Here is a 71111-nt window from a genome sequence, read left to right as displayed (position 1 = left end):
ATGTCGCAGCGTCCCCCTTTCCTATAATGCCAATGTATAGGGCTGATCTTGCACCTCCCCCCTCCCCCCTTTTAAACAACTAGGGGGAGTGGCCGCATGAGAGGGACAGGAAAAATTAGGTGGGTATAGATACAATTAGGAACCTTGCAGGTGAAAAGGTAAAACGTGGCAGCAGAAAGCACATGAAAGCGTTGATTGGCGGAACATGGGAAAGGCTTTTGCCCTGCACTGGGCGTAATGTCTGATGATGATGACGATGACGATGATGATGATGTTGGTGATGATGATCATGATGATGACGATGATGATGATGATGATGATGATAAAGATGATGATGATGATCATGATGACGATGACGATGACGATGATGATGATGATGATGATGATGATGATGATGATGATGATTATGATGATGATGATGATGATGATGATGATGATGATGATGATGATGATGATGATGATGATGATGATGATAATGATGATGATGATGAGAGGTGAAGCATGTGGTGCATCGTAACTCTTCCACGCTTTCAGCGAAATACGAATGTTCACCGCCTCTCGTTCATTCTTGTGCGCAGGCAAACCTGAGCCGCCCACGGCCGTGCGTGCGCTGAACGTGAGCCACTCGAGCGTGCTGCTCGTGTGGTCGCCGGGCTTCGACGGAGGACTCGAGCAGCAGTTCCGTGTGCGCACAAGGAGGCTCGGCGGAGGTCCGGGCTCCATCCGCTACGAGCACACGGCCGCGGCACAGGGCGTCTCCGAGCTGCTCGTGACGGGACTCGAGCCCGGCGTCGAGTACGCGTTCAGCGTGCAGGCGCGCAACGCGCTCGGCGAGAGTGCCTTCAGCCACGAGTCGCCAGCTGTCGCTACGAAAGGTAAGGCGCGCTCACCAACAGACAGCTTTCACAAAGCACTAAGTGCGAAATGCTACAAGAATCGAACGTGATAAATGCGAGTGTTCAGTATGAGAGCTACTACACAGTACACTATTCCAGACCTCTCGTCACTGAATGTAAGGCTGTATTGTTGAGGCTGTCTGTGTCGTGTTGAAGAGAAGTCGGAAGGGGAAGAAGAGGCTTATTCGCCCAAGTATTTCAGCGGTTATGTAAGCCATATATATGCAATATCATTTACATGAATAAGTTCGTGTGCACGTGACGAATTCCAAATGCCTTTCAAGAAGGTTGAGGCAATTAGCTTGGGTTAAGCGCTTGCTTAACCGCTGGTCAGGATAACCGCTGGTCATTAAGGGTAACTAACTGGATTCCCAGAGAAGGGAAGCGGGTTAGGGGGAGACAGAATGTTAGGTGGGCAGATGAGATTAAGAAGTTTGCGGGTATAAATTGGCAGCAGCAAGCACAGGACCGGGTTAACTGGCGGAACATGGGAGAGGCCTTTGTCCTGCAGTCGACGTAGTCAGGCTGATGATGATGATGATGATGATGATGATGATGATGATGATGATGATGATTATAATGCTGATGATGATGATGAAGCGCTCGTTCAATATGATTGTCATTTAATTTAGGGAGACACCGAAATATTAGGGGCTGACAAACCAGCCTATAAATACACGTACGCCGTAGCCGACGCATGTGACGTCTATACTCGCAGCGTTCAGCTGGCCTCACAGCGGAGCAGTGATGGACGCACTGGGTGGACGTCAGGCGACGGTGGCGCAATACCTGCTCGTCACCGTGGCAGGTGGCGCCACGCTACTGCTCAACGGACTGCTGGCCGCCTGCCTTGTACGCCGGCGTCGAAGGCGGAGACGGCGGCTAGCCGGTACGCTATACAACATCTTATTAGATTACTTGGGAGCACGGGTAAGTGAGCTCTGCACATATCTACCTATAACTTTAGCAATTTTGGTTCTAGGAGGGTCAGAGTGGTGTCTATTTGTTCGCGAACATACAAGGAGTTCAACCGCTACAAATACTGCTATTACAAACGAAAATTTTAAATTTTAGGAGCGGAAAACAGTGTGAATCTGTGAAAACAACAACAGTCGGACCACGTGTTTTTTTTTTTTACGATCGCTTGTAGCTTCGTTAATATTCTACCGGGAAACTTCTTACTTATAAAGCTGAAAGTCCTTAGGGTAGACCTGACGCTACTGAAGTTTGATCAGGCTAGGTTTAATAGTTCCAGAGTTATTCCGCAATCAAAATTAAGCCTAATCACTAAAAAGTGAACAGTGAGATCACTTCGATATGAATAATACTGAAGCCTAGCTTTCTGTGCACAATTTTATACTGTTGTAATAAAGCCTATAGCTTTTTGTGCAGAATTTTATACTGTTGTATTAAGCCGAGCAGGCTTAGCTGAGTACGGTTGAGGACAGAACAATTCAAAATACACAACATATACGTTATGTAGAACACATGTTCATTACTCACACATCCATACAAAACACAGTATTATGAAGAGAAAACAATGTAAACATGAAACGTTTTGGCAAACTTTCGGAAAGCGTGTTGGACAGAAAAATTGTAGTAATACTATTGATCTACAAAGACCTTAGACATACGCCAGTGGTTAATGATTAGGCCAAATTTGGTTTTAAAACAAGAAGCAATACTCTAATAACATATTTTTTTCTCACGAATCATACTCACAAGACACTCTTCGAGGTTCACAAGGCTCCCGCATGGCCAAATTTCTTTTTCTCTGCGAAATATTCTGGCATTTCTCTGTTTTCAGTAGAAGAAAACAGCACTATTTTTTTTTTGGGGGGGGGGGGGGGGCATTTTAGGAGGTTGCCAGAATGGCTGGCATGTTTTGGAGTCACCAATATAGCCACTACAACAGAGAGGGAAAGAATCCTTTTTTGAGAATCAGATAATTTAGCCTGCGCATAGAAATTGTGAACATGCTGTTCAAAGTTGAAAGGGAAGTGGGGAGTAAAAAAAGATATAATTAACCATGTTACGAAATTTCACATTCACATAGTATTCCCAACAAGTGCTGTGGCCATATATGCTCGAAGTTACTGCAAGCAATTTTGCCATTTTCTCATAAGGTGACATTACCTGCGAAAAAAACAACAACAGTTCCTATGTTTTCTGCGCAGGTTCGTTCATTCGCATTTTGTGCCGGTCTCTTTCTTTCTGACGCGATTGCGTTGAAGAGCTCGTTTCACAGAGATTCCTGCGTTGGCGCTGCTTTAGCGTTGTCCGAGAGCGAAAATTGATTGATTGATATTAGCGCCCCAAAACCACGAGGGCAAAACTTCGATATAAATGGAAATAAATGAAATAATAAAGACATTCGCTTCGAGTTAGTATCGAACGCAGGCTGAGGAGAGCAAGTGTTCTAACGCAGAGCCACACCAGTGCTTGAAACTGCTTCCGAAGAAAACGCTGTACCAATGTCACCCGTTAAAAGAAGACTCTTTAACGCGTGTAATGTTGCGCACGAGCAACGTAGGATCACACCAGGCTCCCAAACTTGATTTTCCCAACTATTGGGTGGTTTGAAGTTGCCTACCCGTCACAAAAAGATCAGGTATAATTAATCATCATCAGCGAACAGCATCAACAAAGCCTGCAGTGACGAGTGTGTGCCTGGCAGCTTATAATGCGTTGTGGTCACTTCGCCAACTCGCAAAAAGAATTACGCGAGGCGTAGGGGGCACTTCGCAACTGTATTGGCAGTAGGCATTCTAAAAGGGTTTGGAAACGGCCTGTGTTACACAGGTGTTTGTTTCCCTGCGACTCGGTTGAATTACCTGCCGAGAAGCCAAGCAAGGCTGGCCATTGAGAAGGTGATGCGCATGGTGCCCGATTATGCAGTCGTGTCCGACCCTTGAAGGCGAGGGGCACGTGCCATACAAGTCTCTTTTTTGTTTTGTTTTGTTTCCTGGGGTCATTTAACTGTGCTTTTTCTCCAGCTTCAACCACCTTCAATGCGCCGAATACATTTTTTTTTCTTTTATTTGCAGCATCTGAAAAGAACTCTGTCGGCCCTTCGGCGGACATGCAGTTCTGCAATTCGGCAAGCCACGAGTCCACCTTCGACGGGCATTCCATGGCGACGAGTGATGTTTACGTTGGTCACGCCATAACTGTGAGTACGAAGCACCAAAGTCGCAAGGTTTTTTTGCCACAGAGCACGCGCCAGTGCAAACAGCCTGCAACTGGGACTAATGTTTCAAAAAACTGTTTTTGGAGTAGTCATGTACTAAACACACGTGATAAAGAAAAATCTAGTGCGTGAAAGCCTTTTCGAGTGGACAGTGAGTATTTAAAAAAGCGTTAATATTCTGCATCCTTCATACTCTTCTGCTAAAGTTGAAGCTGCGCTTCTGCTAATATTTGCCGAAGTCTGTGTGGCACTGATAAATAGCTAATGGTTTCGATAAAAGTAGGTTGCAATGTGTTTTAATCAAGAAGATTAACTGTGAACAATACTCGGCTGGCAAAGCGATAGCCATCATTAAATCTATATCTATGGTAGAAACACACTGCGGTATACATATCCAAGTGTTGCATCCAGCTTTCACGCCTCATAGAGCTCACCCTATACATAAAAGCACCAGTGTCTGCACATTAACTATGTTACTAATCGCCCTTTGTGATACACATGTTTTCTAGGGTGCTAACAATGCATTGTATTTGTGATCCTCGAGAGATCAAATGGTAAATGTGCCCTCCTCTGTCTGTGACCATCCTCTGCTATATAGTGTATCAGAAGTAGTATTCGTAAACGCACGTACGTACACACGATTCGACTTGAACTCTCGCATTTATCACCAATTGCAGGTAAAAATATCCACGCTTTTTTTTTTTTTGCAGGAGATACCTCCTAGCGGAGAAGAGCCAACCGGCGACGAGACCGAGCAGTGCTGCACCGGCATCATCTACGCGCCATTGGCAACAGTTCCTCCTCCTCCGCTCGAGTCGTTCGACCACGGCGATGCACTGCTGCCGCGAAGCTCGAGTCACACACCGTGCGCGCAGGACTCCATTGTGCGTGCCGTGCCCAGCCATCCGCAGACTGCGGCGGTCAGCTGCGTTCTCGGAAAGCTGGGCAGCCACATGGTGTGACCGTGAACACTCTGACGGGTCAAGCGATTCGCAAGTTCCCTACAACGGAAAAAGACGCCCGCACGAAAGTGCAGTCCAGTCCGCAGTTCGAGCGACTCCCGAGAAAATCGTGCTGTCCGTTTGACGAGGAACTTTCGGGTGAAAAGTCATATTTTTCCCGGCGTGTTTTCGCAAATGACTGAATGTTATTTATACGTACGTGCAATCCGTGACATGTCCCCGCGCCGACGTGTCACCCCAACGCCGTATTGTTAATACGTACGTGCTATCCGTGACATGTCCTCGAGCCGACGTGTCACCCCAACGCCGTATAATCTGCAGTCCCTGTGATGCCTTTCAGACACTTTGAATGTACCTATATACCGTGCAACAATCGCTTCGAGCGAACACTTCTGCGTATTTGGGTGAGTGGAACTACGACGAAAGCATGTTTCGACGCGGGCTTTAGCCGTCCTACGCCACTGCATATGCTTTCTTAGTGACCGGAGCTATAACATTGATCTCTCGTTGGTTGTCTTCAAGAAAGCCGTTGGCGTCTCTTCCTCTTCAAGGACTTGTCACAGCCGCATCAAAGCAGGTACATGTTCCAGAGAGCGGCGTCGCGAGCCGAATAGATCACCTTCGGTACGGGTAGTACGCATTTAAGCGAATGACAGGCGCCGTATCGCATCGCTTTTCTAGCGTGCCACATCCATCCGGCTGTATACACTACGAAGGTGAACCGCATTAATGCACCAAGATAGTGTATGCAAAGCACGGGTAAGTCGACTTAAGCAGTGCATGTACTAAATGCCGGCACATTGTATATCGTACGAGAGAAAAAAAGGTGCGGCGGATGTCGTCGTGCTCTCCCCCACACATCAACAAGTCGCGGCTTGTTTGAGACGTGTGGTGTAAATAGTACTGTGATGCGATGCCCTACTGCCACACTGACGTAAAACCGGCTATAAATCACCGGTGTCACCCCAAGTTGTACGTGTAAGAAATAACCCAACATCGACATAACTTTTTTCAGGGTGCTGGCGCTTTCTCAGCTTCTTTCCTCTCCTGATCTGGTGAAAGAGTGCTTGAAGCCTTAGAACATTGGATGAATGAAAGTTAATTAAATCTACGGTTGGTAAGCCCGTAATCTATCGTCACCGACTCGCCGGTCAGCAGATGCGACAAGTGTCGAGTAACCAATGTGTCATAACGTCGTTAAAGTGGTTCAGTGAGGACAGGTGAGTCGAACGCTTAACACAGTGATTCTGTCGTCGAGTACGCAGTGAGGAGAACAGCACTGGGCAAGACGGTCCATACAGAAACGATTCTACGAGTCGAGTTAGCGTATGAAGGTGCATTATGAAAGAAAACGCGAAAGCGCCTACGTACACCCTAAACGTTCTTGCACCTTTACAAGTGTAAAAAAATGTGTTTGCTTGTCCCATGGCTAACACTCTCACGTTTGATATCTAAGCGTAGATCTTGGGTAAAAAAATACAAGGTCCTTGTTTACCATGATTTCATTACAAATAAGAATATATCAGAGGTGCAAACACGACGACAAAAGTGCAATAAGTTTCCTAGGCTTCCACTGCCCGTTTTTGCTAGATGTTTCTATGTACACCAGGAGGTTTAAATGGGTGTCTCTTCTCACCGTGCGAGTTTTAAGCATGATCTTAAACATAATAGAAGTTTCTTACAGTCGTAAAGGTGATATTGTTACCTATGTGACAAAGGGACATCCTTACATGTTTAATAAAATTTAGTCCCACTCAGTAATACACGGAAAGAAAATTTTATTTCACGGGATCAGCCTATACAGCATCGTCCACTTGTCTCGGCTGTATCTGCGGGGCATTTGTGGTGTCGCTCGTACAGTGCATGTTCTCAGCAAGACGAAGAGCAGGATGGCCTGGCTTCGAAGTTTAGTGGCACACATTTTTAAGCCTTCATTCCGACCAAGGCTCTCAGCAACGGGATAACCAATCAATGCTGTGGACGCGGGCTTGATTTGTTTCGCATGGCAGCGGGCAATAATTGTTCAGGCAAACGTTCGATTTGTTCGGTTAGTGCGGCACGACTCAAGTTTTGCTAAATTACGCAGCAAACAACAGAGGCGGCAAAGAACTGAACAGATCGTGGGGCTCACTTTCCCGTCGCCTCAGTTTCGTAGTGAAACATGGGGAATCGCCAATAGAAACAAGGTTCACCAATCAAGAACACCTATGTCGTCGCTTCTTCCTTACACTTGGAGCTAATATCCTTCCATAAGTGAACACACCTACATTCCCTGAACACACTACTAATGTGCCTCGGCCGGAATTGTGATACTTGATGGCAAATAGCGTTTATTGTCAGAATATCTGCATGTTATCGTGGCTATACAAATGAGTGTTCGGCTGTTTCATTGTACCATGTTTTGCGTAAATCCCAGCAAGGTAAAAAAAGCACCTCGCTCAACATTCCACAACTTCTATCGTATCGCCTGTTTGGACGCAACAGCGCCGAAGCTAGGAATTTGACCAAATCAAACACACAGACTCTACGGTACGATGTACTGTAAATCCTACCCAATGTTTGGAGAAATATGTATGCAGTTAATAATATGTTAACTGGGTAACTTTGTACATACTGAGATGTTTGGATGAGTTTATGATAAAAATAAACATTTTTGTATATAAGAGTTATTGCTTATGTCCCTCTGTCCCTTTCTTAGTTATCATGGGCTGAGCTTATCGATATCGTGGTACACTTACATAATAGCAACCAAAGGTAGTAGTAGTAGTTGTAGTAGTAGTAGTAGTAGTAGTAGTAGTAGTAGTAGTAGTAGTAGTAGTAGTAGTAGGCCCGGCCGCGGTGATCTAGTGGCTAAGGCACTCGGCCGCTGACCCGCAGGTCGCGGGTTCGAATCCCGGATGCGGCGGTGGCATTTCCGATGGAGGTGGAAATGATGTAGGCCCGTGTGCTCAGATTTGGGTGCACGTTAAAGAACCTCAGGTAGTTGAAATTCCCGGAGCCCTCCATTACGGCGTCTCTCATAATCAAATGGTGGTTTTGGGACGTTAAACCCCACATATCAAGTAGTAGTAGTAGGAGGAGGAGGAGCAGTAGCAGTAGTCGATGATGATGATGATGATGATGATGACAGGTGTGTCTGGTACACAACAGGACGCAGCAAAGCTTTGTCCGAGGGCAAGAACACAGCGCTAGAACGATGTCTCGAAGGACGTGCATAATGGGCAGTAATTCAGTTCACATCCTACGGCGGCTAAGTCACTTATGTTGCGCATAACAACCCACCTATTTATTTATAACTTTAGCATCAACTACTCGCGTAGCACAAAATAAACTGTTACGACTTCAACGAAACTATAAGGTGAGGCATTCGGCCAGTTCTGAACGCTTTTCATGCTTTAACAAGCCGAGGTTACTCCCCTTGGCTATCTCATTGCGTACTCATATATGCAAATGACTTAGCAAACAAAGTGACAATGTTGTTACAGCTCATAGAAGGTTGACGAAGTGAACCAAACAAGATTGGTACAACGCAGGGGCGTAGGCAGATTTCCGGGGAGACGCGGGCACTTTGTTGATTTAGAGTGGAGAGGATTGATTGATATCATATGTGGGGTTTAACGTCCCGAAACCGCCATATGATTATGAGAGACGCCGTAGTGGAATGCTCCGGAAATTTCGACCACATGAGGTTTTTCAACGTGCACCCAAATCACAGCACACGGGTGTACAGCCATTTCGCCTCGATAAAGTTGAAATGGCTGTAGAGCCGTGTAGACACGTGACCTGCGGGTCAGTAGCCGAGTACCTTAGCCACTAGACCACCGCGACGGGGCTGTATGTACGTACGTACGTACGTACGTGTGTATGTATTGATTGATTTGTGAGGTTTAACGTCCCAAAACCACCATATGATTATGAGAGACGCCGTAGTGGAGGGCTCCGGAAATTTTGACCACCTGGGGTTCTTTAACGTGCACCCAAATCTGAGCACACGGGTCTCGACATTTCCGCCTCCATCTAAATGCAGCCGCCGCAGCCGGGATTTGAACCGGCGACCTGCGGGTCAGCAGCCGAGTACCTTAGCCACTAGACCACCGTGGCGGGGCGTACGTACGTACGTATGTATGTATGTATGTATGTATGTATGTATGTATGTATGTATGTATGTATGTATGTATGTATGTATGTATGTATGTATGTATGTATGTATGCGTGTATGTATGTATGTATGTATGTATGTATGTATGTATGTATGTATGTATGTATGTATGTATGTATGTATGTATGTATGTATGTATGTATGTATGTATGTAAAGATGGATAGAATCAGCGAGGGATCTATTCAGCTGTATCGATACGGCGTAAGGTATGCAAAGTAAAACAATGGAGCCCCTACTGATCTCGATTAACGTCGCGGGCGCCCGCTTGCCAACCGATAATTGGGTCTCGCCCGCTGGCCTTCGCGCGAAAGTAAAGCGCCCTACAAGCGTTTTCTGAACCTGCATATAAAGACTTCGCCTGCGGGCAGAACGACGCGGAGCTTGGCTGCCTCACAGAGCTACGATGAAGCCAGGACGAGCCTTGAGGGGTGAGTATATCCTCGCTTTTTTTGCTATGTAAGTAGCGATGTGCGTCCTATGTAACCTTTTACATACCCCTGAAGCAATGAAATTCAGTACTTCCGCCTGTATATTCTTGTGTCACGTTTGTGAAAGAAGTAATTTTAAAGACTCAACAAGACCTTGCAAGCACACCAGCATGCAAAGAATCAATTTTTTCATTGGTAACGATGGGCAACGTCACAATCTAGGTGAAGGGAACTTCAAACTGGACAAGTTTCGAGAACTGATGCTATCAAGCGCAATGGCCTGCACTCGTGTAATGGTTTATGTAGCCTTCATATTTCTTCTAGAATAGCCCACTTCGTTCCGGAAATAAACAAATTGTAAAGTTCCTCAAACACAATTTTCAAGTTATAACTTATAACTTATAAGTACACGCTTTCAAAACCTTGTCAATAGAGAGAGAGAGAAATAATTAAAAGGAAGAGACAGGGAGGTTAACCTAGACGAACTGGTTTGCTACCCTGTACGGGGGTGAGGAAAAGGATCGGAAAGAGGATAGATAGAGAGATATAAAATAAATTAGAAAAAAACACACACATGCGCACACATTCAGGGAGTTCCGATCACAGTAGTTTGGACAGGCCGGTTGAACGCAAGAAGCGCAGAAGCGCCTTCACAGCCTTCTTCTGCGACATAAAGTCCTGTCGGCAGCGCAGGAGTCTTTCTTCCGAAAGAGGCTGGTTGTCCAGTTCATCTAGTGCATTGCAGAGTGACTGTCTCTGCGAGCAGTATTGTGGGCATTCACACAGAATGTGCCAAGTTGTTTCGTCCCTGCCGCAATGGTCACATGCAGCAGTGTCAGCCATTCCTATGCGTGTACGCATTGGTAAATGCGACGCCCAACCATAATCTGCACAGCATAGTACCGTCTCGTCGGCGTAATTCCGGAGGAATTCGAAGACTGAGGGTTGGGTCTAAAGTACCTAACCGTGCATGGACGAAATGTGACTCGTTCCATTGTGACGAGGTGCGCTTGCGAGCAAGCATGCGGAGTTTCCGTGCAGCGTCAGTTCTGGAAAGCGGAATTGATATTTCATCGCTTTCAGTATGGGCAGAACGGGCAGCTTGATCGGCCGTTCATTGAAAACCTTGTCAAAAGGCTTTCATTACCTGTAAGCTACAATACACATTTATATGGGGGAAGAACAACAAGAGTCCCCGGTCAGTAGCATCTCTAACGCTTGAGTGTTGGGCTCGCCCGCCGCGCCCTTCCGGTTGCTGTCAACTTTCTAGACAGTGCTGCGCTCTTACCCACTGTGTTACGCTCATATAGAATCGCTGCAAGAACGTACTGCCGATAAACGCCGTCTCGATTGGGGCCCGTAACCGCTATAACGCCACAGAGGTATAGCGGTTACGGAGCTCGGATGCTGATTCGAAGGTCCCAGGTGCGATCCCTGCAGTTGAGGTCGCATTTCCATGGAGGTGAAAAGCCAGAAGCCTGCGTACTGTGCGTTGTCTATGCTTGTTAAAGAACACCAGGGGGTCGACATTTCCGGGGCTTTCCACTATATACGGCCTCCTTCGTAGTCTGATGATTTTAAGACGTAAAATTCGCACATCATCGACTACATTCTCTCGACCATCTCTACGACTGCGGCTACATCTGGTCTTTCTAGGGAGGAAGGTACAGTGTTTTGCCGTCTGCGTCTGGGCGTAGCCTTCACCAATGCCTACTCATTTAAGATAAGGATGGCCGACAGCACGGAGTGCAACGACTGCGCCGTGGATGAGACTATTGAACACCTCTTATGTTACTGCCTGGCATACACAAACGTGAGGCTTCACCTGCGCAGTGTTTTCAATCAACTGGACAGAAGTGGTTTCACTGTCGAGAAAGTATTGGGACCATGGCACTGCCCATCCAATTTCCGAAGGGCAACGAAAGCACTGTTGCGTTTTCTCAAAGACACCGTCCTGTTTCATCGTTTGTGATGATGAAACTGTTACGCGTCGGCCCAGTCAGTGAACTTTTCCCTCCTCCTCTATAACTTTCCTTCCCCCTCTCCCCTTCCCCAGTGCAGGGTAGCTTACCGGGGCTCAGCCCTGGTTAATTTCCCCGCCTTTCTCTTTGTGTTATCTCTCTCTAAGACGTAAAATTTCAGATATTATTATAAATCGTGTGAGTGCATTGCATAAGGCTAAACTCATCTGTAACCTGCTGTTCCGTGCAAAGCCACCATGCACTTGTGGAAATGACCGCTCAGTCACTTCCTTCATTTTTTTTTAAACCTAATCGTCCGAATATACGTAAACGATTTTATTTTCTTTGTGCGTAAGGCGCAGGCATAAGGTGCACCTCTCTTATTTCTGGAAGCGTGCAAAGTTAAAATAAAGAAAATTAAATTGTAGAAAGATAGCACATTTTGGGGTGAAGCAGTTAACCTAAACAAATGAAGTCGATGTTTCAAGTTATGGCATGTTCTAATTATAACGAGAGAGTTGTCACACGAACTTTACCTGTAACAAAGCTCAATGCATTTTTTTTAAATTTGAAGAAATGGTCTAATGGTCAATCAGCAAATGACGTTATGTATTAATCTAAAAAATAATCGTAGATTCTCGAGCCAGCATTTTTTTGTCTTTTAGTGCTGCGTTGAAATCAATTAAGGTCAACCGGCAATTATTAAGCATGCATAGTCACGGTAACATGCGACACAATGTCCTAATACTGAACTATATGCCGAACCTACGATATGTAATATGCACAATTTCTTTGGACCTGCGTGAACTCGATTGCACTTTTTAATAAAACACGCTGATCGGAGTACAGCACGGTAGTGGCAAACTCTTTACTACGTCACCACTCGCGTGCATGTGCGAAGGACGATCCCAGTGCTTTTTTTTTTCGGCAGGCTGGCTGGGCTTTGAAGCGCTCATGAAACTTTGCTGCTGCCTAGCCCTTTTGGGAGTGAGCCAGGGACAGTTTTTCTCAAAAACAACCAACACTATACCTCGTATGGGCAGAAGGGATCTGGATTATGCTCAAGTGAGTGACGCTTTCTGTCTCCGCCACGTCCACCTCTTGGCTTACAGGAAAAAATATACAGTGTGTCCCGGATATGCCTAAGGGCAGGTTTTCGAAATAAAACTATATCAGGCAGTATGACTTGAAAAAAAAAAGGAACGATGTTACGAGACCCAACACTAGTGCATATTGTTCCCGGTACAATGGAAAAGCCACTATACTATTTGTTTCCTTTATCAAAACATCAGTAATGAGTCATAATTACACTTGAAATTTGTTAGCTGCCTAACTATCAAAATGTTAATTAGGCATATGCAGGCAAGTTCAATTAGCACCTAACTGTGCTGTTTTGAGCAACATACTGACTGCTCGCTCATTTTTTTTTTTTTTGGGGGGGGGGGCGGGTTGATGAAGCAAGCCTTCTAAGAGCGGAAAATGAGACGTGATTGGACTAATGTACGCATCCACTGTCAAGAGAAAATGCAGAAATAAATAACTACGGATCGCAGGAAGAAAAAGAGCATCGCTTCGATCTTATGTATACAGAGCCAGTCGTAATTAGAACAGCGCTCCGGTCGCATTGTGAACGAGAACAGTTGGCTGCGAGATACGGATAATGGTAGTGGCTTGCAGTCGAGCAGAAAGAATTCCCGCAAAATCGCAAGGCATGTTGTATAGGCGCTCGTCCTGTACACCCTTGTCAAAGTTCGGAACGCTGTTTATGGCTGCAGGGGGCAACAGGCAGTGGTCGCTTGCACTAAGCTTCTTTAAGGACGCTATAGCTTCTTTCGCGAGTCGGAGCGTATACTCGCATATTATTTCTCGCATTTCGTGGTTTTTATCAACTCCACCATAATGAGCACGCAATTAGCACTTGATTGAAAACAGCACATCTAGATGTCATTTAAACATGCCTAGATATGTTTTATTGATATTTTGATAATTATACTAGTACTTTTCTGATCACAAGTAAAATTATGACTAACTAAACCTCACGAATGAAGACTTAAGAAATGGCTCTCCAGTTTTGGGGGGAACAATATGTACTAGGCGTGCTTGGCGTAAAGCCGTTCCTCTTTTTCTGAAATCATGCTACGTGATTGTCACTTTCTATAACACAAAAACTTTAAAGAGACGCTAAGATGAAGCAACAAGTCGGTTCTTAATTTTACTCTGAATACTCCAATGTTATTACTCTCACCAATATAGATTCAGTAATACATGCAAAAATCATGGTCCGAGTTTCATTTTGAAACTTCGCGACAAGATCTCTTTCCTTGACGCCGTGAATTCCAAAGTATTTTTTTTTTTCGTGTTTGACGGGATTGGCCAAACGAAATTTTCATAAACTTGGTGAGTTAACCCGGTGGCCCCTTCAGAGCAAAGTGCGCTCGACTTTTATCGATTGGGAACGACGTAGGTTCCAGTACACGCCTTCAAAATCGATGACATCACTACAATGGCTCTGGAAATCTATACGCAACAAGCTCGTGCCTCCTCGTGGTTAGCGTGGAAATTTCGTTATTGTGAAAAAGCAAATAGCTATTTGCTTTCTCTCTAGTGCCCCTTTAAAACACACGTTGCCTGCTGTTAACGAGCAAATTTTCTGCTCCTATCGAGAGAGGCGTGTGCATGAGATTCTGCGTTACGTTTTCTAACACGCTTTTCGCAGTTGGAAGAACCGAGGATGGGCCTGTTTCGGGCGATCCCGGCACGCCAGTCGGCGTCAATGGTCGACCTGGGATACCTTGACGGGGTCACGGAGGACAGAGCAAGAGAGAAACAGGTCGATGGTACACGGGCTCAAATTGTTACATAAGTGCGGCAGGGAAAACCAGGCTCTTACCGCTATACCACATGCGTCGTGCATGTATGTTATGCGTGCGCGTGTGGATATTAAGGATGTATGATTGCGTGAATTTCGACAGTGACTCTACGCAAATTTTTACCTACTAGTTATACGAAATGCTTATCTATCTATCTATCTATCTATCTATCTATCTATCTATCTATCTATCTATCTATCTATCTATCTATCTATCTATCTATCTATCTATCTATCTATCTGTCTGTCTGTCTGTCTGTCTGTCTGTCTGTCTGTCTGTCTGTCTGTCTGTCTGTCTGTCTGTCTGTCTGTCTGTCTGTCTGTCTGTCTGTCTGTCTGTCTGTCTGTCTGTCTGTCTGTCTGTCTGTCTGTCTGTCTCTCTATCTATCTATCTATCTATCTATCTATCTATCTATCTATCTATCTATCTATCTATCTATCTATCTATCTATCTATCTATCTATCTGTCTGTCTGCCTGTCTGTCTATCTATCTATCTATCTATCTATCTATCTATCCATATATTTATTTATTTATTTATTTATTTATTTATTTATTTATTTATTTATTTATTTATTTATTATTCTATTTATTTATTTATTTATTTATTTATTTATTTATTTATTTATTTATTTATTTATTTATTTAGTCACAGTACTGCTACTCCCCTTCGAGAGCGTGGCAGTAAGGCAGTAAAATGATTTTTCACAATAGTATAAACAAAAATTAACATAATTATAAGCAAACACTACATGTATAGCCAGATGACATGAATATAATCAAAACATTTGAAGAATGTGAAAGTTTAAGGATACCACGGCCTTGTTTGTATGTTTTTTCAGCGGCGGTGGTGATAGGTATACCTGACATACAGAATGACTACAAAATGTAATGCAAGTTACGAATATTATGCAACGCTAATATCACAATGAATGGCAAAAAAAGAGAAAACAATTATAACGCTTTGATGAAGAGTAAAGTAATGTATTTTAATAAAATTAGCATCGTGAATGAAAACTAAAGAATAAAGGAAGTTGAACTGTAAACACTGAAAGCATGTTTTGAAAAGGCTAAACTACCGTAGAATGAAGGTGTGAACAAAAATAATCAAGATTGATTGATTGATTGATTGATTGATTGATTGATTGATTGTGTTTATTCATTGCAAGTTGGCTGATATGCTTGCCACCTATTTCGCGTTTTCAACCGCAGGTTGCCACGGAGGCCGGTGCCGAGCTGCTGTGTTGCACGCCCTGCAAACCATGGACGATGTGTAAAGGTGACGAAGCCGTCGCCTGCGTCATGACAACGTGCGACTGCCGATCGAAATAAATAAATCACATAGACTCCTCCATGGCAAGAGCCTCATGCTCCGCGAAATCCTTCGAGTGTGCGCGCGCAAAATCTGAGCGTGAGTCAGCTCAGATTGAAAAGCATGAAAAAGTATAAAAAGTGTCGCGCAACACATTGCTGATCAATTTGCGCAACATCAAATACAGGCGAGAAATATTCCACGCGAGCGTCCGCTTTTCCAATCGCCATCTCATTCATACTACTTGCTTCCCAACCTTTAGACACACGTTTCACCCGGTGAAATTATCGTGTCATGCGTGTCTGCACCACGCACGCTTAGTGCAGCTGGTAATACACACAGAGCCCGCGATTGGGTGAAAATAACGCTAGATGTCTGTATGTCAACCACCTCACGCTATACGATTCTTCGTTCAGTAATTATACGAGGTGTTCCAGCTAACTCTATATAGCCAGAGTTTTAAAATGTGCCGACACACTTTGTGACGAAGGAAGGGAAGAAAATAGAGGGAAAAGAAAGGCAAGGAGGTTAACCAGCCTATAGACAGCCGGTTTGCTACCCTGCGCACGGGAGAGGAATGGGGGAGATGAAAGAGAGCAGAGAGGGAAGAGAGAAACAGCACATTCGGCAGCACACGCGCGCACACTTAAAAGGCTACCGAAAGCATGTTTGACGACTATTGTGTGGAGTTAGTCACACTAGTTTTTGTGTGTTCTCCTTAGCTACTTATCTTGGCAAGTGCAATAAGCTTCTAAAGCGAAAACTTCAGGAAGATAATTCCGATTGGAAAACTGTACATCGGTTCGCGAAACAACCCATTTGACAGGTTCCAGCTTTCTATCTATTAGGTATTAGCATCCTTCTGCTTAGTTAGGGTGCCCGCCAATGCCCGTGTACTCAGATTTGGGTGCGCGTTAAAGAACCCCAGGTGGTCGAAATTTCCGGAGCCCTCCACTACGGCATCTCTCATAATCACATAGTGGTTTTGGGACGTTAAACCCCACAAATCAATCAATCAATCAGGGTGCCTGCCAATTGGAAAAGATGCCACTTGACTCGACCGCACAACACGGGCTGGTCGTCATTGGGAATGAATTACACTGCGCACATCCGAGTGCTGTAATTCATACTCATAAACTGGCAAGAAAAAGTGCTGCACCTGACGACTGATTATGCGCAGTGAGCCACTTCAGCACGAAGAAAACGAAGGATGCCCAGAATGCGCATGTATATGATGTCAGCGAGACCAGTTATTGTCGACTAATTTTCTAACAAAATGATATGCGCATGAAAACAAACCTAACGCGCCCGACGATGGCTGTTTCGATACGGCTCAACAGCAGAATGCATGACGAACGCTTGGGGTGTGCGCTAGTAATAAATTTGGTGCACTAACAAACTGCGACATAAATAGTTGGGCTGGCTTGCACGGACTACTGCTCACTTGAGACATATCTAATTAGCGCAAAAAAATAATGGATGACAAGGCAAAAAGAAAAAATTGCCCGCAGCTTCCCTCGGGGGAACACTGAGGAGGATGCGGAGCATATAATTGGTTAACGGGGTGTTAAAGTGCGACTTACTTGGGTCGATGGCTAAATTGGTTAACGTGGTTGTGAAATGGGGTGTTAAATTGCGACTTACTTGGGTCGATGGCTAAATTGGTTAACGTGGTTGTAGGAGGGGGTGTTAAATGAGTGAACACGTACACACGTATGCGAAAGGGCGGCGCTGGTCGAAGGGACGTCGATCATTGTGTTTGTGGATTCGTTGGAATTCATTTCACCGCGACTTTGGACGTCGACGCGCCGTACAAACCAACCGACGAGCGGCAACTGAGCGAGCGAGCGCCGACCTTGAGTATATATACAGCACGACGGCGCATGCACTGTCAGCTGTTGAATGTTCTCGAAGCGCGACGCCACATGCGCGTCCACTGGAGAATCAGGAGAATTGTAGATGTCGAACGCGGTGTGTAGAGGAGGAAGGGTGCACAGATGGTGGAGGAGTGAAGCGCGCGCGGTGTGTAGAGGAGGAAGGGATGCACAGATGGTGGAAGAGTGGGCGACGGCGCGACGGCGCATGCGCGCGCGTCAGCTGTCGAATGTTCGAGAAGCGGTGCGGACGGCGCGGACGGCGCACTACAAGGCGCGAGTATAAGATGCTTCCGCATCTAAAAGGACAGCGCTGCGTCGACTCTTTCCTTTGCATGTCGTGCGTGTGTGTGTTAATTAGATACTCATGTTGGTATGTTAATTAGAACTCATGTTGGTATGCCGTACATTTAGACGAGCTATAAAGCAGGATAAATAAAGATTACTTTCAAGTGGTAGCTCTTCTTCTTCGTTGTCCCATTACCTGTCCAAGAACATCAATTACCGCTTCTATAACTCGTGTGGTCAATAGGAAAATGCTCCCTGATCTTTCAGTGGCTGTTTCGGCGAGTGCTTCCGATTGAATTATGAAGAAAAATGCCTCTTAGATTGTTGTGTCTGAATGTGTTAATAAGCAAATGTTTTTTCTTCGTGGTTATGGTAGGTGCTCATATTGCTGTATAGCTGTCTGTACGTGAATAATAAACATTTGTCCCAATTTAACGTCCCAAAACCACAATATGATTATGAAAGAAGCCGTGTGTAAGAGCTTCGGAAATTTCAACCACCTGTGGTTTATTTAACTAACATGCGCCTAAATATAAGTTACACGGACTTCAAGCGTTTTCGCCTCTATCGGAAATGTGGCCGCCGCATCTCGAATTCGGTCCCGCTACCTGCGGATCAGCAGTCTTTCTTTCTTATGTGATTTTTAAAGGGAAAAGAAGAGAAAAGTGAGCCCCGTAACTGTCTGCATCAGAGTGCGACACCTCAGTAGTAGCTCACAAGGGATGGGGGTAAGGAGAAATAAAAAAGGATAGGATTAAAAGGTATATATAGAGAGAGGAAGGAGAGAGTGAGGTGCAGGGAAAGGGAGTAACGGAAGAGGAGATAGGAAAGATGGACACGGTCACAGGAGTCCGAGGACGGGGCACCACTCGGCGAGAGCTCATGTCGGCGGCAGGAGATGGCGTAGGGGGAGCCCAGTCGGCCAGAGCTGCGCTGTCGTCGGAGATCGCGGGGGCACAACCGGTTGGCACGAAATCCAGAGAGAATGACATCAGCAGTCCAACACCGTAAACACTAAAACACCGTGGCGAGTGTCTATATACGTGAAGATTACTCGCATGCCGAATGAGCCGCAGACGCTGTACACGCGCCGTAACTTCAACCATGCCTCTAAGCACGGCAGTAACTGTGTGCTGTCTTTCGACTTTTCGACTTTGCGAGCGAGAACAGACGGAGGTCAGGCATGGTGAGTGAACGAGACAAAATGCAGATTAAAATAAGCAATGGTGGGCGTATTATTAAGATATTCTTATACTCTGATTGATTGATTGATTGATTGATTGATTGATTGATTGATTGATTGATTGATTGATTGATTGTGTGAGGTTTAACATCTCAAAACTACCGTATGATTATGAGAGACGCCCTGGTGGAGGGCTCCGGAAATTTCGACCACCCGGGGTTCTTTAACGTGCACCCAAATCTTAGCACACGGCCCTACAACATTTCCGCCTCCATCGGAAATGCAGCCGCCGCAGCCGGGATTCGATCCCGCGAACTGCGGGTCAGCAGCCGAGTACCTTGGCTATCCTTATACACTATAAATTGTGCTTGTTACTTGAAACTACTTTTTACATTCTGGTAAGGCATGCGTAAAAGGTCCTTTCAAAAGTGAAAAAGCTCTCTTAACGTGTGTGCTGCACGTGTGCGTCTAATTGCTGTTTCTCTGTTTTTATAGCTTACAAAAAACAACAACAAAAGAAAGACGTCCTGCATTGCGACGCTGTGGGCCATGCTCTTCTGTGCCCTGCCTTTGAGGCCGGTTTTCAGTCCAAACGACGCCACTCGGAAATTCTTGGCTTCAGAAAACTTTGTTCTGCGGCAGGCACACGTGCCGTAAGGATTTTGCTTGGAGGGCTGTCAAGCGTAGCTCTTGTAGCTCAGGTTTCTAAACAAGGCCGTGCAGCATACCAAAGTCCAATTCGCTTGCTTAACGACACATGGCACGTGGCAAGCTTGTCTAGCCAGCATCATTGCTCTTGAGCTTACGGGGTCGGGCATGTAGACTAAAATCACCCGAATTGCTGAGCTTTCGGGCTTTCACGTTACACTGACCGTTGCAAAGAGCTTTAGACGTGCTGTCATTTCAGGCCTATGAGTATAGTAATCTGAGGGTGGGTCGCATAACAAGTAGTGCTGCAATGTTTGTCTGTGTTAGGAGCCCAACACTTATTATACGTAAATTGGAACATGATATGTGACTTTTGGTTCCTTAAAGAAAGCATGAAGCCAAAAAACAATGAAACAAGAATACCGAACTATAAAAATAAACATTATAGCTTAGTCAGGTTTCAAGACTTCTTACCCAACAATGAAAGTATGCAAACATGACTTGTGCATGAGGTACGTGTATCTGTATCTATATAAAATGATCGAAGCAACTACCACAGCGTTTTAACTCAACCGCGAAATCATGACCGAAATTTTCGTAAGAATATACACAGATTTAAAGTCATGTTCCGTGCTTAAGTGAACTCAAGTCAAATGTGTGCTGCCTCTTGCAGGCGCGATAATCGCGTTATCTTTGAATAAAGCAAAAAAAAAAAAGGATTCCACTACGTGACCGCTGCAAGGTCTAAATAGTGTCGCACACAGCTGAGTATCTTAACGATGGATTCCTCACGATGATAAGGCCGACGTAGAGAAGCTGGCATAGAAATTTCATTTACATTTACGGCTGAGTGTGGCCACGTATTTTTCCCAAATGCGCATATAATCATGGCAACGTCCACAGGATATGCAAATAAATAAATAATGAAGACTGTTACTAGAGCGAAGGCTGTTCTTCGGGATTGAGAGCTTCGCTATTCCAACTGCACCTTTGAAACATTCCTCCGCAAAATTTTTTCAAAAATTTATACAACGCCTTCAAAAACAGCGCCAAAGATTCACGTTGAAGAGACCATGAAAAGCTCAGTTGTCAATTCTCTATTTTTTTATTTCAGAGTACAGATGCCAATGTGATTTTACACACAAAGAAGGAAAAAAGTGAAGTTTTCGGGGATAATTTAGGGCATCATTTTGAAATATCAGTCAATATGACTTAATACCTACGAGGAGAGTCATCTTGCACTTGTTCCGTGAATTGTGGTGATAATTACGGAGCCAGAGCTGTCACCAGAATGTCGTTTCTTCGCGCGTTCTGTCGCAGAACGTTACAGGGAAGGCACCGCATGCAGCAGGCCGCTTCACTGAAGTCGCAATTACTTCAATCAGTCGATAATAACAGTACGTTACAGATTGCTGCGGGTGCTATTTTGGCGAGAAAGCTGAAGAGGACCCGCTTCGGACTTCCGTGTGTATAAACTGCGAACGGAGATACGAACTTTCCAGCGCGTTTATTGGGCTAAAATGTTTAAAGCATCTTTTTTCAAATACCCATGAACAAGCATGCGGTGCGCAATCCTTACTCAAAATGTGGTGCCACCGCCGTTCTAACAATAACTGCGAAGGCTATAAGCAGGGTGATGGCTCAACAGAGGCAGGCGGTAAGACACTGCCGGTGGAGCAGTTCGAGATCGTCGAGCGCACAAAAACCACAATCCGAGAGCTGTCTGCCGTGTTACTATTATCGAAACCAGAGAAGCGTAAATTCTCTCAGGAGCACGCCACGCCCCCCTTTATAACAAAAGAATGCCATATAATTTCGCAATCAAGTGAATATAAACAAAATGATTCTTCCAAATGGAGTGCGTTGATATCGCGAATCATACGCTCAGTAATTATAGAGCGAGATGTTGCTCTGTTTGGCTACCTCAACTCCAACAGAGCCAAGAATGGTGCAACGACAGAATACCTACTGCGTCCATGACACAACTATTTTCTCGTTTGCGCTATACAGTAGGCCTACACTAAAAGGTGAGTCGCCTGAAGCTGACAAAACGTGTCGAGTCAACCTGATGGAATTCACATTTGAACACCTGGATCACGTCATGTGATAGATAAATCTGTTGCCTCACGAAAAGGGTTGAATTCTCAGGTTTGATGTAGCGCAAAGCGACACACGGACATGGGAAGGCACGTTGGACACCACACACTTCTCGGCTCATGGACGCCATTCTCGTGCCCGTATTTAATAAGGTTGAGAGCTGGGCTAGTTGGTAACTGATCTTTACAATGTATGGTTGAGCACTTTTCTTACAGGGACAACAGGAAAAATAAAGGCAAGACACTCGTTTCACTCGAACTTAACCATATGGTATAATTATCGTGTCCGCGTTGTGTCGCTTTGCGCTACAACAAAACTTTTCAGGTGAAGTACATTGGAAAGGGGGGCGAGTTGGAACTTATTCATCGTCGCGTAGTGCACAAAAAGACAAAATAAGCGAACAGGGCAAGCGCTCAAGTGAATTGCTAACAAGCCCACATCGCAACCATCACTCACTTTTCAGGGTAAAAAGTAAACGCGCATATACAACACTCGCCTACAGAAACAGGAAACGTGGAACACTCAGGCGCCCCAAGTTTCCTCGTATATGAAGTATAGCGGACTCGTGCGAGGAAGCATTTATGACTCGGTAAATGCCTGGAGCCCCGCAAAGCGAGGGTAGCCGCGTGCCAGGAATGGCCTTTTACTGCGGCGTGCTCTCCCGAATAGCGGGCGAGGCCTCGCCTCCGCTGACGCCGGGCTCTCGCTTGGCGCTTTCGTTGCGGCTCTCGGGCGACCTGTGCGGGGTCTTGGTGTCGGTGGACTCCTCCTCGCCGCCGCCCTCCTTGCCCCCCGCCTGGCCAGGAGTGGGTCCCGGCTCGACTAGAGCCATGCTGCCGGGCACCACGTCGCCGTGCGCGTGTGTTCGAGTGCTAGGACGAACCAGCGAGCTGTAGTGGAACACGCGACGCGTGAAGAAGCCCTGCGCACAGCGAAACGTTGCGAATGGACGATGTGCGTCCTAAAATAGGCAGGATTTCGTCAGCAGCACATCATTGCGTTTTGTGCGTCTGATCACGTCCTCCTCCTGTTCGTTCATCAGTAGCGCATTCTGTCCTCTTACAGCCCACTTCTGAAGGATCAACTGTCGCGAACGAGATAGCGCCGCGTTCATTGCAGAAATCCCTTCTCATTGGCTTTCACTGCTCCGTACATATCACAGTATCGTGAGCTTGCAGTTGTGAACTGTACTTTCACGGTTCCCATGCCATTAAGAGGCCAGCTTTTGTGCGGTACCGTACGTAGTTTGGTTCAGAAATCGAATATTCTTCAAGCATTCATAATACCCAAAAATCGGGACTTAAGGACAGTCCTCTCTTTAGTACAGCAAAAGCTCGAACGCGAAGGGCTAATGGCACGCGCGCACACCCTGTTTCCGATGGATCGCAAGAGAAGGTGTACCTTTATTATTATTATTATTATTATTATTATTATTATTATTATTATTATTATTATTATTCCAAGATTCTCATCTTGTTTTCTATTTCTCCCGTTTTGCGTCGATCTGTTTCTGTCTGTGCGTATTCGCTCGTTTTGTTTGATTTCTGTAATTGAGCACAGTCTGTATTGTACTCTTTATGTTCATTGTTTTATTTTTGCGTGTGCCTCCATGAAGACCTTATGGTTTTTGCTAGGCACGTCAAATGATTAATTTGAATCGGTGAGTTTGAGCGAGCAACATTGATTGATTGATTGATTGATTGATTGATTGATTGATTGATTGATTGATTGATTGATTGATTGATTGATTCATTCATTGATTGATTGATTGTCATTGTTATTATTCAGAAATAGCGTGTCGTTCGCAAATGGAAGTGCCCTGCGATTTCAAAAGGCTGCCCAGTCACGGTGATAGAATAACAATGCCGGAAGGAGAGACACGCAACGTAACTTGTTTTTGTCTTTTTGGGCACGTCCCAATCCCGGCCGAGCAGTTTGTATCTCGGCGCACCTGCGTCGTGTGCGCACTTTCTCACGAAGCAATGGCGCGCAAACACGCAAGCTGCAGCTTCCACTGCGATGTATATACTTCCGGGGCTTGGGGAAAATACGACAGACACGAGTATTCAAAATTTGGTGTCTCTTGTTTGTAAAAAAAAAGACGTAAGGCTTATTCCATCTAACAGTCGCTTTACATTGCTGCCAGCACTCAGCGCATAAAAATGGTGTTCGGCAATCAATAAGCGCGTGACTAAACCGTCGAAATTCAAAGCAACTTTTATAAGGTTTAACGCTTACGACTGCGTCGTTTTCACGCAAATTTCGCGACAGGTCTTCGGTCAGCATAGTTCACTAATGTGGTAAAAGTAAAGCGCAATATACTGGACAAAAAGAAATGAGATAGACGGGACAAATCGCTTCACCCCATCTGTTTCAACTTTTCGCCCACTCGGTTGCGCATTATTGCTACCAAGTATGCATCACCACCTGGCCCAAACTTCTACTCTTCTAAGGTTCATTGGAGTGCTCCGCTCTAATGAGACAACTACAAAACCACTGCCATACCTATACCAGGCCACAGAAGCGAGCTAATATTCAGAGATATATATTAAATGGGTGCGCAAAGCAAGAAACCAGTGATGCGACTTGGAAGAACTGTAGACTTGCTAGATAAATGTCAGTAGTGAAATCGATTTGAGAAGCAGAAAGTAATTTTCGCCCACTCGTCAGGCTTTTAAAAAAAGAAAACTTTTGTCATAAGACGGTGGTCAAATGGTCTCGGCATCTGCCCCCTGTGTTGGTGTTGTATGGCTCTTACGCACCAACTGCTGTTCAGGTACACTTTTTCCTGGGCGCCATCATGCATGCACTGGAAGAACAAAATTTATTTCCTCCGACATTGCAGTGCACATTTATGCCACGTCCCTTGCAATTTCCTAAATATATTTAGGATGAACAAAAGTTTTCAAACAAGGGTTCAATAGCCAAAACATGCATTGTACTATATTAAGTAATATTTTGTACAATTAAGCATCTTGTACTTCAAGCTACCATATCAGAAGGCATATCGCAGAACCCCGATTATACGAGCTAATAGCGTTATAGAGCATTGACACCATGGGGACAATAAAAGCTAATTTTACGCTAACAGACTCGTGAGTCAGCTCACTGAAACTCAGATCGGGCCATGAGTCTGAGTGAGTCCGGCTGAGAAATATGTTGGTAAGTTTAGGTCAGTAGTGAGTCCAGAAAAGGAAAAGTTTGGCGAGTCTGAGCCCGTGTGAGTCCAGTTGAAGAAACTTTTGGCGAGCCTCAGCAAGCAAAATATATTTGGTAAGTTTGAGCGAGCAACATGATTCCACTTTCTTGTATCACCACGATGTACAGAAGAAATATTTTAACCAACAAAGTTTTACGAATGAGCTTTATCAGAACTGAGGCACCACCGAATTAGCGCGCTCCATATCGAGTATTACGTTCTAGTTGTACCTTGCATACCTGGCAGTTTCTCTATTAAGTGCCGCAGTGCAACAACAGCTTTCAAATAAATGTAATGCAGGAAACTTAGACAGCCTTCAAGCTGTTTGAGGTGGGTTCTGAAGTCTTGACACTGACATAAGATGGATAGTTTCTGAAGCTACCTAATCTTCAAGGCTTTCTGCACTGCCTAATATAACGACAGCAACCTTCTGTACCTAACTTTAATTTTATAAAGAAGCTTTATTGTTCGTTTTGGTTGGTGCGGTGTATGAAGAGAACACATAGCCTTGGCAGTGATATGCAACTGTTTATTGTGCACAAAGTGTTCAAGCTTGTCCACCGATTTAATTATCTATTGCTTTTTTTTTAGGGGAAGTAATGATATAACGATGTCATCAAGGTACGGATGGTAAAAAATGGCACTTCTGCTTTACCTGAACGAGGAGCATGAGAGCCAGGCCGGACAAGAAGGACATGATGAGGGTGAACTGCAGAGCGTTAAATGGTCAGTGAACATCCGCAAAGCTCACTAACGAAATATAAGATCATCTACAATGCTGAATGAAACATCTCTTAGTACTATACTCTGTAGCGGAACACGTCAAGATTTCTTCAAAGCAAGGCCACAAGGCTAAGCTCGAATTTCAGATAAACGTTAAAAAAAGGAGGGGAGGGGGGAGTGAAAAATAATATGGGACACCTAGGGCATTCTTATGACGTGTCAATGCTGGAGCATTAAAATAAGGTACCTAAAGTGCGCTGCAGCTCTTACATTTCTTAGCTAAAAGCCAAGAAATGTTTGTGGAGTGAATGCGGATAGTTGTAGCGCCATCTCATGAATAACCCTGGAGGCAACGCTTCACCACGTGCACAGCCATACGTCCCTGCCGCCAGTTTCGGTGATGTAGGTATTCAACGGTGGCGCAGTGATAAATGCGCTCGGCTGCAAAGTGGATGCAGTCACGTTCGACAACATTATGCTGTACACTCAAGGTGGGGCAAAGCTATGAATATTAACGGTGGCCACATCTTTTTTTTTTTTTTTTGTGTGTGTGTGTGTGTGTGTGTGTGTGTGTGTGTGTGTGTGTGTGTGTGTGTGTGTGTGTGTGTGTGTGTGTGTGTGTGTGTGTGTGTGTGTGTGTGTGTGTGTGTGTGTGTGTGTGTGTGTGTGTGTGTGTGTGTGTGTGTGTGTGTGTGTGTGTGTGTGTGTGTGTGTGTGTGTGTGTGTGTGTGTGTGTGTGTGTGTGTGTGTGTGTGTGTGTGTGTGTGTGTGTGTGTGTGTGTGTGTGTGTGTGTGTGTGTGTGTGTGTGTGTGTGTGTGTGTGTGTGTGTGTGTGTGTGTGTGTGTGTGTGTGTGTGTGTGTGTGTGTGTGTGTGTGTGTGTGTGTGTGTGTGTGTGTGTGTGTGTGTGTGTGTGTGTGTGTGTGTGTGTGTGTGTGTGTGTGTGTGTGTGTGTGTGTGTGTGTGTGTGTGTGTGTGTGTGTGTGTGTGTGTGTGTGTGTGTGTGTGTGTGTGTGTGTGTGTGTGTGTGTGTGAAGACGAAGCGATTTGTGTGCTGTTTTTCTGCACCACATCACAGCAGGTTCGTAAAAAAAAGGTAGTGATGCTCTCGCGCCATAAGAAAAAAAAATGTACAACACACCCAAAACTATCACGAGTAATGTTTTAAAGAATTGAATTGAACGTCAGAAAATATATTCAGCAAGTTAACCACACCTCTAAAATAACTTACTAAACACATTTACCCTTGATAGGCACATACTTCCGGGATAGGTTTTTTGTAGAAAAACACTAAAGGGATATTGACTACTGAGGATGTGCTTTTCACTTTCATAATGCGAACGTCAGTGTAGCAAAGCGCCTGATTGCTGCTTGCGAGTGCATTAACGACTATGAGGCGCAACCACAATTACAACCACGGTCTCCTTAATTGCGTACAAAGCGTGATGGTGCATGTGGCCGAGTTCCACGCTGTTACTCTCAGTGTGAAGCTTCACTAATGGCCGTTGTCCAGGGCATGGGTGACTATAAAGACTTATAGCAATAAATATTCGTCCAGAACCATATCATCGCAACGCAACGTTATACCGATGGCTCACGTAAAGCAAACCTTAAGCTTTTTGTTTGTTTAAGCAAGTACGTAGAACACAGTGCAATGTATAAAATACTGGGGCTACAAACGTGGACGCTAAATAAAAATCAATATAACTTATCTGTCGTGTCAATATATATAACTTATCTGTCGTGTCTATCTCGGCACGCCCAATTTTTTTCATTACGAATACCTACCAAGAATCTCGGCTCTTTGTTATTTTAAACGACGTGTAGAAACTTTATGTGTCGGCCTCTTGTGTTATACCGTGATAGCGTGAGTGCATGCGGATATGCGTACTCACGTTTTCGCTGGTGCCTTTCCATAATCCGACGCCCACAATGGTGAGGACTTCGAGGAAGATGCGAAATGAGTTCCACCATATGAAGGTCAGCATGCCCAGCCTGCAGTTCTGCGCGGCAGAAAGGAAACGCTGATAAGAAAGATTACGACTAAGCTTGAAAAAGGCGTTGAAACTAAATATGGTGCGACCGCCTACAGTGACCTCCCTTACGCAAGGAATGTGGCTCACTTGATATAACAAGTTGTATGTTATAACTACTAGAATACAAGAAGAAAAAAATTGTGTAAAACGAGATTTGGGTGTTGCAAAAAACGCACAGAATTCGTTGTGCACCCACCTGAGATGACTGGAAAGCGAAAGTTATCATTTTTTTTTTCAGTTGATTACATTGATCCTCCCCCGCTCCTCTCCAAAAGCTTTCTGTGTCTAATGTGGTTTCGCGTTGCCTGCAGGACAATAGTTATAGCGCGAAAACAGAACGACGATACAGAGATCCGAGTCATCATCCCAGTTTTTTTAGGGGCGAAACACCTTACGCTATGGCTCAGTCCCTCCTCCGCAGTAGCCACCCCTTACTTCTCCCGATGTTTACTAGATGGCGCTGTGCTGTTGCAGTACGTATACCGACCCGACAGGCAAAATGGTCATGGATATGTGTGAAAGGTTTGATTTGATCATTTGCAGCAGTACCGAGAAGTGTGAAGGGCAAATAACATGGGAGGTAGGAAGGCTTCAGTCGACGATAGATTATGCACTGATGTCACATAGGATGTATGATAAGCTCAGGGAAATGCACATAGATGAAGGTGGCTCCAGAAGTCTGGGTAGCGATCACAAACGTATCAAGCTAAGTTTTGGAAGAGCAGTGAAAGTGGGAAGGAGACAAGATGAGCAACTACAGGAAAATTTTTATCCAGAAAGGCAAATTGAAATAGCCACTAAACAAATTGAGAAAGTGATCACGGAGGATAATAAGACAGTGTGGACATACACGAATCTAATTAGACTCTTTGAGATAGAGCTTGCTGAGACGCGTGACAAGTCGCCCCGGAAAAGAAGACACAAACCCAAAAGTTGGTGGGATGAGGAAGTTAAGAGAGCCATAGCAAAACGTCAGGAAGCCTCTAGGGAACACAGACATGCTAAGCAGCGGGGTGAACCGACAGATGATGTGGAAAGAAAATGGGCAACCTTTCTAAGCTGTAGAAGGGATGCATCCCTTCTGATCAATGAAAAGATTAGAAGGAAGGGAGCTCAGTGGCTGGCAGAAGTACATAAAAAAGATAGAAAGGCAGCTGCGAAATTTTGGAACCATCTAAACTCCCTAAGAGATAAGACGAGCCTAGAGCAGAACTTTATAACTACAGCCCAAGGTGCTAGGCTAGAAGGGGACGAAGCTATTGAATATATAAGAACAAGGGTGACAGAAAAATTTCAACAAAGAAGTACTTTATGCACCACAATAGACAAATACGAATCAAGTGGTGCAATGGCTCCATTTTCACAACAAGAGTGGGAAAGGGCTGAGAAAAGGGTTCCTAGTAGTACATCAACAGGCCCAGATGGCATTCCAATTAGGCTGATAAAAACATTAGGTCCGAAGTCTAAGCAGGCTTTGAGAGAGGCAGTGAGTACAATAATAATCGATGGTGAAGTTCCCGATGGATGGAAACTTAGCAGGATGAGCATGATCTATAAAGGAAAGGGGGACAAAGCTGACATAAACAACTACCGTCCTATAACAGTGACATCAGTGGTCTACAGGCTGGCGATGCAGATTATAAAGGAAAGACTGCAGGCGTGGATAGAGGATGAGGGGGTGCTGGGGGAACTGCAGAATGGGTTTCGGAAACACAGGAGGTTGGAAGACAATCTGTTCTCACTGACGCAGTGCATCGAAATAGCAGAAAAAGAACACAGGCCCCTGTGGCTAGCATTTTTGGATATCAAGGGAGCGTACGATAGCGTGGTTCAAGAGGAATTGTGGGGAATACTGGACACACTAGGCGTGGAACATGTAGTCACTAATCTTTTAAAGGGTGTCTATAAAGGTAACAAGGTAGTTATAAAGTGGGAAAAACAGGTATCCAAGCCTGCAGAGGTAAAACGGGGGCTTAGGCAGGGGTGCCCCCTGTCACCCTTATTATTCATGATGTACCTACAAGGATTAGAGGCAAAATTAGAGGGAAATGGACTTGGCTTCAACCTCTCTTTAGTCAAACAAGGAAAACTTATTGATCAGGCACTACCGGCATTAATGTACGCAGATGATATAGTGCTAATGGCCAACAACAAGGAAGATTTGCAGAGATTGATGGACATCTGCGGTAATGAGGGAGATAGGTTAGATTTTAGATTCAGTAGGGAAAAATCAGCAGTCATGATTTTCAATGACAACGAAGGTAGTGAGCTTAGAATACAGGAGGTCACGCTAGAGATGACAGATAAATACAAATATCTGGGCGTATGGATAAGCAATGGGACCGAGTATCTGAGGGAACACGAAATATACGTGACGACTAAAGGTAACAGGAATGCAGCAGTCATGAAAAATAGGGCACTGTGGAATTACAATAGGTATGATGTTGTGAGAGGAATATGGAAAGGGGTCATGGTTCCTGGGCTGACGTTCAGCAATGCGGTCTTGTGCATGAGATCACAAGTTCAAGCAAGATTAGAAATTAAGCAACGTGGAATAGGTAGGCTTGCTTTAGGAGCTCACGGGAATACACCAAATCAGGGAGTACAAGGTGATATGGGATGGACATCATTTGAGGGCAGGGAGGCTAGCAGCAAGATAAAATTTGAGAAGCGATTGAGAGAAATGGGGGAAGAGCGTTGGGCTAGGAAGGTTTTCAGCTACTTGTACATGAAGAATGTCGATACAAAATGGAGGAAGCGAACCAGGAAGTTGACTGGTAAATACTTAGAAAACAGCAGGTGGCCAAACCAAAAAGAACTATCGGTTAAGAAAAAAGTGAAGGAAACGGAGACTGACATGTGGAGAATGGGCATGATTAAGAAGTCCGCACTAAAGATCTATCGAACTTTTAAGCAGGAAATTGCCAAGGAAAGGATCTATGATAATACTCGGGATAGTTCTCTACTGTTTGAGGCCAGGACGGGAGTACTGCGAACCAAGACATATCGGGCCAAATACGAAGGGGTCGACACAATATGCAGTGCGTGTGGAGAGGAAGAAGAAACTGCCGAACACTTGATAATGTTCTGTAAAGGGCTTCACCCTATAGTTCAGGATGATGGCGCAGAGTTTTTCAAAGCACTGGGATTTAGGGACAGCGAGGGCAAAATAGACTTTAAGCGGGTAGACTTAACTAGAAGGAGGTTATCTGATTGGTGGCTAAAGTCAAGGCACGAGTGAAAATTAAACCCTTCACTGCGAAGTACGAATCCTCAACTTCATTATTTAAAGGGAAAAAAAAGATAAATGTAATGGTTAGTTCACTAAGTATTACGGCTAGGTGGCGTTAGCCGCCGCCCGATCTAAAGGGTACAGCCACATCCATCCATCCATCCATCCATCCAACGTGAAGTGATGATTAGATGGCGTGGACGCGTGTTAAGTGTGGTTTAGTTTGATATGAGTTTGATAGGATGAAGGACAGACAGACAGACGGACGGACGGACGGATGGATGGGAGGGTGGCCGAGCTGAGAGCCCACGAAGCTTTGCCCCACTCATCATCATTCACTCCATGGATACCCTGTGAATTTTTTGCACTGCCTCTGTGATCGGTCCACCATTGATGGTACAAGGCTCTTCTGTATTCATCGCCTCACCGTTCCTTCTCTCACATGACTCGCGTTAAAAAGACTCCTGAGCGCTACAATTTTTGATGGAATGCTTAGGAAAGGCCAGTCGAACACAGCTGGAACAATGTTGTTTTCGGCCCAAAAGACAGTGCATAAAACACGAAAAGGTATCACACAGGTTTCATTCGCCCCAGTTAACTATCCTGCCACAGTACTTTAACTTGGGCACTTCAACGTTCTCACAAGTTTGTGGTGTCTTTTCAGGGCGCTCTCACAGAAAAGGTGTATAGGGGACAGGCGACGATGCATTACTTTTCAGCGGAATGTGTTACATGCCTTACATCTTATTGGGAACCTTTTGAGCAGCCGCGAAAATTTAAATGACAAAACCACCTGAAACAAATTGCGGTAAAACTGATAGCTGGCCGAGTTGGTATGTATTCATATTTAAATTTTAATAGCTCCGCGCACAGACGACAAAATCAACGAAGATAGAGACGCAAGCACGCGTGTGTCTATCTTTTTTGTCACTGTCTTCAGTGTGCGCTAAAAAAAGTGTCAAAACCCACGAAACAAAACTGTAGTCTCATTCGACACCTTTTATTAGTTTGTGATGGTGGCATTGAAAGCAAGGGGACTTATCAGGAATATTACAGCGAGCATTTCATCTTAAACCTTGACATCACTAAAAAACAAAGTAACAAAGCGTATATGTGCCAACCATGTCAGCTTGAATTCTTCAAATATTGTGTTGATTAGCAGAATATACCAGCGCCTGTTGAGTACTATTGGTCTCATGTTGAGTGAATTTGTAGCGTAAAAGCCGGTATTGAGCACACACGTCTCCACAAGATGTACGTTGCTTGGGTGGCAGATGGAGAGATTGCTGTGTGGCTGTGTAACTCCTTTTACATAGTTGTAGCACAAATGAATGGTCACGTTACTTGCTATTATATTTCCTTCCGTCATTGAATTAACCTTTATCTGCTCATAGCTTTTTTTAAACCAAGTGTATCTAGCCACGCATATATACGTTTGTTGTTTAAATAAATCCCGAGTTGATAGTTTGCGCCATGCTTGTGTTCCTTCCTCCCGTGATACCGTTATTCTTGCACGTCACTGATATTTGAGTTGCAATGGCTTCCTCAACTATTAGCTAAACTGTCCAACAACAAGTTGTGGTAAAAAAATTCCGCCATATCCACGAAGTGAATGATGATGAGTGGGCGAAGCTCTGGAGGTAAACCTGGTAAACCATGAATCCTCTGTACATTTTGCCCACTCGATTTTATTACATCACTCCCCCTAGCGTACGTCGCCGCACTAAATCGAACGATTGCCTTCAACCAATGACACGCGCCATATGTGACATGATTCCTATTTTATAAGATCTCGCGTCTTTCATCAACTACAAGTACCGCTTTCTAGTTTATAACATCTTGCATCTTTTCATCATCAGCTACAAGTACCACCATCTAGTAAACACTACAAGAACTAAACGAGAGGTGGCTACATACAGGAGACAGTACCGTCATCTAGGGAACACTGCAAGAACTAAACTAGAGGTGGCTACATACAGGGGACGGTACCGCCATCTAGTGAACACTGCAAGAACTAAACTAGAGGTGGCTACATACAGGCTACAGGGGACGCACAGCCCACGCCCTAAGGAGCTTCGCCCCTAAAAGAAGCCCATCACCACGTATGGAATTTCGCAGCTTTACCCATACCGGTGTAAGTTGCATCTGCTTGAGCCTTCAGTTGACTTTTGCCCGAGTGGCGACTCTCTTCGCAGTTTTCCCGTGTCAACATCCTATACGAAGAGGTCTCGTATGTCTTAGCTATAGCGTGAAAGAATTGATTTCTCGTGCTCTTTCTATGCGGTATAGCGTATTAAAAAGACCAAGCAAGCGCAAAACAAAAGTCCTTTGGAGATAAGCGGTCATTCCCACGTCGCAAGAAACTGAGTGGTTTATACTGCATGGTTCACTTCGCTGCATGGTTGAGAAAATATAAGGCAACTGTTTTGAAGTTTAAGCTGCAACCTACAGCGTAACAACATAGTATTCCACTCACATCTTCGATGCCGATGATGAGAAACAAGTCGGCGAATATCGTTATGTAATAAAGAACAAAGCGCGATCCTCCTGCGATGTGAAGCTCTGAAACGAAAATCGTTGAAATGGTTGAGAGGAGGCAAATAGCTATAGGAACATGGTGCTACGGGAGCATGACTATCAATATTTGTAGCGCGTCGCCACAGTTCTCTGATGGTTTATCGATGTACGCAGATTTTTTATTTATTTATTTATTTATTTATTTATTTATTTATTTATTTATTTATTTATTTATTTATTTATTTATTTATTTACAGGTACAATGTTAGTGGCATGTTGATCACAATTTTATATGTCGTCGTTGTACGGCAGCGAAAAATGTGGGATGACACCGACTGTTACATTAGTTGAACCCACGACACTCTATTGACCCCTTCCCGGTGGCCCCGCCGTGGTGGTCTATAGTGGCTAAGGTACTTGGCCGCTGACCCGCAGGTCACGGGGATCGAATCCCAGCTGCGGCCGCTGCATTTCCGATGGAGGCGGAAATGTTCTAGGCCCGTGTGCTCAGATTTGGGTGCACGTTAAAAAACCCCAGGTGGTCGAAATTCACGTAGCCCTCCACTACGGCGTCTCTCATAATCATATGGTGGTTTTGGGACGTTAAACCTCACATGTCAATCAAATCAACTCATTCCCCGGTAAAGAGGCAGTTCAAGCCCGTTCAAGTTCTGTGAGCGCTCTACCGCGGCTTGTGTGAATTCGCAAGTTGTGTACACGCGCGCTACATTACATGCCCGATATCAAACACGTACCACTTTGTTTGTTTTTATTGTTACCCAGGAACCCACCCGAATTCCAAAACGTCATTTTGGCTCTTTCAGCTCTTTTATTTATATTTTATTTTTTTTACATCTTGGCTAGTGTTCTTTCGACTAGGAGTATCATGTTCGTACCCGTGACGGTCGACTCGATGCCGTTCAACTTGAGCGTGACGATGGCGTCATCAGCGCTCATGGCCGCGTAGAGCACCGCAACAAGGTGAATACTGTTCATCGCCTGCGGAAGTGCACAACCGTAAGGGCTCGCCACAGCAATGAGACAGCTAGAAGCTAGTGACTCTGGGTGGCTGTGGCGTCACAAACTTTTGTGCTTTTACGATTGCTGCACGCATTTCTCCTTGCGGAAATTGGACTCGTTGCTATGACTAATGCTCAGCTTGGCCAGTGGCAAGAATATTGTTGGTACGGCATTGAAACTGAATTAAAACTGCGTGGGGGGGGGGGGCGGAGCACAAGTAGAATCAGGACGGGGGGTTCACTCATCCTGCTTTTATCTACCTGTGTCCCTTCTGAGACACTATTGTATTTCAGTTTCACTATTTCTTTATGTTGTCTTTTATTTCCTTCAAATAGCGTATTTAGGAGTGTGAACATTTTACGTGACTGAAGCCTGTTTGGTCATGCCTATAAGCATATAAGAGAGTGTCAGTTTGGAAATTGTTTTTGTGGCACTCACAAAACAGACGCTGGCCATCGTTTGGATGCTGGGCCGGTCTCTGAAGAGCAGGAACTGATAGCAGCTACCGACCATGACGAAGCCTTGAGAGAGAAAAAAGCAAAAGCGTGATGTCAAAGCATGACATCGTGTGCCATAATTGGGAAGACATCCGTTTTCTGACCTCATTTGACCTATAATTACAGGTGATAAATTTCGTGATGTAATATTAGCATTACGCATAAAATTAGCACAAAATACGAGGCAATCAGTATGCTCACATTGTGTGTCGGAAGAACTTTCTACAAGCACAAGCACTCGCTCGCCCGTATAACTGAGGCGTTAACGCTGCCACCAACAGCGGCGGATTGAGCTTCTTGAACGCTGAGCGTTTAAAGTTCTAAAACATCCCACTGGATATTCATGATGCCCCAGTTAACTCTGAAGATACCTCAAAATCTTGCTGACGCACTTGATGACGACGTGACCGAATGCATGTTTCGGACTTTGCGTGGAGTAATTAACATTATTCATGTGTTCCCCTTAACTAAGAAATATTATTCAACTATTCATGAAGCAATTAGGTCGGGCAAAAAAACACCAGTGGATAAATTGTACATCGCTTTGAAAACGTTTCGTTTCACAGTTTCCAACTTTCTATCTCTTAAGTAATGATGTTTTCCTACTAACTACAGATGCCCGCGAAACATTAAAATGTATGACGTGGCATGCCCACTTGTGCAATTGATTACTTCTTATTCAGAACTTCCACAAGCAGGCCTCGCCGCGGGGGTCTAGTAGCTAAGGTACTCGGCTGCTGACCCGCAGTATGGCGAATTTAATCCCGGCTGTGGCAGCTGCATCTCCAATGGAGGCGAAAATGCTGTAGGCCCATGTGCTTAGGTGCACGTTAAATAACCCCAGGTGGTCGAAATTTCCGTAGCCCTCCACTACGGCGTCTCTCATAATCATATAATAGTTTGGGGACGTTAAACCCCACATATCAACTTCCACAAACAGAAAGCGGTCAGTATAGTGTACCGTTTGCTGCACAGAACGCGCAAATGACACACTGTCAAAACAGGCCTGTAGTGATTAAGTAAATAATACTGAGACGCGTCAACGTAACCTCATTTACGTAGTCCCAGAGTTGCATAAATAATAGATTTCGCGACTTCAGAGCAATAATCAGACAGTCCCGCTCACCTTGCTCGATCCTCTTCTTCTACAAAATGAAGATGCCTACGTTTCAATTTTCTTCCTCCTTTAACGCACTCATGATCAGTGGCTGCTGATGAGAGTTCGCAAAGAGTTGAGAAGGGGAAAATACCAGCTAACACTTTTATTTCATTGCACTAACTAATTTCTTGATCAAGGCGCCGTCTGATTCATGGCTGAAACCCCGGGGCGATCTCCGCCTATATAGTATACTCCGGAAAAAACAGATACCATTTATACTCCACGCAGTGACGTCATAACGCGAAACGTTGCGTGCCTGCGTCACGCTCACATATACTTCAACTTCTTCAACATACTGAATGCACTGCCACTTCGGCAAAAAAACGGGAACAGCGAAAAGCATGGCTTTCGTCCCAGTTTGAACACCGACATTCCTTGCCTGCCGTTTTGGTGAATGTCTGCTTTCAGCCGACGTCACCAAATCGCTTGAATCTTGGTCTGGCTGGCGCTATCACACCACGTGTGCTCTCCGACTTCCAGACGTGACTGGCAGATGGTAAGTAAGCACTTGCCGCGTTACAACGTCAACCGGAGCAAGATCCTAGCGCACTATGCATGAGAACGGCAGAAAGAACAAATAGCGTAAAATAATTATGTTCGAGATTGACCGGGCCGAAAGCCACGCTTTCCGCTGTTCGGATTTCTTTACATAGCCTCCCGAAAATCTCGGGCCACTATTCCATCTACTTCTATGAGCGTGGCCTGGGAACTTTTTGCTCCCTCGTACGTGGGATACGTACTGCAAATCGCAGTGGCGTCAGTTCCGTGCGTTGTTCTTCGTGGTGTTTGCGGAGCTTTACTCCTTCAATAGCTGCACCATGTGGTATGCGGAGGCATCGCAAAGGCTCGTGTTTTCTTCACGGCTTAAAGGGGCCCTGAAATGCTTTTTCAAGTAACCATGGAATTCACTGGTTTCTGGCCTCACGAATTCAACGCCGCAAAAATTTTAAGAATCCGTCCAGTGCGAGTGGAGTTACAAAGATTTGTCGCATGCTGCAATTGCATTCTCTCTTCTTTCGTCCTGACGAAAGCGCTAGAAGCTATGCAGGGAGGGATGGCAGGGCCACAGAAAAACATCAGACGTGCCTCATGGCCTTGAGCACTTTCTTTCTTCTTTTTTTTTTTTCTTCGAATGGGCCGCTTTCTCGGTGTGATCGCGCGCGCACACGTGGGCGAGTCGCGGCCTCCCGCGGCGATCTCTGTAACGAGCGAGCACGCCATGTTCAAATCAGCGAATGGCTGATAGATGGGTAATTCACGTGCGATTTTTGGGCGTATTCCGCCATTTTTCGAGAGAAGCAATTTTTAGCTGACTGATAATTTATTGTGAATTCCAGGCCACGTACTCTGCTATGACATTTGGCTCACGTGTTGTCTGGAGCCTCTACTACCGATCGGCAGCGTTTTCTGGCCATGCTCAAAAAAGTGTTGCAGGGCCCCTTTAATTTTTTTGGACATTCCCTGCCACGAAATTCGTCTTGCTTACGCCAGTTTACCCCGCCGCAGAGCATTTACGTTTGTGAAGATAGTACACAATTCGCCTATTTCTCATTATTCTCGGTTCCATCAGTGGCTTAATATGTGACATCACTCAGCGCACGGGTTTCTAGCATTTCGCTTCCATCAAAATGCGAAAGCCGCCACCGGGATCGAACCCACGACCTTCGGATCAACAGCTAAGCACCGCAACTATTCATCAACAACTTACACTCGGCCTTCTAAGAGAAAGGAATTCGGCAGATCCCACGTACGCTAGGAATCGACGTTATGCGAAGCAGGCGGAGGGAAGGTAACTGTGTTGTAAATTTTTAGTGAGTGACTCGTTATGAAATCATGCTAAACATATGTAGAAATGTTGCACGCACAGACATATGTTGAACAGTTGCAGATGTTTATATAACTAGTTGTTTGCCCTTGCACAACGATGCCAACGGAAACACGAGTATTAGCAACACCAGAAGCGATAAGCTGTTATGAAGCGTTGGTGCTTGCGAGGATGGCAGCCCTGGACACTGCTACATAAATCAACTTCAGCGCGTGGCACTTAACTACAATGGACGTCAACACGACGTGACGGCAGTATCACAGGAGTAGATGTGTAATGTTTATAAAATTGGATAGTCAGCATTGCAACCACGACTGACGTTTCACGAACATAGGGTCTGTTAGAAAAGTAGTTCCCATACCTTGCGTCCATGGCTCTGTGGTAGAATGCTTGATGACCACGCAAAATGCTGGGGTTTAATTGCTGCTGGGACTCTGACACTTGTTTTTTGCATTCGTGTGTGTTCTATCACCTTTGGCACATATCCGCATAAAGTGTTTGACAACGTACGTGAAAGAGAGAAAGAGAGAGATTGACTTTATTTAAACATATCCTGAGGAGGCTGAGAAAGGGCCATTCCGACCCTTAATTCAACCTGGAGGCTATGCCCAGGATGGCGCTGGCAGCAGAAGGCTTGTAGCGATGTCCCAGGCCCTCGGGACCACCTGTAGTTACTGCTTGTATTCCTTGCTCTTGAGGACTTCCTGCCAAGCCTCTTGGGTATTCAGTTGTGCTGCGCTGTGGGTAGGGCACAGACAACGTACGTGACGGATTGTCGCATTATTCTGCCTTGACCAGCATGTCATATTCGTCAAACCATCTTAGCCTCACATATTAATTTTGGTTCACGCGAAGTTAAGGGGGTGATCACGAGGGCACCCAGACAAAAGCGGCTAGTTAGATATTTAAATAGATTCGTAGATAGACGCCAAAAGTGCTTGCGGTGCGCAAAGAAATGCTTCGCATTTCAAATCGAGTATTTGTGGAGTATTTCTGCCAGGCAACCATTCTTCAACCGGCACGCTCACGTGTCCTTTTTCAAAAACTAAGCTCTCGCCCTTCTTGTATCAAAAAATGCTATGTCACGTTGATAAGGCGCACGCAATTCATGAGAAGAAAGTGCCGGGACCACGCCGATGGCAGTCATATAGCTCAATACGTGAGGTAGTTGACGAGACGCTGCACGGGTACACTCAGAAGAGTTGGCAACGTCAATATCCGCCGAAACCGCGCTGTCCGCGCCGATCGGTCCTGAATCATTTTTACGGGCAGATGCTGCCGGATCTTCTCGCTGTGAACCAATCAGAGCACGTGTTACCAATTCGAAAAATGGCGGGTATACGTTGGACGCGCCCATCATATCACTGACGTACAAGTCTGTTGCGACATGGAACTTTTTCGTAAGCCCCGCCGCGGTGGTCTAGTGGCTAAGGTACTCGGCTGCTGACCCGCAGGTCGCGGGTTCAAATCCCGGCTGCGGCGGCTGCATTTCCGATGGAGGCGGAAATGTCGTAGGCCCGTGTGCTCAGATTTGGGTGCACGTTAAAGAACCCCAGGTGGTCGAAATTTCCGGAGCCCTCCACTACGGCATCTCTCATAATCATATGGTGGTTTTGGGACGTTAAACTCCACAAATCAATCGAACTTTTTCGTAAGTACCCCATTCTTTTCGACACGCCACGTGAGGCACAAGGACTGTTGTCACGAGCAGCACTCTGCCACAAGTTGCTATTTTGTGTGCGTTATACTCCGCGTCGCGATACGAAGGAAGGGTTATCAGGGTTCTCGGCGTGACCACGCTTCTCGACATCTTGAAGAGCAGGACGAACGCACTACCGCCGCTGCCGTCTATCTCCCTTGGCGAACATCACTTCCTGCTCGTGGCATGGCCGTAAGCCGCTTGCCACCAGGTCCATGCGTCAACTACTGCAGAAAAAGCTCTACGTGAGTTGTGTGCCGCGGTGTACTGTGTGTGCTGTACAACCACTGTCCGCACGAATATTCGTGATAACATTTGTATGCTTGTCCGCCAGGTGGCGTGGTCATAGTATAGACATGGTAACGTTTTTCGGAGGCGCGGTGTGGAAGCAGTGTGAAGGCCCAACCACATGCGTGCGATTTTCGAGGGACGGCGACGGGCGACAGGATTTTCCGTCGCAGAAGCCCATCTATCGCTTGTTGCGTCGCGCGTTTCTGGAAAACTGGAAGATCACTTGTCGCCCGGAACTGATCAGTGGGACGACTTCCGGCAAAATGGTGGCTTCCCAGAATTTCGGTTCGGTTGAAATTAACTCTTTATGCGTGTTATCCATTTGTACTTGAGGGAATGCAAAGTATAGACAATGTTTGCAGTGAGTGAAGAAGCGGCCGTATTTTGTCTCGTTATCAATGGTTTGTTTCGATGCTTCGTTGGTAGCTTGCTGCAATGTCAAATCATCATGCAAAGTGCCTCGTAGCCGTCATAGCGTACGTTTATGAGCACCCCGAGAGGTGAAAAGAGATAGTACTGTCGTGGGTAAACAAAAGATTGCGAAAAAAAAGCCGCGAAATGCTTTTATGACATTCTTATGCCACAAAATACAGTAATAAATTTGGCATGTTTTCATCGATCTACCTTTAAACTTCTTATCGCTGCCCCGCCGCGCTGGTCTATAGTGGCTAAGGTACTCGGCTGCTGACCCGCAGGTCGCGGGTTCGAATTCCGGCTGCGGCGGTTGCATTTCCGATGGAGGCGGAAATGTTGTAGGCTTGTGTACTCAGATTTGGGTGTACGTTAAAGAACCCCAGGTAATCCAAAGTTCCGGAGCCCTCCACTACGGCGTCTCTCATAATCATATGGTGGTTTGGGGACGTTAAACTCCACATATCAATCAAAAACTTCTTATCGCTATTAATCAGTATGCAAGCAATAGTTTCTATCTAGCAACAGTGACATTTTGTCGCCAACATGTGTTGCAACCATGGCAGTGCGACAACATGACGCAGCTCGTTTGTCGCTGTCGCTCGTCGCCGTCGCTCACAAATCTCGTGCATACGGCTGCAACTTGATCGTCTATCTAAATTTGAGCCGCGCGCTATACACAGGGGATTCCCCAATTCGAACGAGCCTTTATGGTTCCTGCGTTCATCACTCAGATCGCTGGGCATAAGAGGATGACGCTGCGCTTTGTCGTCAATGACTTCGCTTTCAGCTGCGCCATTGATCTGTGCCTTTACGCTGGAGCGCTATGCAAACGAAGAGAGTGCACAAGTAGCCATGAATAATGCGTTTCGCGACATGGACATGATACAAAGAGCACAATTTTAGACTTTCTCGCTGCGCATATGCGTGAAAGACTTTCTCGTATCCTCATAGATGGAACCTGTGCAGTGTAGTAATCGGTATATAACGTGGAGCTATATAGTGTCGGCTGTGCATGTTCGCGTGCCTACTTTCACTTTCTAGCATCTACGCGATAAAGCACGGCGCCTCTTCTGTATCCGGTAAGCTTTCAAAACAAGTACCGCTCCCTGTACCTCTATTTGTTAAGATGATAGCCTTGAATGTCTCATAAAACACGAAAATTTACCATCGACGTCATTGGCCCGCAGCTGTCGGCGTCAACATCAGTCATGTAAAAAAAAATCACCACGTGATGACCACCATATGATGTCATAATGACGTCCAAGACCACGAGAATTTGTGCACAACCTCAAGTCAAATGACGATGCCATTGCATGACATCGTCACTCGGTGAAACGTGGGCTGATCTCCGAGGCGGTGCGGAACAAGCACGCCTCAGCTGTAGAAAGCTTGCTATGTCCCCAATCCTGGAGAACCACCTCAGGTGGTTTAGCGCGGTCTCCAGGATCTACAGGAAAGCTTTCGGAGGATGGTGGGCGAGGATAAATGAATCGACTGAAGAGTAAAAGAAGACCGCTTTCACCTTCTGGTGGTCTTAGGCGAAAGCATACCGGACCCTGCGAGTTTTTCTTTAGAATGTCATTTCGCCATGCTCCACGAAAAAGTGTGGCCAATTGCCGTTACGATGGACAGTGCTGGGTATGCCTGTGTGCACCTGCCAAGCGGGCAGAGCTCCAGCATTGTCAATTTAACAGAGTTTCTTTTTTCTTAATCATGCGTTTATTTCAAGCATAGGGAAGTACCAGTGTGCTCCTTTATTCATACAGTCCTCTGGGCGTCCCAAATCCTCGCTTCGCTCCAAGCCGGATCGGAGCGGCGTCCAAACCTCAAGCGCAGACTGGGCGTATAGCCGGCCTTGCGTTCCTTGGCGTGGCCGGAACCTTCCTGCTCGCCTTTGCCCATCAGCTCGTACAAGTCCCGAATATCTGCGATCAGGACATATGGTACATGCAGTTTGTGCCAAAAGTTCTGAACTAATGCTTGTGTAACCGGACCCGCCATATGTTACTGTTTACTGTGACGTCTTCAGAGCTTGCGATCCTCGAAAGCATCGAGCACTACAGGACTTATGACAATTAGGAATTTTATGAAAGACTTCTTTAATGCTTAACATCGTAGTTGATTATGCATTTCTCAAAGTTCCTAGTGGTGACTATTCGTAATTCCCGGAATATTTATGAGGGAGTGGAAAAAGTTTTGAGCATAACCATTCTCAGTTAGGTTTATCATGGTTGTCATTTATCCGCAACATGCTCATCTGCGGTCATTTTCTTCGATAAACTTTTTTAAGATTACTCTTTTTCCATATTTTATGGCTCTCACATCGTTTCTAACATTTATTCAATGCGGTACAAGTATATTGTGCTCCTCCTTTTAGGTGTCAATAAAACATGAGACAGCATGCTCTTTTAACGCAGAAGAATATATTAAATGCATCGTCAAGCGATGCGAACTCTCTGTCGTGGTTCAAAACGCCATCGACCATTCAGGATCAGAATTCATTGATAGAGATTTATTTCACTTTGCGTACAAATGTGTGCCCTGTAACAAGTACACAAAATGAGTACAATATAGTAATACTATTCTACGAAAAAAAAAACGCTGCGTAGTTGGGTGAGTTAATAGAACACCAATATAGCAATAAAACGCCGAAAGTATAATGTGCATTTTCATAGAGTTAATATCTTGGTGTTTCATAGTCTCGATGTCTTTTTTTTTTCCTTGATAGCGCATGTATATACTACTTTCTGTAAGCAATATCCCTCCCAGCGACTTATGGATGTTCGCAGTCCGTACATATTTGTATTTCGTTTTATTTAAAAATAAAAAAATAAAAAATATTGTTACATATACTTTTCGTTACAAGCTCTGCCATATTGTGTGATTTGTTTTTTTTTTCATGAATGTTGTTTCCTACACTGTGATGTAGAGCATGCAAAGACGTCATTGCCTGCGAAGTACCTTTGTCCACATCCGTTTTAGCTAACGCAATGAACTAAAATTCAGTGTTATAATATTTTATATATATAACGGTATTTCAAAGAATAGCATACCGAACTACAAATTGTCATCGAGAAAATTTTCATCGACAATATCGAAAGATTGTAGAACAGTATCTTCAAGAACAACGGAGGACGTATATCAATAGCTGATTCAATTGTGCTCTAGTCCCGATATGAATGCGTGACGCCTCGAAGGCTGCAGCAACCATGATGTTGTTTCAGCATTTCTGTGCATTACACCAAAGACTAGGCCTTGTGTCAGAGAAATACTAACGAGGGCGAGCTGACAGTTTTGGATAATCAATAAGTGTATGCACGGTGTACACTATTAATCCCTCATTGGCATTTACATTCAGTCTGCGTTGCTTAGAGAACCGGAGTTGCAGAATGGAGCGGCGCTCACCATTCTGTGTTTTTGTACGACTGACACAATCCGTAGCTTTCTACGTCATGCATTGAACAAACTAAACGGGGCAATTATACGTATTGAGTATTGTCACTGAAAAGACTGCACACATTCGCACCTTTGTAGTCTGGAAAGGCAAGCGCTGCTTGTAGCAGGAGCAGAAGCACCAAACAACGGGTGATGGCAGGGCTCGGCATCTCGTCTCTCTATAGGAAAAAGACGCACCGATGAAGTCCCATTCAATCATTCAAAATGCACTGAATACAAATAAATACGAATTTCACTCTTGCACTCTTGAAGCGCTTGCCCACAAGCAACGAGCTCATGAGAATGGTGTTTGTTACACCCTACAAATTTCTTGTTTGCCTATTTTCAATCCTAACAAGACGGCCAGGCTCAAAAGATTTTCATTCTCTTTAATCATTTCCAAATGTGTTGTGTCTGCCCACTTGTAAAGCGTTTCGAAATACGCCGTATCTTCTCACTAGCAGTGCGCATGAAATTTAGTAACACGTTAGCGGAAACAGCAAAACGTAAAATGGTGATTTTAGCGCTGAAAAAGACGAAAACATCTGAACGACGGGACGGGCGATGTCTCTATCATAGTGTTTAGCGCTTGTCCTGTGTCTCACATATGTTTTTGTTTTTTTTAGAGTTAAAATCGGCATTTTGTGCAATCACCAGCTCACCGAACAATTTCTTATTCAGCAAAATATATTTTTTTTCTCTTACGTACATTGCATTCTTGGACCACTCACTTTAACAGCAAACGCTTATTTCGACGTTTCATGACGGCCCATATCTTGAGAGAAGTTTTAACGTGCTAAATATGACGCGCATTTTCTACGCGGGTTTTGCATGTTTCCGTCATGGCGGCAAAGAGGAAACGAGAAACCGATCTCACCTCGTGGCTTCGGTGACAACTGGCAGTTGATGGGGCACTGCTCACGGTGACTGCCCTGAGGGACTCCTTATATCTTCCAGCCTGGCCGAGCTCAGATTCGTGGTGCCGCAGCATTGATTGCTGCACCGGGATAATCAGTCGGCGCCAGCGTGGGCACCTTGTTTGATCAGGCCCAACCCGGTCTCTCTCTGTGTGGCAGTAAAACAGGCGAGAACGAAGCTTTGATCTGTCCAGACTATGTGTACGTTTCTCTCTTCTCTACGTGTGAATACGACGGTGAGCGATGCGCCGGGCATGAACCGCCCGTCTGCTCGAGCAATGCAAATGATCGTTACTACGCGCAATTCTTGCTACTGTTTGTGTAGTCTATGATCATATGTGGCAACGTGGTTGTGTTGCAAAAGGTCGATGTAACAAAACTCCCGAGACCAACAAACACTGAAGCTAATTAAAGCATAGGCGACAATGACGGTTTCTTTAAGTGGAGTGTAATTATTTCGACCTTAATTGAAAGAAATTGAAGTGGACGAAAAATCACCCTTTCCATCGTTGGGACCCGAGTCGACAACCTTCGAATTACGCCTCTGACGTTCTGCCAGTTGAGCGGCAATAGAGAGTGCTCCCAAGTACACTTTGTAGGGTCTTTGTGTGTTTTTCATCCTTAGGAGTGCTGGCCAGTGCCACTCTTGCCCCTGGCGGTGAGTGTGGAACACTCTTCCTGCTGGGGGTAGTCACTTGACATGCGTAAGTCTAAGGTTGTTGGTTATTTGTCGTCCACTTTATTTCCTTTCAATTTAGGTTTTAATCATTACACTGCAATTAAAGAACAGTTAATCTTGACTCTGTTTTCATTCGCTTAAAGGGACACTAAAGGCAACTATTAAGTCGACGTTGATTGTTGAAATAGCGGTTCAGAAACCTCGTAGTGTTACTTTCGGGCCAAGGAGGGCCTATTTTAAATAAAATCGCGTTTTAATGCTCCGTATCGGGTTAGTGCACTTCAAGTTACCCGTCTTAAGAAGCGGACCGACCGAACCGTCTCACGTCACTGTTGCCGTGCACAACGTTGCCAGCTTTACTGCGCTAGCTAGTAGCAGTAGACCGAAAGCAGCGGAAGCCACAGCAGCAACAACGGCCATTGATCAATTTCCCACCATTGGCTTCAAGATTACAGACGTTTTTTTGTTTCAACTGCGCCCCGCTAGATGACATCACCTCTTCCGTGTAACCACGCGAAAATTGAATGTTTGAAACAGTCGCGCCAATCCCCATAGTAATGACCAGCGGTTCTTTTTTTCATGGATCAAGCAGAAACGAACACGCAGCACTTTATTGCGTCTCTTGATGCAAGGATGGTTCTTGATTTAGGGAGGATAGATTCATTAATAGTGAATAATTGTGGGTGGTTCGTCTGATGTCATCGGGATCATTTTGAGAATGTCCTACTGCGGCGCATGTGTTCTTGTGCATTTACCTTAATTTCTTGGTAAGCATCCCTCTCGTTGTTAATATTGTCGTTTTAGATGTCATACATTGAGCTTTCACTCTGACGTAAATTGTTATTTGACTTTAGTGTCCTCTTAAGTGTCTGCCGGTTCTATTAGCTGTACCTAACTAAAAAACGAGCCCCTCGAGTAATTCCCCTTCCTCCGTAACAGGTGGACCCGTATGTTTACGGAGTTCCAACCACTTTTGAGAATTCCTGCAATCAACTACTGTGTTTGAACTTTGTTTTGTTGTACAGGTAGTAACGCTTCCTTTAGTTTAATCTTTTTCCACCGTTACCATTGATGCCGCCCGTTATTCCCTCACCAACTTGAAACAATGAAACACGCTGTGCATTGTGTGTGTCACATTCATATACTTACATCACACGGCTTTCACCTCCTGTCTGCCGCGGGAGACTCCATTTGCACCTCGACTGTTTGGAATCACGTGACGAGAGCATGACAAACGTCGCGTGCGACGTCATGCCCAACCGTACAATTTGAATGAAATACGTGGTTCCACCTGGCGTCACGTAAGTACCGCTACTGTGGCAGTTATCATCAGTGAGGAAAGGGGGGAGGTGGGGGGTCAGTTACCGACGCTTGGCTGCTTCGCGGTTCTGTTTTGCCAGCATCAATCGCTACTGCCATAGGAGGGTAGGCGATATCGTGCCTCTCTACCAGTGACGTCACACATGACCTTTCTGCTCGCGTCTCGTGACCCCGAGCTGTCGAGCTGTGTCACTTCTTGTAAATAATGGAAGCCATCCTCGTCTACAAACGAAAGTCAAGCGGGGACAGTACACAGAAAGCACACAAATTTATTAGAACCGAGGCACGCATAAATATTGTAACACATACAACAAAGTGATATGACATATTTTGTCTGAGTCTACAAAAGGTTAGCACGCAAAAAACAAAAAAAATCATGTTCATATACTTTTTTTATTCGCGGAGGTGATATTCGCTGATGTCAGGCAGCCAAAATCCGGGCAATCACGTTCTCATGACCAGTGTCACTATACTGACACTGAGGCTTGTTAACTTGCTCGTGTGCTTACATTATAAACATTTGCGAAGCGACCACTTACGCTGAAGAACTTGCAGTAAGAACTGTTCGTGGCAACGTTCAGAATAGTACGTGCTCCAGGTCGACTATCCGCACACGAATCTGCTTGTTTTGCGCTCACAATGCTCACTTGTTCACCTAACAGACAAAAAAACATGAATCTGAACGCATTACGCTACTATTTCACCATCAGCAAGTCACTTCTTGCTATTGGGTCTCTGACTTCAGCTGGCGCCGTCGTACGCGCTGCCTCTAAAGTATGCAGTATACATGGGCTAAGCGAAAGTACAATTGAAACACACAATCTCCAACTTGTACTCGAAGGCTGCGTTTTAATTGTCTCATTTTTCCCCCTGAACAGTGAATAGCACTTAAACAACAAGGAATTGTAGGTGGGTGTCATGTTAGCCAAAATGAATCAAATAAATAGACGCTTTTGTGAGCACTTTTTTTTTGTTCGACACAAAGATGCTAGTTCACGCACACACGCACACACACATAATGGCAATTCAGTTTTCATTGATTCTCTGGGGTGAATCTGAAAGTAAATGCTCTTAGATAACTCAGCGCTAACTTGAGCTTTACAATAAAGAAGAAAGAATTGGGTAAGATGCGCTGTTCAGCTGTATCACGTAACAACCTCAGTCAGCCAGCATTGTATCTTAGTAACCCATCGGGCTTGTTTTTCTCTTTCACGTCATAAGGTTACGCAGTGGATCTCACACCTTCTGCACTTTGGCTACTTGACAAAAACTCTTCTTACAACGCAGCAAGAACTACCCAAAGCCGATAGACACTTTGGTTCAATACATTCTCATACTGAATCAGCGCTTGACTTTTAGCGCGCCACAAGTGGAGCGCTAGGCCTTCGACACAACTGATCTATCCACCTTCTTGCCAAACGCTTGTCTCTACGTCACAGTGATGCCTCAGCACAATGGAGCAGCATGAAATTTCATTGTAACTATCGCTAGTCTAATTAAGAAACTAAAAACACTTGAGAAATGTGCTGTTTCTTAGACATTCTTTTTACCTTCATATGAACAGTCAATCTGCCCATGTGCAGGACCACTTCAAAAAGTCTACGGCTGTCTCTCTAAAGATGGCACAACTCCGAGTCACCGACAGGACCATACCGATTCCGAAAAAAAAATGAAACAGGTGCATGACTACATGCTGTTGAAATCACAGTACCCTATAAGTATTCTGCAATTACCTAAGCCACCAGCTGTTTCCATGATGCCTGTCCGCACTAGACCATGATGCCTGTCCACACTTCTGGTCTGCTGGCCCTCACTTGCCTACAAATAAATGCACTCTTGCATCGTTTTGCCTACCAATGCTAAATATGTAGAAAATTGTATACGATTTTGTTTCACATACCATCCATTCCAAGCTTCCGAGTTTAACATAAGTACTTCATGATGCTGCCGCATGGTCTTAAAGACAGCATTCTAACGATGTTAAAAACAACGTTTATATAACGGTATAAGCCCTTCGATTGTGTAAGTTAGAAAATTAGCGATGATGCCTCGCTAACCATTGACAACATGGCACGCTAAATTACTGCACCCAAGTCTGAATTGTAGTGAATTCCAACTTTTCAGAATGCTATTCTTGCGAGAATACCCGTACGACCGGGGCCTCACTTTAACGAAGAGCTATCCTATTGTCGATATTCCATCTTTCTATAAACGCTTTTGTGCATGCTTCTTGGCACTTGCGGTCAGCGCTGAGAGCAGACCAACTTTCCAGCAAGTTCTCTCGCCATCGCTAAGAACAGTGCTGAGAAAGTGTCATACCGTTTTAGATAAAATTTTGCGAGTTCACAGGCATTTGTAAATTATCAAGTACCTGCATGTCAAAAACAATGTCATCAATGTTGGCCGTCTTAAACGCCCCCAGCAAGGCGTTCATATAGATGACGAGTAGGGGGCACAAATATGACTAATGTCATCCAATCGTTGACTTATGCCCTTTTGCTTGATGGGGACAAGCATGAGTCATACAGAGTCGAAAGCGATGACTTTTCAGACCTCAGCAGCAAGCCTCGACACCAAACGAAAGCTACGCAAAGTGCACGCTGATAGGTCGAGTGTCTTGCAGAGTGGTAAACAATGACGACGATCATCCTACCAAATAAACAAAACAAAAAAAACGAAGGGAAATGCGCGACGCGCCATTGAGAGCGCTCAGCCCCGAACTTTCAGAGTAACGTCTGTCCGGGCCACTCAAGCCTTGTAGGCTCCGCCGAAGGGCTTCGCGGCGTACGTGTTTTTCGACGTCCCGTAAAGGCCATTGTACAGTTTTGCCGTGGACATGTAGGGGTAGGCCTGCGCGTAGGCAGCCTGCAGTCCCTGCTTTCCGTATCCCAGTTTGCCAGTCTGAAAGGATCCCGGAAAGTGTATCTTGTGGGCCGAGTGGAGCAAGGGCTTAGACGCCGCAGCCACTAGATCGGGCTTGACGGCGACCGACGGCTTGTACGCCTGGTAGCTCGGCTGCTGCTGCTGTTGCTGTTGGCGGCGAAAGAATAGTGCATTCACTAGACCTCGGAGGCGAGACCCTAGCGATGGCCTCGCCACAGGCCTTGCCAGGTAAGCTGTCGGGAACCCTTGCTGGTAGGCGAGGCCGTACACTGTAGGGTACGATGCCAGCGGCTGCTGCTGCCGGAACGAGGCGGGCTCTCGTTCGGTGGCTGACTCGGCGTGAACGCCATTGGCAAGCGCTACAAACACGGCCAGGAAAAGCTGCAATCGGAAGAACAAATGACAGAACATTCACTGTGTGTTGAGAAAACGATGAGTCATGCAAGTGATGATTTCTTGATAGACTGTGCCACTCTAATAGCACTCATATGCATTTTCACTTTAGAACGACCTTACCACACTTTCAATGACATGGTGGAGTCTTTACCAGTATACGTTAGGTTTACCACTGAACTAAGTGTACTTTTTTTTCAATGTAGCTGAAGGTTCTTCGTTAAATGCTACGCGCATTGCAACAACAGCCAACTCGAGTGTTTAACCTTTGTACCAATCAACAAAACATTCAAATTAATGCCGAACATCAGCATGGAAGCCATGCCTACTCCCTTCGCGATAAGTTTCGATATCTTCATACCTAAAATATTCCTTGTAACAGCAGTTAGCAGGTGCTTTGGAATTGCGGAACATATGAAGATACTCTTTGAATACAGAAAGAGGTCTCGTAAAGGTGTTGAACTGAGTAATCCGGAGAAAAACGCGCACTTTCCATCATATTGGGCTGCCGTTTCATTGCCAAGCATAAGCGTTGTTCCGTGTACTCGTACCTGGCGATAGTTTTAGCGCGAGAACAGAACGACGACACAGAGACAAGAAGGACACGAAGGACTTGTCTCTGTGTCGCCAGTCTGTTCTCGCGCGATAACTATCGTCATGTCATACCAACTAGCCCAAGCTGCCACACTTCTAAGGGCACACAAAGTTGCCAGGCGTACTCGGTCATAGCCCGGGCATACTCGGACAGAGTTCATTGTGGCCTACTAACACAGCGAACGTTTCGTAACACCTTACACTCGGTTCTGACAACGAGCGCAGTTATTCCACGTCGCCCCTTTAATAGGCCGGCGAACTGACTCACGAGTAACCTCACTCGGACTCGCTGAGACACAGATAGAGCCACGAGTCTGAGTTTGAGTGAGTCTGCGGGAGTAATATTTTGATGAGTTTGAGTCCAAGTAAGTCCGGGTCAAAACGTTTGCGGTGAGTCTGAACCCGAGTGAGCCACAGGCGCAATATGTATCTCATGAATGATTCTGAGAGAGCTTCACAAGGTTTGCCGAGCTATGTCCACGTGGAAGTGTGGCAGCTTGGGCTAGTTGGTATGACATGACGATAGTTATAGTGCGAGAAAAGAACGACGACACAGAGACAAGAAGGACACGACGGACCCGAGCTTCGTGTCCTTCTTGTCTCTGTGTCGTCGTTCTGTTCTCGCGCTATAACTATCGTTATGTCCGCGTGAGTTCGGCTCTGTCCGAGTATGCCCGGGCTATGACCGAGTACGCCTGGCGACTTTGTGTGCCCTTAGAAGTGTGGCAGCTTGGGCTAGTTGGTATGACATGACGATAGTTATCGCGCGAGAACAGACTGGCGACACAGAGACCTTCTTGTCTCTGTGTCGTCGTTCTGTTCTCGCGCTAAAACTATCGTCAGGTTTGTGTGCCCCTTTGTATCGCGAATGAAGCTTGCGCACTTGAAAATGCGTAATCGTCAGCAGAAAACAGCTAGGCAGTATCACTCGCTCCGCAAACATCATTGCGGCGACGAGGTTAGCGGGAACAATGCGAAACGATCCTGCGGAAAGCGTCCGAGAAGCCCACTAAGCGAGGTGGTCCCGTAAAAGCGGGGCAGGCCGAGTGCCAGGAGGAGGGGGGCCGCTGTTTGGGGGGCGGGAAGGAGCTGCCGGTGCAGGTGGCGTTCGCGGATGTGGGTCAGGCGGCGGTCACGGCCACTTCCTGCCCGGGCGGATGGCTCGTCCCAGCTCGAGACAAAGACGCGCCCCGAGGTGACCCTCCCCGAGCCGCCCTCTCTTGCGTGTGCCGTCGAGTGCGCATCCGTGGACAGAAGCGATGCGGTGTCGAGCGCGCAATGCAGCAGCGGGGCGGTGAACGGGAACAGATGCGATTAGCTCGAACTAACTGCTTCCTAATGCGTTCACGGTGACTGGCCCGCACGTGGAAGTCAGTCGCCGGGGAAGCGAAACAAAGGTCGTGCACCGCTTTCATCTGGCCGCCCTCGGTCGCCAAGATGCCTCTGTGGCCTCGTGCTGTCGCTTTTTCGCGGATATCGAATTAGGAAAGAGAGAGAATTCATAGAAAGCCAGGGTGGTTGACCAGATGAACTTCCGTTTGGCTGACGGGCGATAAGAGAGGGAGTGATGGGATGAGAGGGGAAGAAGAGGTGAAGGGAAGAAAACAGAGAACGCAAAGTAACCACCTCGTGGGTTTCTGTCGAGGTCTCTCATGAAGGCCGACTGATATGGGCAGCTCGAATGTCACATTCCTTGAATTGATGTATCTTTAGAGGCACCGCCTATATTGTTCTGATGTCGGACCACTGTCCAGTTGGTACTGTACACATATCACTAGCCTATACCCAAGAGATAATCGCTCAATTTAGGGTTGTGGCATTCGATAAAACCATGCTATGACAGTATATTCTTTTGTTTAGATGGCGACAATCACTTCGTACAATGCAGGCTGCTAGCACACAACGAGAAATAAAGTTAGAGAGTACGCTGTCTCACTTAACTCAATGCTTCAGGTCGCCGCTATGTGCGAATGAGTTTCTATGCAAACTTAACGACAAAGGCATCAATTACATACCTCGTATTGTATTATTTTTTGTATACAATGGAAATTTCTGTAAAAAAGCCATGACAGACAGACAAAGTTACTATCTTCGTAATCGAAGTCTACGTCAAAGCGTAAATACTTAGCCGCACTTATAGTTTTCTTGAAGTGAGCAATTAAAATATTTGTTAATTGACATATATAATTATGTTTGAGGGCAGTTTACGTTGAAAATCTGCACTACTTGACGAGTTACAACGACCAGTTTTGTAAGTTCTCAAAAATGCACCTAATATGAAATGATAATCGTCGAGATTGAAGCCCCCGATCCAAGCGATATCGCAACTAAAAGCGCCGGGCTCGCAGAAAATGCTGCCGCTGTGTTGCGTCAGACCGGAAGCTCGCGTGACGCACTTTGAAAAGTGGTGCGTCGAGCTGAATCTGGGAAGGACAAAAACAGCAATTCACCTGAAGTACACAAGTGTATACAGCTTCTTGACAGGATGTGATCTTTCGCCTTATCTAAATCTTTAACGTGGTACCCAATAAAACCAAAGTGACCTCTCTTTATTTCGCTGTACAGCGTAAAACCAGGGTCCATTTGTGTCATGGCGCTTCTTCTCACGGACAATTGAGAGATTGATTTGTGGGCTTTAACGTCCCAAAACCACCATGTGATTATGAGAGGCGCCGTAGTGGAGGGCCCCGGTACTCTCGACCACCTGGGGTTCTTTAACGTGCACCCAAATCTGAGCACACGGGCCTACAACATTTCCGCCTCCGTCGGAAATGCAGTCGCCGCAGTTGGAATTCGATCCCGCGACCTGCGGGTCAGCAGCCAAGTGCCTTAGGCACTAGACCACCGCAGCGGGGCGACAATTGAGAGTCCTTTGCAAGCTGATTTAGAGTTTACAAAAGGAACACTTGAGCACAACGCACCAAAATGAAAAGAATGAAGAATCCACTCTTGTATACTTCAAACGGCATGCCATTTTACTGACCGGATTCTGCTGTGGCGTGCATGTGTTCAAAGTTTGTCACGTGAACTTCCGGTCTGACGTAACACAGCGGCGGCATTTCCTGCGCGCCAGGAGAGCTCAGTTTCGGAAGCACCTGAACCGAGGCCTTTGACGTACGACGAGTAATACAGCAAGTGTCATCTATCGTTCTGGTATTTCTAAAGAACATGGTTCGGCCGTAAATTGTCGACTCCCACTTTAAGATAACTAAACGTTAAACAATGTGTTTTCCTTAATTAATTATTTCGTAACAACCATAGGTGAAGCAAAGTATTTTCGCCCCGACGTAAAGTTCGTGCGCCTGCTGTCATAGAATTTTTTTTATTTTGAAAACATTGCGGTATTGTCTCAAAATAATGCCTCACGAACGCAAGCACTTAGTCGCTGCCACGGGCTTTCACCGGTGAATCCACTTGTGACATGGTGAACATAGCCTCATGATGAAAGCATTATATATGAGAATTGATTTCACCCTGAAAATAATAGTGTATACATGTGTTACAAGTTTCCAACTGCACTTGCTGTAGTTTGCAAAATGCAATCAGCTAGAATAATTATTTTTGCTATCAATTTTCCATATGTCAAGCTGTCTTGTTTCACACATTTATAATACACTGCGTTTGCAAACGTTTTCCTCCGCATCCCACGGCTTCGAAATAGCGACCGCTATATTTGATTATCTGCATTTCGATTGATGTTTCATTTCTCTCGCTTTGTTCTGCATCGGTATATCTCGCGCGGTATGCGTTGTGGTGCAGCAGTCGACGCGAGAGAGGCATCATAAGGACGCAGAGAAATGCAGTGAACAATTGTCGCGATATCAGCTAGCTCTGGGAATACCCGCGCGGGAATATATTACCAGGTACTAAATAATGTTTTTTTTTTATTGTACGGCATTTCGGGAGATGAGGACCTTAAATATGAGCCACCGTATGTTCTCGAAGATACCTGAAATCAGGTCCCCGTTTTAACCTCGAGTCTCGGCTACGTTCTTGACTGTCGTGGAGAAAGTGATGTCGCTCACTGTACAGAAAATGAAGAGAATAGAGTGCCCCTCAGCAGTGTTGCACAAGAGAAGGTATGATTAATTATTAAAATCAATAGGCAGTAAAGACAGATAATGGTTGGAGTAGACCACGGGTGAGGGAATGGTCTGCCGTGAGCTCAAAGGAGTCTTGACCCGACATTTACACATCGTATAAAATGTCCGTTTTTCCTTTTCTCGGTATGCAGTGCTAACGCATCGGGGTCACACAACATGTACACAATACTTTACTTTGATTTTGTTGGTTTGAGACGCGAAACCACACATATCAATCGTTTACGTTGATTTTAAAACCTTTCTGGCTTGCTGATGCTCGTTTACTACTCTTTGAAGTAGTAAATGATACTCATTTACTACTCTATGAAGTAGTAAGTGAGCCTCGGCAAGCCAGGCCAACTGAAATGTGCATTATCCCGACGAGTCACCAGCGTTCCACTGAGTTTGCGAACCCTGCGTCCTGCGTGAAACCTAAATCGCCGAAATCACTGTCTGGGTCGCTGGAGGACGATTCGCCCATCGTTGTCTACGAGCACCACGAGCAAATGACAGATCTGCTGCCGCTATACTGCATTGCGAGTGAGTCTCCACGTAATGTTACACTGCACTGATAAGCCACCCCCTCCATATCGAGACCGAAGTTTTTTTTTCTTTTTATGTAGCATATTACAAACATATTCAATGCATTCTTAGGCAGCATGACACTCTTTTTAGGGTTTTCTATAGGGGTGTTTTTATATACAGTGGAAATCAAAAAAATATATTTAAAGCACGTGTCAGCACTTTAAGTTCCTTTGTTGGTGTCATTGGTTGCGAGTGAAATTGTCCGTAACAGAAAAGAACGGGAAATATGCAAATAAAATAAATAATAAACATCTTAGTTTCGAATGAGAATCAAACACATGCCTTCTCCGTGACAAGAGGGTGTGCTACAACAGAGCCACGTCATTGCTTGAAATGGCTTTGAAAAAAAAATACTATATTAATGTTGTGTAATCAAAGGAGTCTTCAACGCATCATATATTGCGTGGCATATGTGTTGAATCACGCCAGGCATCGCCAAAACACGTGAATTTATCAACATGCAGGTTTTTTTGACATACGACACGTTGCAAAGTGCTCAGACATACTTAGCAATCATCAGCTGCAAAGACATCAACAAAGCCGCTGTGTAGGGTTCGCGTGTTGACCATCAGACGCGTAATGAGCTCTTTCACTGAAGATTCGCTAAAAAAAGAATTATAGTCTAGTGGGAACTATGCAACGGTACTTGCAGTAGGTATTCTAAAGTACCTTAAAACAGGCAATTTTTCACGCACAGACGTACGTTTTTTTGTTGTTTTTTTGCGACACGGTTGATGCATGCACCGAGAACCAAAACAGGGCTAGCAAATCAGGAGGTAACGAGCATGGGGCCCGATTATTACTCTATCGCGTTCTCCTCTTGAAGGCGAAGCTCAGGCATCCCCCAGGTTTTGTAGCGTAACCTACACCGGCCGAGATTGAGCAGCTTCGCGTGTCTTATGAAGCAGTGATGCGCATGCGCGAGGAGCAGTGACGTCACACGGCGCACTGCTAGAGACCCGGAGAAGACCTGGAAGCTCCTGGAGAGATGTGTCACCAGTGGGCTATAGCGCTTGATCCGCGTGCTTGCTTGCTAGTCCGTCTGTTCATCCGTCCATCCGTTGTTCCTTCCACCGTTCGTCATTTCGCGCGTTCGTATCTCACGCTGTGTATCCTGGCGTAGCCGAGCTAAGCCACTGCTAAAATGTTTTCTGGTTGTTTTGTACGTGATCAATGCTTGATGGCATCCCTCACCGCTTACAAAATACTCCTGGGGCATGTAAGGCGTCTCCACAACAGTAAACAAATAAACAAAAAATTTCACCATCTCCCACTAAACGGAACCATGAGTAGCATGCCGAACAGCGCATGGGTCGACTTGAAGTTACGTTCATCACGGACGCCTTGCCCGATGCTAACGCGTCCTTGCAAGGGGAGCACACCATGTATTCAGCCCCGCCGCGGTGGTCCAGTGGCTAAGGCACTCGACTGCTGACCCGCAGGTCGCGGGATCCAATCCCGGAGGCGGCTGCATTTTTGATGGAGGGGAAAATGCTGTCGGCCCGTGTGCTCAGATTTGGGTGCACGTTGAAGAACCCCAGGTGGTCGCAATTTCCGGAGCCCTCCACTATACGGTGTCTCTCATAATCATACGGTGATTTTGGGACGTTAAACCCCACATATCAAGCAAGTAATCACCATGAATTCGTTGTAGCTTCTGCTGCTGTTACTCGTTCCAAACTTCTGCTGGAGCACGCCACGCGGGAGCACGGGTGTTCATTGCGCGTCTGCAGAATCTCGTTCCCCGACGCCATCACGTGACGCTGAGAGAGTGTAAGGGGGAGAGGCTTACCTTATACAAGCCCGAACGCGCTAGCGCGTGAGCGCGCTCTGGCAGTGCATGGGCCAGCTGTTGCGCATGCGCACTAAGGGTGGTCACGCGGCACACCGGATCGAACTCCGCTATGAGCTGCTTCGGATGTAAAAATAGAATTTTGCTTTTGCGGCAAAGCAAGAGAATGGTAACCAAGGTGGCGTAGCTAAAATGGGTTGATGGTTTCACTTGAACGTGAAAATTCTGTTCGTTTTGTTCAAGTAGACACACCAAACCTGTGACGCCCACACAATCTATAGTACACTCTAAAGACTTCCGGAGCCCTCCCCCGTAGCGTCTGTGACATTCATATGGCAGTTTTGGTATGCGAAACCCCAACAATCATTTGAGTCTACTCTCTTAAGCCGGTGTTCTGTTTGTCTGCTTCTTTGGGATTCCACATGTATTCACTTCTCGAACAGAATAGATTCCGTCCAATTACCTATTTTTCGAGCAGTGTTTATGTGAATGTGAAAGAAGCAGGTCATGTTTCCCGGAATCCCACCGCTTCGCAACCATATGTAACGATGTGTGTATGACGTGTTACCATAAAAAAAGCTCCTAAACCACGTCCTATATTTTGCAAACATTTGAAGTAAACACGCGCATCGCGTGCACAATGCCGTCACAATCAATGGTGCCGCACGTGACAGCTCTACAAGCCGAAGGCACGCCAGGAATTCAAAAAACAATCCCTCCTCCTCTCTGGGCCCTTCCGACCTCCGTGGTGACATGTGTGACGTCACGATGTTCAATCTGTGATGCAAAGCAAAAGTCGTGATGTGATTGGTTCAACAATAACTTAAAATTTGCGGTTAGTCTGCAAGCAGCTGCCCGCGCTCCTTGTTGATGTTAGTCGAGTCGTGGTGTCAGCGGCTCCTCATCTCGCGTGGAGGTTCTCTGGCACAGCGTGTCACCGTACGGATCCGTCATGTTGGCGATCTTTTGAAGGCGTCCGCGCAGCACAGGGTCCCTATAACTCCGCCTCGTCCTCACGTTTCTTTTCCACCCCTTGCTATACTTTACTATGTATGGTTACGGTATGCAAGCCTCTCCCATCATTTCTCTCCTCCTCACCCTCACTTTTCTTTGTCGACCCCTTTTAATCATCATCAGCCTGACTACGCCCACTGCAGCGCAACGGCCTCTTCCGTGTTCCCACAATCGACCCGGTTTTGTGCTTTCTGCTGCCACGTTATGCATGCAAACTTTAAATCTCATCGGCCCACCTCACTTCGTCTCCTCCTCAGGCGTTTGCTTTCTCTGGGAATCCAGGCAGTTACCCTTCGAGGCAAGCGGCTATTCCGCCTACGCGCTGCATTCCCGGCCCATGTCCACATCTTCTTCTTGATTTCAACAATGATATGCTTAACCCCGGTTTGTTCCTTAACCCCCTTAAACTTAACCTCCTTCTAATACCATACTATGAATGGCTATATATGCTAAACACACACCCGCTTTCTGTGGCGCATACACATCAGCGGCTTTACCTCCACCTTCAACAGTTTCTTTGTTAAAATTCCGAAGCTTTATTAACACATGGCAAAGTAGCTCGGAGGCTATGGCGTTGCGCTGTCAATATAGGCCATCCATCCACAAGAACTCACAGGTTCTCCTGTTCATTCACCTCAAACAACTCGAAGGTGAAATTCGTCTCATTTTTCTCAGTCGATGTCCCATAAGAGAGCAGGGAACACGAGCGGTGGTGGCTTCACGTGCCAATGCAAAGCGGCCCCCTCGACTTCTTCTCTTGAACTTCCGCGCTCTCCGGTTTTGGTCACCACCCAAAGGAGCCCGCTACAACGGCATTGAGCGGCGTTACATCGCATGAAGTCACACCAGAATACGTGACGTCATGATAGCGTCACAAGCTTTTGCTATTTGTGACGTCATGACGACGTGATAAGGTTATAATTTTAACACGGAATTGTTTTATCCCGTTGTCCACCACGACACCGTGACGTATTTACGTCGCGGATACGACGTTGTAAATTGTTAACTAGCAGATTGCAAAGAGAAAAAAAAACGGGAAGTTCAGCAGCGTGGCATCGAACCAGCGACCTCGCGCTTCTCAGCGCGCGATGCTTACCATGGTTCTAAGCCACCTCTGTTCTAAGCCACTTCACTTTCGTGTTATAGCGATTCCTAAAAAGAGGTATCAACCACGTTTTTTTTTTTTTTTTCAATCGCACGTTCTCGATGCCACAGGACGGTCTCCACCTACGGTTAAATTTCCCGCTTGATGAAGCATCTAAGGTATTCGCCTTTAAAAAATCCAAACCCCGTGCGTGCTCCACCATGTCATTTCTTTGTTGCCCGAAGAAAAGGGGCCGTCGCGACAGTCCACTATTGGTGCTTGGTTGCAATGCACGGTGCTGTTACAGTGTAGCGCTGTGTTGCTGAACGCGTTTCATTCCTCTCGACGGTGATAGCGCTTTCTGATGGGAGCGATAACTTTTGCGCGCATGGATTTATGTGCACGTTAAACAGCCTCGAGAGACTGAAATAGACGCTCAAAGAACCACCTCTGCGTTTTTTATAGCCGACGGTGCAGCCCTGGGACGTAGGACACCGTAAATTCGGCACACGCAACGAGCGCGCCTGCAGCGAAACGAGCTTCGGCGGCGACCGCTGAGTACTTTTTTTTCCGCTTGGCCGTCAGATTGCGCAGGCACAGTTAGGTCGGTTAGCGACGCTTTGGTTACGCATGCGTGAGCTCAGACTCGATCCGCCTTCCCTCGAAGCCCTTCTTGCAAAACATTAGTGGTCTGGTGACCTTAAACGCCGCGTCCTCGAATCGCTGGGCGTCGTGGAAAGGCCGCCACCGCTGCTGAACAGAGCGTCCGTATGTCGTTTGCCGGCTTCCGTTGCGCCGAAACAGGGTTGCTTGCGTCACCCATGCAGCGTGCCCTAAGAGGGAGAAACCACGAGGATGCGGATGCACCGCTGACTGTGCACAAGGCGATACACACTTAGATGCGCGCACGTGTCAGCCTCTCTGACCTCCTGGCTGCGATTGCAAGCTTGTTTGAATCAAGTTAAATACTTTTATATGTTACCCGAGGGCGCATTTTGTAACGACACGTTTATTAAGACGAGAGTCTCAAGTATTTCGTCGCGCAGTGACCAAATCAAAACTCGGTAAGAAAAAAAATAGAACGCAGAGGGGAGGGGGGTCACATTTTTTTAGTCAGCGGTGAATCGATAGGCAATTACTTCTTATCGGGATGTTATTATGACGTCGCCACATTGTGATGACGTGATGACGTCATCACATGACATCACTGCTTGGTCAAAGGAGGGTCGACACCTGATGCTCGTTGCCACAAAAATATTTACTCAGTCGTTTTTGAATGCCGTATACAACGTGATGAAATGCGTTTGGCCCTGAAGAGAATATTAAAGGTGTTGTGAAATTGATATTAATTAATTGATGTACTAAGCACGTTGTAAGTGCGCCCCACCATTTGACGAGCACCACATGGCGGCAAGTTATATGTTGTTGGTTTCATTCGGTTGCGGTCAACGATATTTTTTATGTTTGGTTCTATACTCGGCGACAAATTTCTGCGGCAGCACAGCCAAGGCTATAAAACCCTCGCACGCCCTTCTTTACTATACGCTTCTGCATGTAGTCCACGAACGCTAACTTTCTTATACTGCGTAGCTTGATGGAAAATACAAAAACAAAAGGTGTAAATATTATGTTCAAGATTGTTTGCATTATTATTAAAAAGCATCAACTGTAAAAGTTTTTCGTTGTTTTCCCTTTCTAGTACACTGTAACGATAACGTCACTCGGTAGCAGCAAGGTCACATCGGTTGATTGATACGTGGGGTTTAACGTCCCAAAACCACCATATGATTATGAGAGACGCCGTAGTGGAGGGCTCCGGAAATTTCGACCACCTGAGGTTCTTTAACGTGCACCCAAATCTGAGCACACGGGCCTACAACATTTCCGCCTCCATCGGAAATGCAGCCGCCGCAGCCGGGATTTGAACCCGCGACCTGCGGGTCAGCAGCCGAGCACCTTAGCCACTAGACCACCGCGGCGGGGCCAAGTTCACATCGGAGCTTGTGAGCGAGCATGAGTGCGTGTTCATTACGTGATCTGTATTCATCGAGCAGGGAGAAGCGAAGACAGTGGTGCGTTGTGAAATGCTTTGTTTCCCGCACATGCAATCACCGAAAATTTGTGTGCGGTGTGGTATCATTAGTTAAAGTGGGACTCTAATTGAAAGTGACACCGGTTACCTGCCAGTCTTCAGCAACACCAGCTGCTTAGATGAAAAAGTGTGATTGGAAACTGTACGTAAACCCAACGAACCTTTTCCTAAATTGCGTTGCATACGTTGTTGGTGTTTCGGCTGCCTAACATTGTTAATGAGACCACGATGAAGATCCCGTACCGTATAACACCGTTCCCGTCGGCGTCTACAGAGGGAGTCATTCCTTGCGCTTTGCCTGGGTAACAGACGCGTTCATGTATATTACTCTGTTGACTGTGCAAAAAAAAAAAAAAAAAAAACAGCGTTGTTGGCCGAGTAAAGGTTATGTTTCACCCACTTGTATTTACGGACGTCAGACGCTCGCTTATGACCTATCGGTGCCAAGATTTCTGCTTCGCGTGGTTGCCTTCGCGTCCCCTAAAAAAATAACGCGAGCGTCTCCAGAAGGTTCTTGCGTCTCTAAAAGAAAGAAAACAGCGGCGGCGACTAGACATGCAATGAAATTTAGGAAATGGTTTCTTGGCTTTGCGTTTTCCTAATCGCCCAGTGCGTGCTCGGCCGTACCTTTCTTTTCTTTCTCAAATAAATCTCAACGCTTCAAAGAAGTTTCACATCTTTTCTCTTAAAAATGAACATTTTATTTCATCATCATCATAATCATCATCATCAGCCTGACTACGTCTACTGCAGGACAAAGGCCTCTCTCATGTTCCGCCAGTAAACTCGGTCCTGTGCTTGCTGCTGCCAAATTATACCCGCAAACTTCTTAATCTCATCTGCCCACCTAACCTCCTGTCTCCCCCTAACCCGCTTTCCTTCTCAGGGAATCCAGTTAGTTACCCTTATTGACCAGCGGTTATCATGTCTACGCGCTACATGTCCGGCCCATGTCCATTTCCTCTTCTTGATTTCAACTATGATATCCCTAACCCCGGTTTGTTCCCTAATCCACTCTGCTCTCTTCTTGTCTATTAAGGTTACACCTACCATTTTCCTTTCCATTGCTCGCTGCGTCGTCCTCAATTTAAGCTGAACCCTCTTTGTAAGTCTCCAGGTTTCTGCTCCGTAGCTAAGTACCGGCAAGATACAGCTGTTATATACCTTCCTCTTGAGGGATAGTGGCAATCTACCTGTCATAATTTGAGAGTGCTTGCCGAATGTGCTCCACCCCATTCTTATTCTTCTAGTTACTTCAATCTCGTGGTTAGGCTCTGCGGTTATTACCTGCCCTAAGTAGACATAGTCTTTTACAACTTCAAGTGCACTATTACCTATGTCGAAGCGCTGCTCCTTTCCGAGGTTGTTGTACATTACTTTCGTTTTCTGCAGATTAATTTTAAGACCAACCTTTCTGCTCTCCTTGTCTAACTCCGTAATCATGAGTTGCAATTCGTCCCCTGAGTTACTCAGCAATGCAATGTCATCGGCGAAGCGCAGGTTACTAAGGTACTCTCCATTAACTCTTATCCCTAACTGTTCTTATTCTATGCCTCTGAAAACCTCCTGTAAGCACGCGGTAAATAGCATTGGGGAGATTGTATCCCCCTGCCTTACACCCTTCTTGATTGGTATTCTGTTGCTTTCTTTATAAAGCACTATGGTAGCAGTTGATCCCTTGTAGATTACTTCCAGGATGTTTATATATGCTTCGTCGATGCCCTGATTCCGCAGTGTCTGCATGACTGCTGATATTGATACCTAATCAAACACTTTCTCGTAGACTATGAAGGCTATGTATAGTGGTTGGCTGTATTCTGAGCATTTCTTTATTACCTGATTAGTATCAATGTGGTCGATTGTTGAGTAGCCTGTTCGAAATCCTGCTTGTTCCTTTCGTTGATTGAATTCTGGTGTTGCCCTAATTCTGTTAGCGATTACCTTTGTAAATAGGTTGTATACTACGGAGAGCAAGCTGATCGGCCTGCAATTCTTCAAGTCCTTCTTATCTCCTTTCCTATGTATTAGGATGATGCTAGCATTCTTCCAAGATTCTGGTCCTCTTCCCGTCAGGAGACAGCTCGTAAACAGGGTGGCTAGTTTTTCTAACCCAATCTGTCCTCCATCTTTAAGCAGATCTGATGTTACCTGATTCTCACCAGCAGCTCTGCCTCTTTGCATGCTCTACAAGGCTTTTCTGACTTCATCTATCATTACTTCTATCATTTTATTTACTTCCTCCCAAATAAATGAAACATTAATCGTATGATGGCCGTGCGAAAAAGTACGCGTTGGATGCGTTTGCGAAACGGAAACCTAAATCACATGAAAACGGACTACTTGGCGTAGTAACACATGTGCCTAAACTCCGCCCACGTAGCTTTGGCAGTGCTGCCACAGAAAGTTGTCGCCGAGTATAGTTTCATGAAACACATTGTATGCTTGTAAAACTGGGTGGGTATCAAACAGTGTGGCTTCCACGCTGACCTCCTGCGTGTAGCATTTTGGTTTTTTTTTTTTTTTGAGGCTAGCTCGGCTGCGTTGTCAATTTTCACAAGACGACCTGCTCTTCTGTTGTCACTAGAGCAAGAGATTTTTTTTTTCATTGTCAACGTAATTCTTCCCTTTGTCGCGATGAACAACGCACCCTATACCGACATTGATTGGAATAGCTTTATTGGTATACTGACATGTGCAGATAGATTCGTATAGTCTGCACTACTGCATAGTAAGACTGAAAAACTCCACAGCGTCTTTTTCTTAGACTCCTTTAGCGCCGTTTTCGAAGCCTGCAGTATACCCACATTCATCATTTATATCGTGAACAATGTAGTGTTTTTCTTTCACTTTCTCTCACACGTCCCGCTGTACACCACACGATTAAAGAAACTCGTTCTTGGCCTACCTACAGTCGCTCCTTTGTGTGAGACATCTGCGCCACCAATCCCGTTCGGGTCACATGACTTTCATCCCTGCGTCATATTATTCTCTTTAGCTGCTTTATTGTGATAGCAATTATATGGACCCTCTTGGCTTGGTTTCGCAGCCGGCATCGACGTGGACGTCGGCACCGATGTCATGCACTGTATATGAATACGTATCTATATATATGGAAATGGAAGAAAGAAAAAAAATTTCAGAAAAAAAGCCTCCGACGTGCGGAATTGATCGTGGGGCCTCCGTGTCGTGAATGCGAAACGTTGAGCACTGAGCCACCGAGAGGTACCTCCTCCAATGTTTAAACTGCAAGCTATTCATATCTACCACTTAATGCTGTTGACGGGCATCTCGAGGGGGGGGGGATATTGTGTTTTCAGCATTATCAGCGAGATGGCGCATTCAGCCCGCGGTGGCTCTCATCTTTCACGCGTACTTAGGCCCACGTATAGAGAATAAGGTGGTGTACGCACCATCACGCGCCCTTATCTTGCAGTGGGGACAATCGTACGTCTTGGCTAGCCTTTGGGTTTCGTCAAAACGATTGTGCTGTAGTCACCGGGTGCACAAGGGTCACTGCAATCGTTGCACATCCTCTGTTTTTTTTTCATTTCTCATTCTCTCCACCTATTATTTTAGTGTGTGAACACAGAATGCCCATTTCTCAACAGCTAACAGACCTAAGGAATCTTGGACAATGAAAACTCGGCGTATGCTGTCATTGGCGTATACAGCATGTCAGGGGTGGGGTGGGGGGGCTCAAATTTTTGTAATTTTGCATATTTATATGTACATACATGCTCACATGGGAACGTACAGACGAACAAAGATGAATTATGCTTCCCCCTCCCCTTCTCAACAGAACAACAATCCTGGTTGTGTTACTGTGTGTTGTTACGAAAATGATGGCTGGTACCTCGTTTTGAAAAGGTTGTCAATCCTAACTCCTTGTTTCAAGAACGAAGAGCCTGCTGTTAGAAAATGCTGCGCAAAGAGTAATCACGCAACGCAATGTTAATTAAGAAAGAAAGAGGTACAGGAAAAGAGCCTCCCTTGCTCTTTAATGCACCTCGCGTTGCGTCATTACCTTTTGTAAAGTAATATCAAACTTCCTCTCTTTTAATGGCCCTGCTAAGTTCCTGCTACGGCTTCGAGATGAATCAGCTAAGGTTGTCAAATAATCTGGGTGTCAAGTCTGCCGAGCAACTTGCCGGGAACAAGATTGTAGCACGAACGTGGCTTAAGGGCTTGTTTCATTCATGGGTTTTCCAAAATTTATGTTGCACAAGCGTGAATAGACACCACAGAGGTTAAGATACCTGGCCTGAGACTGCGAGGACGCAGGTTCGAACTCCACTTCGCCGAGGAAGATTGTTTGATCTATTTCTTAAATCTGCAGCCGAATGATGCAGCTGAATGGTTCGTTTAGACATTTATCGGCATGAAAGTTCAAAACGCATTTTTAAAACGTGCTGTAGGTGAAGTCCTTCAGTCATTTGGCGTTTACGAAGCGTTGGCGCGCGCCCTGCTGCACCCGTTGTACGGCAATCACTCGACACATCCGATGCCTAACGTTATAACTGTGATGCTGAATTCCTCTTAATTCAAAGCAGTTTCCCTCATTTATGAACAGCACCTTTCTTATATCCTTCTTAAGCCACGTCTGAGTACCTTGCGTGATGTCATACGAGGATTTCGTGACATATTACTAATCTCTGTTCAATTAAGTTAATGCTTGCATCGTGCTTAACTCACACGTAAATGATTACACGTAGCATTCGTCTGACCGAACGCCTAATTTCCTTCCTCTATCTGGTCGTCCCACCAAAGTGTTTATTCTCTAGACTAGAAGTCGTCCTCAAACCATCTCGATACACTGTGACTGTCACTCGAATATATTAACAATTAAGTCATGCGTATATCGCTCCGCACAATAGGTATGGTCTTCGCTATGTAGGCCTTTTATGCCTAATAGATGAATAATTTCTTAGGGAAATGTCATCCTAATTACATCTTTAAAAGTCATTAGGCAGTGTCTTCACTATTCCCGTATCAAATACCCATATTTGACAAAACAGAATATTTTAATTCCTCAGCGTTGCCACGAACGACCTACCTTTAAGGGGATCTTCTGGATGACATCATTAATCGTAACTAATCTAAAACAGCGAACTTTTCCACGAGCAGGATTTTCATCAACTAAAGATTAAAAATGTACAAGGATGACATAGTTTTGCCGCTCCTTGTACGCCTTGATTGTGTATTTTGATTGCATTGTGACGTCATAAGGTAATTATCTAACAGGAACAAGCAATGCCTCTTCATTAAAAGAAACAAATAAATAAATAAATAAGTACTCCACACAGCCTTGATTGCGCGAAATTGTGCAGGGAAGAGACGAGTAGAGCTGGCCGTTAAGGCGCTGGCATAACCAAGAAGATTCAGCCCCCCCCCCCCCCCCCCCCGCCGGCCTTCTTTTCCCACAGAAAGTTTTTAAATTGTCGCGTTTATATAAATACCTACACATACAAACACACATGAGAACGTACAAAAAAGCGGGCCATTAGGCGCTCATACACCCACCCACCCCCATTCCCCCCTGAAAAATGTTTTGGCTACGCCCCTGCCTGAAGGCATTCGTCGCCCGAGACTGGAAGTGGTGGGGGTACTGAAATGCTGCTTCGACGGAAGTAGCCCAAGGCACATTCCGTGAGCCTCATTGAGATGAAGGGGTGAATGTGCGCTGCTAGACCCGCTCGATAGGACCTCGCTGAAGCACGCTCAGTCCAGGCACGTAATTTGTATGAAATTGGCCCCACGACCGGGTCGTTGCGTACAGTGTCCTGCCTCGTGCGTCTCTCTGTATGTACGACGGGTATGAAGGGGAGGGGGGGGGGGAGGCGATCCAAGCGTGGAAAATGTCCAAGGCACCAAACGGTATTCTTGACCACGCAAGATGGCGCGAAGTGAAATACAAGTTTTCAGGACTCTCCCAAGTTGCCGTTTTGCATTCTTCGCTTCCGCTCGCGTTGTTCTGCCGTAGTGATCGAATCGATGCAACGTGCGTGAGTAATCTCTTGCACTGCCCGAGAATTTGCATTGCGTGTATGCGGCTGTGTATTAAAGAGCCGGCTGTTAACACAACTGTATCCTGAAGTGGACAAGAGAGAGAAGATGTGAATGCAGGAAAATTAACCAGGCTGCACCCGATTTGCTACCCTACGCGAGGTGAGGGGAATAAAAACAAAGTAATATAGAAATAAATCCCTAGGAAAAAGAACTGGTATATGTGCACACATAGCCGCGCTCACAGCACACACCCAGAGACAAGGACCTCGGCAGGGGAGTGCTAAAGGGGCAGCCCCACCTGCACTTGACCCCCCTGCCCCCCCCCCCCCCCACCCGGTCATGATGGAACACTGGATTGCGTGTCCTAAGACAAAATCCTGAATACGCTCATGCCCGGAGGGTCACAAACTGAGCACTGATTTTCTTTTTTCATAGTCTGGTTAGCCTGCGACTGTTTTGATGGACTGCAATCCACGAAACACGTTTAAGGTATCCAGAACTTGCAGTGCGCTTCAAGCTGACGGTGTTGTCATTCCTTTGAGGAGTGTGCGTGTCGCGCTTATGCAATGAAGTCATAGTGTTGTGCCAGTTCAAAAAAATGATTGGTTAAGCGAATAGTTCTTTTCGCAACACGCAAATAAAGTTCAATCTAATCGTTTCCTACCAAAGTGAGCCGCATGAACGAGAGTTGGGCAAAGGAAGGGGCCGTCCCGTCTAATCAGTCGCACACACTACAACGGCGGTTACTGCACTAGCACCTCGCTGTGACGGCCGTTGCACTCACCGTGACGACAATGGCGAAGAAGCGAGGCGGGGAATCCATGTCTGCGCTGCTTTCCGACCACGGGGGGCGTCTGGGGGACGCGCGCTTCCGGATGCGCCTCTTATACGAGGTCGGCCTCGATTCGGGTCAGGTTCACGGACGAGGAGGGGGAAGGGGGGGGGAAGCTACGATCACCGGCAGCAGCCGAGCGGTGCTTGAAGACCGCCGGGGCGACTTTCACGAACAGCAGAAGCCCCGGCTGCACTGCGTGCGATGGAATTCCCCCCCACCGTTGTCGTGAGCCGCACCTGCGAGAATTGTCCCGTCCAGCGAATGTTCGAATCGTGGACAGAGGGAATGAGCGTCTGGAGAGCGGCGTCCGCCCTCAGCGCTGCAGATGGCACGATGCGGCCGATTCACGCATCTCGAATATAACAGCGACGTGCAAGGGGAAACCCAGACCGCAAGGCTATATACAGTAACCGGTGGTAGTTTACAAGAGAAGAGAAAATGGAGCACGCAAAAAAAACAAGAAAAAAACAACAACTGTCAACAACAGCACGGTGTCTCTTCGCATCTCCTCTACCACCTTGTTGCGCGCGATCTTCGCTCTGCTGCACGTGTAAGGGAGTGTACGCGCAAATGATGACGTCACTTCTGCAGTGGAAAAACCACCGCGGTAAAACTGAACGCCCGAAAAAAATAATAATAATACTAATACGCTGGAAACACAACACACGATACCTCGCCCAGTCACATTGCGCCCACTAGTCCACAGGGCTAACTTTGTCTTCTGCTGAACGAGGTAGTACTGATCGCATGTCTTACGCAGTGATGTGCTATGACGCATGGCTGTTGAGTCATGACAGTTGATTTATGGATAGGGATTCCCGCACTGCTTTTTACTCAGACGCTTTTTTTAGGCCCACAATAAATTTACTCTCCCTCTCTCTCTCTCTGGCGCGCAGTGACGTAGGCGGGAAGGGTGTACAAACTGCAACGTTAACCACACGCTGTAGAAAACACGTAAGCAATTCAACTACCATGTACAATTACGTGTAATTTGTCGTGGGGGGGGGGGGGCAGTACATGTAAAACCTGTTCTTGAGAAGAGTGTACTTAATACTACTATTGTAGCTTACGCGTGTATGTTCCTACTTCCTTCGTTCATTGCATAGTATCGCTTTGTAGCAGAGACGAGCATGCGTTCTTCTCGCTTTAAAAAGCACGCTGAGAAAAAAAATACACGGCACTCGATCAATTGACTCCTTAATCGAGTCGCTCTATATAAGCATAAGCAGACGCAAAGCCTTCCTATAGCAGAAGCCTCAAACACGCAGGCCTTTCACTAGCGGCCCACAGCTTCGACAGGAATGAAATTGTGCGACTTCGCTAGGCGGTACTATGCTTATTTCCTATAGACAGGACTGGCCTCAAACTTTGTTTTTGTTGTGTGTGTGTGTGTGTGTGTGGGGGGGGGGGGGGTTGATTGATTGATTGATATGTGGGGTTTAACGTCCCAAAACCACCATATGATTATTAAAGACGCCGCAGTGGAGGGCTCCGGAAATTTCGACCACCTGGGGTTCTTTAACGTGCACCCAAATCTGAGCACACGGGCCTACAACATTTCCGCCTCCATCGGAAATGCAGCCGGGATTCGATCCCGCGACCTGCGGGTCAGCAGCCGAGTACCTCAGCCACTAGACCTAGCCACTAGTGTGAGTGTGTGTGTGTGTGTGTGTGTGTGTGCGTGTGTGCGTGTGTGTGTGTGTGTGCGCGTGCGCGCGTGCGCGCGTGCGTGCGTGCGTGTGTGTGTGTGTGTGTGTGTGTGTGTGTGTGTGTGTGTGTGTGTGTGTGTTTGTGTGTGTGTGTGTGTGTGTGTGTGTGTGTGTGTGTGTGTGTGTGTGTGTGTGTGTGTTGAATCTCACATAGTCACTTCGAGTTGAAGCATCACCGAGGAACAAAACACTCTATTTCAGAACCGGCACTCATATTGTAGTCATTGTTGAGAGCAGTAAGGATATGTTTTTTTTTGCAAAACATGACACGTCATATCCCCTTCATAAATGATCTATCTATGACATTATTACGAAAACCGTTTGGTGTCCGCACTACGTCACGCCAAACAGGCAAAAAAGTGTGCTTCACACTCGCCGTCATGACAACAGGTGGCGCTGACTGACGCATCGAGGCACCCTACTCCCACGCTTAAAATGCACATGTATACCTAACAAGAGGATGGTGTGATGACCGCCCCCGTAGCTCAGTGGTAGAGCGTCGGATGCGTTATTCGACGGTCGCAGGTTTGGGTCCTGCCGATGGCAAGTTATCTGTGCGTCCACTTTCTCCACATATACATTACAATTACTTCTAACAACACCAATTATTTTTCGCTAGAGTTATTGTCAGCTATTTCTCTTTAAATTGTGTGTAGCAAAGAAAACTGGCCCTTCAATTTACACTTTGCTTCTATGTATGACATATATGATATGGGAAAGCCATGCTTACAAGTGGCAACGTTAGGCTTGATTTGAAAGAATGAAAGCCCAGCTCGTGTTCCTTCGTTATGATAAATGGCAGTAGGGACGTTTGAAATAGCGCAAGCAAAGCTTTGCGATAGTCCCCACTGAGCATGCATCGTACGCCGTGCATCTCCCGGCCGTCGTTTAGTGGCGAAAATAGCGGGCGACCGCAGCCACGCTACCTTTGCGTACGCTGTCGAAACTGCGAATTAGGCTGTTTTAGAATAGTGTGCGCAATAGCCTAATGTCACAACTAAACCCTCGCCACAACGCATTCTGTGCGCAAAACTATTGCACTAACGAACTTGCACTAAAGAGACAAGAACCAGTGTTGGGGCCAGAATTTTTTTTTTTTTTTCGGGGAAGATGAGGGGGCGGTCGGAACAATACTTGTTCGCGTGTATTTGTATGTGTGCGTGAAGCACGCGTAAGATCTGTAGTTTTTGCGCAATATAAGCCCCACCCTCCC

At 45.8% G+C, this 71111-nt stretch overlaps 5 protein-coding genes across 5 annotated transcripts in view; 2 read left to right on the top strand and 3 right to left on the bottom strand.

The window, feature by feature from the left end:
* Positions 1-5437, top strand: part of LOC119171604 (nephrin-like) — a 43177-nt gene extending 37740 nt beyond the window's left edge. Inside the window, exons 17-20 of the mRNA XM_075892477.1 lie at positions 579-875; positions 1615-1785; positions 3944-4068; positions 4797-5437. Coding sequence (XP_075748592.1) covers positions 579-875; positions 1615-1785; positions 3944-4068; positions 4797-5048 — 845 coding nt within the window. The 3' untranslated portion in view covers positions 5049-5437. The remainder of the gene's footprint in view (positions 1-578; positions 876-1614; positions 1786-3943; positions 4069-4796) is intronic.
* Positions 5438-9587: 4150 nt separating this feature from the next.
* Positions 9588-15742, top strand: LOC119171602 (uncharacterized). Its single transcript, XM_037422380.2, has 4 exons — positions 9588-9636; positions 12529-12662; positions 14314-14434; positions 15678-15742. The coding sequence occupies exons 1-4, from the start codon at positions 9612-9614 to the stop codon at positions 15740-15742; spliced, it is 345 nt and encodes a 114-aa protein (XP_037278277.1). The 5' UTR covers positions 9588-9611.
* A 6688-nt stretch (positions 15743-22430) lies between these two features.
* On the bottom strand, positions 22431-36397 carry LOC142814331 (uncharacterized). Its single transcript, XM_075893011.1, has 7 exons — positions 36217-36397; positions 35032-35114; positions 34470-34572; positions 33533-33618; positions 27684-27791; positions 25722-25775; positions 22431-22789 (listed from the first exon to the last, which is right to left on the bottom strand). The coding sequence occupies exons 2-7, from the start codon at positions 35104-35106 to the stop codon at positions 22511-22513; spliced, it is 705 nt and encodes a 234-aa protein (XP_075749126.1). The 5' UTR covers positions 35107-35114; positions 36217-36397; the 3' UTR covers positions 22431-22510.
* A 5777-nt stretch (positions 36398-42174) lies between these two features.
* Positions 42175-44979, bottom strand: LOC142813878 (uncharacterized). Its single transcript, XM_075891836.1, has 3 exons — positions 44791-44979; positions 44005-44092; positions 42175-42403 (listed from the first exon to the last, which is right to left on the bottom strand). The coding sequence occupies exons 1-3, from the start codon at positions 44902-44904 to the stop codon at positions 42237-42239; spliced, it is 369 nt and encodes a 122-aa protein (XP_075747951.1). The 5' UTR covers positions 44905-44979; the 3' UTR covers positions 42175-42236.
* A 2103-nt stretch (positions 44980-47082) lies between these two features.
* On the bottom strand, positions 47083-68283 carry LOC119171840 (uncharacterized). Its single transcript, XM_037422699.2, has 2 exons — positions 68139-68283; positions 47083-50093 (listed from the first exon to the last, which is right to left on the bottom strand). Exons 1-2 carry the CDS (start codon positions 68175-68177, stop codon positions 49578-49580), a joined length of 555 nt encoding a protein of 184 aa, XP_037278596.2. The 5' UTR covers positions 68178-68283; the 3' UTR covers positions 47083-49577.
* Between the last annotated feature and the right edge of the window lie 2828 nt (positions 68284-71111).

This window comes from Rhipicephalus microplus, chromosome 4 (assembly GCF_043290135.1).
Source record: "Rhipicephalus microplus isolate Deutch F79 chromosome 4, USDA_Rmic, whole genome shotgun sequence".
NCBI lineage: Eukaryota > Metazoa > Arthropoda > Arachnida > Ixodida > Ixodidae > Rhipicephalus > Rhipicephalus microplus.
Note: the sequence above shows the minus strand (reverse complement) of the source record. Positions and strands in the feature narration are given on the sequence as shown.

Coding starts and splice junctions, on each gene's coding strand:
- LOC119171840 (XM_037422699.2), bottom strand. CDS start 68,177: ATGGATTCCCCGCCTCGCTTCTTCGCCATTGTCGTCACG. Junction 50,094..68,138: donor TCTTCGCCATTGTCGTCACG/GTGAGTGCAACG, acceptor TTCCGATTGCAG/CTTTTCCTGGCCGTGTTTGT.
- LOC142814331 (XM_075893011.1), bottom strand. CDS start 35,106: ATGGTCGGTAGCTGCTATCAGTTCCTGCTCTTCAGAGACCGGCCCAGC. Junction 34,573..35,031: donor CGATGGCCAGCGTCTGTTTT/GTGAGTGCCACA, acceptor GCACTTCCGCAG/GCGATGAACAGTATTCACCT. Junction 27,792..33,532: donor TCATCATCGGCATCGAAGAT/GTGAGTGGAATA, acceptor TCTGCCGCGCAG/AACTGCAGGCTGGGCATGCT.
- LOC119171602 (XM_037422380.2), top strand. CDS start 9,612: ATGAAGCCAGGACGAGCCTTGAGGG. Junction 9,637..12,528: donor GCCAGGACGAGCCTTGAGGG/GTGAGTATATCC, acceptor TTTTTTCGGCAG/GCTGGCTGGGCTTTGAAGCG. Junction 12,663..14,313: donor GGGATCTGGATTATGCTCAA/GTGAGTGACGCT, acceptor CGCTTTTCGCAG/TTGGAAGAACCGAGGATGGG.
- LOC142813878 (XM_075891836.1), bottom strand. CDS start 44,904: ATGCTGCGGCACCACGAATCTGAGCTCGGCCAGGCTGGAAGATATAAG. Junction 44,093..44,790: donor GTTGTCACCGAAGCCACGAG/GTGAGATCGGTT, acceptor TTTTTCCTATAG/AGAGACGAGATGCCGAGCCC. Junction 42,404..44,004: donor TGCCTTTCCAGACTACAAAG/GTGCGAATGTGT, acceptor TCCTGATCGCAG/ATATTCGGGACTTGTACGAG.